Raw genomic sequence first — 72,089 nt, 5'->3', positions numbered from 1 at the left:
CACAGAAGAAGAAACTGAGGGTCAGAGAAGTTGAGTCCAAGTTGGTACTTTTTCTGCTATACCCAAGCTTTAGGGGTAAGCAGGGCATTTCAAGTATACCTTTTGTCTATTGGACCAAAAGTTGTGACAATAAATTAAAGCTGCCTAGTTTTCTAGTGTACTAGAAATTAATGTTTAAAACACCTTTCCACTTTGGGAGGGACTTCCTACCATGTGATTCCACAGAGAAAGCCAAAGAAGACTCTCTCTGCCCTCTGGTACCTGGAACCAAGCAAATGACCTTAGACTGGCCAACAGGAATTTCCCACCCAGGCGCAAGACCTAGGATCAGTTGATGGGATGTTCCAACTCAGGCCTGTGAATATTGAGCAAGCAGTCCAATGACAGAGAGACAATCAAAGGGTTTTATCCGGTGGAAGCAAGGTTCAGTACTAGAAGCCTCAGGGTCCAATGGTGGCAGTAGTGGTGACATAGTGGCAGCATGCTAACCAGGGACTTCAGCTGTGTCCTAACTTTCCTGGAATGCTCACAGTTCCTAAACTTGGTTCTCTGGTCTTCCTTCAATTTTGGAAGCTACTAAAAATATTTTCAATACATGCATTTTCTGTTATCATCTGTTGCTGGCATCCAATAACTCGAGTGACGCCCTTCATGTGAGGAAACATCCACATGACATACTGAGACGTTCTTCCTACCACACTTGGCCTCAGAGCATCATTTATAGGGAGACTGGTCCAGCTTGGCCTCCATCCAAGCTCCAAAGTCTGGAAGGACAAAGGAGCTTTGAGTCACCTACAGGGTAGGCTCATAACAAAGGCCACAAGGACATGGGCCAGCCAGTCTCCCATGTCCTGTGGACTTCTGTCCACACTATAAATTCCATGACCACGTATAGGCAACCTCAACACACAAAGAATTCATTACAAACCAGGGCCAGTCTAGTAAGGGAATGGCTGAAAGGATCCTGTGACCTTAATGAGAAGCTGCCACTGAAAATAAAATGGACACACATTTGGAGCAAAAGAAAAGCTAATTCATTAGAAAGTCTAATGAAGACCATTTAAGAAGAACTTCCTTCTGCAGAGCAAATGCTATACAATTTCTGTGATTTCAGAGTCTTCACATAAGTCCTGCTATTTATCAAGAGGAAGAGACCCATAAAACTCTGCAATTAGCTTCCAGTGAAGTCTTCCCCAAATATTAAAACCCACCATGTGTCTTGCAGGCACATTTCATGCATTGAGTCGCTTACTTTTCCAAACAGTTCTGTAAGATCGCTATGATCATCTTGGCGTTGTTTATTTTGCAGATGAGGGAACTGAAAATCAAGGAGGTTAAGTGATTTGCCCAGGGTTACACAGGTATTAAGTGGCAGAGCTGGAAGCGGAGCCCGGGTCTGCCTGGCTCCAAAAGCCGCATTCTTTCCACAAACCCATTTTGCTGTTTTCCTTCCCCAGGCGATTGTCAAGATCCTTTGCCAAAAAGTGCTAACAACTAACGTCTTTGACAGTGGAACGAACAGGAAGTCTCTTGGTGGCCTGGGTGACGTGTGGGAGTGGCTGCCCATGAGATATGGGCTTGTAGGGATGGGTTGGGCTGTCAGAGAGGCAGGGTGACTTCTGACTTGGCTGTCTTTCTCAGGAAGTTTTGGTGGGGTTGTTAATTTAGGAAGGGTGAGGAAAAGAGAGAGAGAGTTGGAGGGGAGGTGGGCAGGGGAGGAGAAGGAGAGAGAGACAGGCTTTGCCCTCATTCATATCCTCATTCCTGCCTTGAATGGAGTCCATAGGCCCCAAATCCAAAACAGCATCTCCTTTCTGGAAGCAGCTGGTGCCCCTTCAACAAGCCCCTCACAGCACCGACTCTCTCCCCCGACCTCAGAGGCTCTGCGGCAGGGCTGTGTCCTGACAGACACCCTTCATCACTCTTGTTTCTCCATTGGAAAAGATCTTCGTTGGAGCTATATTAGGCAACATAGCTAGACATAATTTGGAAAAGGAAGTAGGAAATGGAATAACTTTTCAGCCTTGAACAGAATGCCTACGGAGGTGATTTAATTAACGCATGATTGGCTTCATTTCCCAACCTCCTGAGGGCAAAGTTTACCCTGCCCACCAGAAGCCCCAGGAGAACACCAGAAGGAGCAGAGATTGTTCAGAAAGGGCAGCCTCTTGAAGGGGGAGCAGAGCTGTCCTGACAGCTGTCATCTCCCTGAGGGGACAGCCACACCCCGCACTGACTATGGGTTAACTGTGACAAAGGCATGGGAATGTTTAGGGGAGGCAAGTTTTCCCCACTCTAGATGTCCACTGCTATGAGCGGGATTTCCCCTGACCACACTTGGCCTCGTGTCCCACCTCTCAGTACTCCCTGGGGACACGGAGGGAGTTACCTGATTGCGCTACAAGAGCCAATTGTCTATGTTTCTCGAATGGGTGCTGCTAATCTCTCGAAGATCCCCAGGAGGGGGTTGGGCCTCTCTTCCCCATCCATCTCTACCTGGAGCAGTAGAACGTGCTCCTCTGAAGGCTCCAAATTGCTCTCAGGCTGGTTGCTCTGAAGTCCAGTCTGGGGGTTGGAGAGTCAGCAAGCCGACGTGGGCTCTCACTCAAAGTGCCTGCTCCTGTCAGAAATGGGACAATTCGGCCCCATCTGCCTCACGCTTTTGTCTTGGTTCAGAATCAGAAGGGGAAGAGGAGATATTCATTGGGTCCCCTGAAAACCCCAGCTATCAAAAAAGACAGCTATTCTTATTAATATCCCCATTTTCCTGTTTCTGAGGCAAATTTGTTAATAATGAAAACTTAGGATTTCCATCTCCATTGGTTTACTAAGAGATGTCCCAGTACCACTGCACGTGGCCTCAAGATCAGCACCTGTCCCCTCACTCCAGCTCCTCTGCATCTCTCACCCCCAACACCCCATCCATCACTCCACACCCGCATACCTTCCTGTCTTCTTAGCACATAAACTCTTTCCTCAGAAACAGGGTACCAAGGTCACTTACGGTACAAAAGAGGCTGTCATAAATAACGTTGAGCTCCTCATTGTCTCACTATCTTGAACCAGGGCCTTGTGAGGTCAGCTTTGCAAAAGCCTGCCAAGTATCCAGGAGGAGGAAGGGTCTTACCCACGAGCCTGCTCAGTCCCTGGAGTATTTGCAGACATTCCTAACTGACGATGTAAGGGAACTGGACAACAATATGGCATCACCTGGTATATGGGAATACGTGTGTGCATACACACAAAAGTGTACGAATGTGTGTCTGCAGGAGCCCAGGCTTCTGTATCTATCTGTCCCAGGTCTCTGATAAGCCCAGTATGCCTCAGTTTTCAACTAAGAACCAATTGTCACCAACTTGTGAATTAGCAAGGAACTGGAGGGAGGAAGTGATTGCTACAGAATGTCTAACATCGGCTTGGGAGACAATCTGGTGATGAAAAGTAGGGGGACTTGAGGAGGTGTTTACATAACACTTTACATAACATTAAGGAAGAATTGGTTGCACAAGGAATGCGGGGTGCTGATGGCGATTATGGGAGGAACCTAGAACTTCCCAATGCTACACTGGCCCTTGGCATTGCCACCACCTGAGGGACACTTTCCAAGGCAATTACATGTTGTCACTCAGTTTACATATGTGAATGGGACCCCACCATTCTTGCCTGTTCCTCTTTATTCGGTGTGTCTCTGTGTGTGCTCTCTCCTTTCTCTCAACTCCTCCCATATAGTTTGTACCATTCCTATAGAACTTGGGAACCGCTGAGATTTTCAAGGGCAGTAATGGGTCTGAGTCACTTTGCACTCCTGCACTCAGCAGAGCATGGCACATGTTAGATGCAAAGAAATGTTGGCTGTCGAAGAGAAGCCTCTTGCTCTCTAGAGCGTGCAGATCGTCTCCTAATCAACAGCGCTTCCTTTCAGACTCTCCCCAGTGGCTCCACAGTGAACGATCTGATATATAGCTCCCGTTGGAAGCCTGGCTGAACTATTGATGCTCCAGAGAGAAAAACAAATTACCAAGGCTTCTCCAGAGTTTCCACCAGAACAAAGAGGAGAAGAGGTGGAATTGTGTTCCATTCGGGAGTTTTCAGACGTAACCTACAAAGCAGTCCCAACCCCACTACCCCATAGAATCACTGCTTGAACTGTTGACATCTCATTTCACCCTTGGCTTTGTCGAGAGTCAACAAAACAACCGATAATGGATGGAATGTCTCCATATTAAGAGAAATTATTGCTATTGTGGATATCATCCATTAGGGTCCAGTGTCCTTTTTCTTTTGCTTTAGGCAAACTCATAAAGAGATGAAGTGAATCCACATGGTGTGGAATGGAAGGGAGTCTCCATGAGCTTGGCCTAGCAGAAGTCAAGGAGACCCCTGTTGATGGCAGAGGCTGCTCTAGTAGCCAGGGAGACTGGCCCGTACACAGGCCACGACAATACATAATCAGAAAGGGATAGGTGGCTGCAGAAATGTGAGAGGACCACCAATCCAGACAGAGGAAGGAAGGCTTCCTGGAGAAAGTGACAGCTAAGCAAAGGACATGGAGATTGCATAGGGGTTACTTGAAAAGGGGACGAGGGTGGAGGTAAAAATTCCTGACAAAGGGGACAGCATGGGAAAAGGCAAGAAAGAGCATGGTCCATTTGGAAAACAGGAAAGCAGTTATTGTATCTGGAATAGAAGAGGTGAAAGATGAGATCGAAAGTGTAAACAGGGATTCTCAGAATGGCCAGAAATATTTAAAACGTTTTTTTTTCCAAAGGGCAAAAGGATGACATTGAAGAGTTTCAATGTGGGAATTACTTAACCAGATATACATTTTCAAGATATTTCCCTGGCAGTAACATGGATCGTGGATGATGGGTGGGGTGGAAGGGATGTGGAGAGACCTAGAGAGATGTGGTGGCTGTAGTGGAAGTGAATTTGTAGTGGATTAGACTAGGAAGGTGGCAGAAGGGATGGAGAGAAGCAGATGGATCCGAAAGACATTTTAGAGATAGAATTGATAGGACTTGGTGACTAGTTGGGTATGGCACTGAAAGAGAGGAAGTAGTCAAGGTTGCCTCCCAGTTTGGGATACTGCGGACAAGACACTTGCTGGGCCATGATTCCTTGTGGGCAGGGTCACCATGCAAGCTCAAGGACAGGACTTATGCCAGGCATGTTCTCCTGCCCTTCCTACCACCAGCTTGAGCCAAATCCATCTCATCAGCTCCTTTCCAGCTTCGCCATATCTGCCACTGGATGGATAAGCAAGCGGGCTTCTTTTACAGATCTGTCTTGGCTTTGGGGGGAGGCAATAGGAAGCTTGCTTAGACTTCCAGATCTCGGTCTTACACCCCAACCCAGCTTCCCAGAAAGCCCTGCAATGGCGGCACGGATTGGGGGCAATATAAAGAAGGGGGTGTGAGGTCCTTGCCCAACCATAACTAGAACAGTATTTTGTTTCCATGCAGTGCTTGCCCCTGGGGAGTTCCCATCTCTCCGTGGGGAAGCCAAGAGCCACAGAGAGAGAATGGCGAGGTCCAAGCACCTGAGCCTTACTCTAGACTCCCATCGTTATTCATCTTTGTGACCCTAAGACTGGCACATGGTAAATCCTAACATTAGCGTGTTTCTGGAAGGAGCTGTGAAGGGGGCAATGAGGAAGGGAGGGTAAGGAGAAAGGTAAATAAAGACATCCTCAAGCCACAGCAGCAAGGTCTCTCCCAGTTCCTCCACCCAATCCTAAGAAGGGCTCCCACCCAGGGCCCTTTTGAGCAGAGTCCCTCTGCCAACCTGGCTCTATGGCTCCCCTGCATCCATCTCCACGGCAGAATTTCCAGTGAAGCCCCCCCAGAGTACATTCCTTGGATCCAATCCTAGTTCATAAGGAAATTGGCACTTAGGCCAACCACTTAAAAGCCAGGAAGGCTGGGAGAGAAAGAGGGTGTAAAGAAGGGAGTTGACCACTGTGCCGCACAAGCCTGGAGGGCACACTGTGTACATGAGCAGAGCCCTTTGGAGTTGTGCGGTGCTGGCAGCCCAGCTTGGGAGTCAAGAAACCCAGTCCCACTCCTGAATGGCTGACCTTTCTGCGTCACTCTCCCACCGCATCCCCACCCACACACCACAAAACCTCAAGGCTTGTCTCCATGAGTCCAGGGTGTTGAACTCCTTTCACAGGTCCCATATACAGCTAACACGCCATGCCTAAAATGCAACAGTATTTCCCAAGCCTTGAATTCACAACATTTATTTGTCATGAGAGGAAAAGTCCAAAAGGAAAGACACATGTCAAAACAGAAGAGCCAAGTCTTGACAAAAGAGCAGGGAGAAACAGCCCAGTGGCTGAGGAGATTTCCTGAGATGTGTAAGCATTCTGCTCCCCCCAGCTTGTTGTAAACTCTGCCGGACCCAGGATGTGGACGACTCACCTCACCTCTCCCATAGTTTAATGACTGTGTCCTCCACTGAGCCTGCCAGCCCCCCACTCTGCTCCCCGACTCTCCCCACCACCAGGGTTCCTTGAGGACTGCATTGTGGACATTTTTCTCTGGGCCTCTCGATGACATGATTATAGGAGAAACCAAGGAAGCATATTTGTAATAAATCCTGAACCAAAAAAAAGAAGTCATTACAAAGTTGGGTTTCTCCCCAGTGCCCTTGGCAGAAAGAAGCAAAGAGGAAGAGATATTTGCTTGTTGGTTTCAGCATCTTTAATTTGCTCCCCACTCTTCCTCCCTGCTATAGACACACTGTTTATGTCCCCCCCAAAACTCATGTGTTGAAGCCTAACTCCCAATGTGTTGGTATTAGGAGGTGGAGCCTTTGGAGGAGATTCGGTCATGAGAGGGGAGCTTCATGAATGGGATTAGTGCCCTTATGAGAAGAGAAAGATGATCGATCTCTCTCAGCCACGTGAGGACCTAACAGCAGGTCCTCGCCGGATATCAAATCTCCCAGCACCTTGGTCTTGGACTTCCCAGCCTCTAAACCAAAAGAAACAAAGGTGCGTTGTTTAAGCCACCCAGTCAATGGTGTTTTGTTTTAGAAGCCCGAACTGTGTAAGACATTCCTCATCTCAGCCTGCTGGCCCATGGATGTGACGTGGCTGCCTTCTCCCAGACTCCCAGGAGTTCCCTTATGCAGCCTCTAAGGCAACAGAATTTTAAGGCAAGCTGCAGGGGAACAGAATAACGAAGACAATCCAAAAGGAAAGACTGAAGTGAGGATGCCGCATAGCTTCTAGGTGCAAGTTAACGGGTCTGGGCGCCAGCAGACATTATCTCCCCAGCAGGATATTCACTCCCAGAGGACAAGGACCCACTGACTGTCTCATCCTCTGTAAAAACCCCAGTGGCCATATCAGTGTCCTGCAATAACTATTTGTTGAACGAACAAGTGAATCAATCTCTTTCAGTCTCTATGGCAACCTTAGGGGTGGGTTATCATACAAGTTTGACAGAGGAGAAAACTGAGACTCTAAGAGGTCAAATAACCTATCCCAGGTACAAAGTTGCAGACCTCAAACCCAGACGTGACTCTAGAGATACATAGAGAAGATGCAGATAGTTGTCGATATAATTCCAGGGACTGGATCAGTCTAACAGAAAGCTCTTCTCCAAAATGCTCAGAAGAGCACTTGGGGCCTGCTTTGTCTAAATTATTCTTTGACTATCTACTCCATTATATTTATAGCAACGTGAATCTATCACCTCCTTCTTTACCCAGCCATTACACATGAGATATAGCACAATTACGGCATTTATTACACTTTATTGCAATTATTTTCTAACATCTCATTAGACTGTGAAATCCTTGAAGACATCTTGTTTATCTCAGCATCTCCAGCCCATAGGAAAGTCTTCACAAAGGTTTGCTGCACAAACGGATGGATGGATGAGTGAATTTGCGTGATACCTAGCATTTCGAAAATACTTTCATTTACATTATCTCATGTAATCTTCATGTGATTTGGTGAATTATTATTATCATTAGCAACAAGTACACAAACTCCACTTGGAAGTCTAACAGTCTTTCGTGGGAAAATGCTTTGAGGTGCTTGAGGTAGAATCATGAGGGCAGAGATGTTGACCCCGACAGTAGAGGAGGGGGAAGCATCTCGATGTTGGGTAAGAGGCAAGAGGCAAGAGGAGGAGCTTTCTGAGATGGGAGAAGAGAAGAGATACTAGAGGATAGGGTGAGAGTGCCCCCAGAGAGAGAAAGACCTGGCCTCGGTGAAGTGAGGCGCCCATGAGACCCCATGGTGGGTGAGAGGATGAAGGACATTTTATAGACAGCGTAATGCCTAACATCCTTTCAAAGTTGGTCAAATTTCTTCATGTAAACCCCTCATCTCTTTTTCCCCTGCCAAGACTTAAAAAAAAAAAACAGAAACAAAACACCAAGACACGTTCGTCAATCCTGCTAATCTTACTCTTGCTACTTTGTAAGCGGGCTTTTTCAGAACTTCCAGAAGGGACCCAGCTTCTTGTTGGGTTGATGTGGCACAGAACAGAGACTGCATATAAAGAAGCTGGAGCCGAGAATTTAGATATTCAGGAGATTTTTATGGGCTGCGGAAGGACAGGGGAGAGCTTTAAGCCTCTTTTTCCACTAGCTCACTGACAGAGTGGCCCTAGTTTCCATCCGTGCTCCACTCTGTGAAGGAACCGAGGCCCAGAAAGGTTAAGTGCCTTGCCCAAGGTCAGACAAGCAGCAGTTAGAAGAAATAGAATATAATTAAATTCAAGGTACGTGACCTTAAATCTCTTGCTTCCCTTGTATCTTGATGCTATTGAACAAAGTTTACTGTCACCATCGACGGGTGGAAGATGGGGCTGGAGCTCCTTTCAGAGAGCTTGTCTTTTGGATGGCCTGAGCCAGGGCCCAGGATCGGCTCCTTATCTCCCTCACCACGGTAGATACTATTGCAGTTTGCCTGACTGTTGTCACCAAACCCTGGAGGAAGACAGGAAAATTGTAAGTCATTCCCTTGTCCCCTCAGTACAAGAGGTGTGCCTCCCCAGATACCTCTCATGCTAGCTCTAACCTCAAAGAGATGGGAAGAAGGGTTGCAGGGGCACTTGCCCTGTGGCTTTGCAGACAACTCCCCTAGTAGGCCCGAGCTCAGCCAGCGGAGCAGACTTGGCAGCAGAGATGGAATGGACCCCATTCCATCTGTCAGAGGCCCTCTCACACACACGGGCTTTGTTAGGAACAGGCCCCGGGTGGGAGCAGGCCGCACAATGTGGGGGACTGTTTACCTGCCTGTCTGCCTATCCTCTCAACACCCTGGCCTCACACCAAGCAAGGCTCAGGCCACGTCTCCAGGAGTGGCCAAGCCACTGCAAGGGTCCCACCTGGCTTCTGCCGGGCCCAGTCATTGCCACGGTAACAACCAGGCCAGCTACGGAAACTCAGCCCAGATTCCCACAGGGTCTTCCCAGTGCTCCTCTGGCTCCAAGAGCGCACGTAATAGGTGCAGCAATTTCTTTGAAAGACAACTGAATGAACGAATCCATCCAGCTCCAACAGCGAGTAACTTGGGGAATTCTCACTCCTCCCATCCAATCCTCTTTCTCCAACAGATGCCAGCAACGCTATGACTCCTTGTTAAAACTTAAATATCGCCTAACTGGGGAAACGCACACAACATTTTTTTTAAATCAGTTACTTATAACTTGTAATAGGTGACATTTAATCTTTACTAGGCACCTACTGGGTTACAAGCACTTTTGTATACGGCATCTTTAATCCTCGCTGTAGCCTTACAAAGTGAGGATTATAAAAGTCATACGGCTAATAAGTTGAAGGGAGGTAGTCGAACCCATGGACTTTCTGGCTCCAAAACCCGTGTCTGGTCCACCATACCATGCAGCCTCTAAGGGCAGGGTTTTACGTGGGCTGAGAGGAGAAGGTGGGTTTGCTGTGGGCTTGCAGGGTGATAGGGCCCCACCAGGAAGGGGAAAGATGAAGAGCTTGACTCCAAAGTTCTTAACTTAAGGTCACCGACTTTCAAAGGATCTGTGGACAGAGTTCCAGAGGGACCATGAACTTGGACCACAAACCACAGGACTAGAAGCAGTTCCTGTGACTGTGCGTGAATAGAAATCCTAGATTTTTTTCTTATTACTTTATAGTTGTCACAGCTTTTCAAAATATGATTTGGACTCATTGCCACATTGAAATTACAGTAGGTATGAGACCCACTGCTAATTCCGGTTATGTCATATGTTAATAAAGAATAGTACTTTATTAAAAAGTTGAGATTTTTTTAATCTTATTGCTGTATTTCAATATAACTGGCTTCTTCTGTAATCCTATGTATTTTGTTTGGGGCATTTAGGAGCCACATTCTATTCTGAGAAGGGTCTGTAAGCCTCAACGAATTGCCAAAGGAGCAATGGCACAGAAAAATTAAGAAGTCCTGGTTTAAAACTTCACAGGTATGGTTTGCCTCCTTTAAAATTTTATGTACCCCACCCTGTCCAACCCATGTTTCATTAAGTGCAGCATTTGGCTATCGGTTAATTGCCTGAGAGTTGTGTTAAAATGTAGATTTCTCGCCAGCCCAGTGGCATAGTGGTTAAGTTCACACGTTTACTCCACTTAGGCAGCCCAGGGTTCGACGGTTTGGATCTCAGGCATGGATGTGGCACCACTCATCGAGCCAAGCTGTGGCAGCACCCCACGTACAAAATAGAAGAAGATTGGCACAGATGTTAGCTCAGGGACATCTTCCTCACCAAAAATAAAAAATAAAAATGTAGATTTCCAGGACACATACCCAAACTACTAAGGCAGACTCTTGGGATTGGAACCTAGGAATCTTTCTTCCACTTGCTCCCCAGTAGAGCTGTGCTCTATGGTGCCCTGAATGGATGTGGCCCCTTGGGCAGCCTGGTTTGGAGTGGGCTGGATCCCCTTGGCCAGGTGGGAGGGGCACACCTCACCTGGGGGCTCTCATCCTCCAGGTGATCGCCAATCCTCACTAGTTTCTCAGTGAAAGAAAAAGGGCTAAAATCACTGTTCTGGGAGGTTTTTGGGTGGATTGTGTGTGTGCGTACGTGTGCGCACGTTTTGGGGGTATATTCGTTTCTTAGGGCTGCTCTAAACAAATTATCACAAACTGAGATGGCTTAAAACAACACAAATTTGTCCTCTCACACTTATTCTGGTGGCTGTAAGTATGAAATCAAGGTATCAGAAGGATTGGTTCCTTCTTGGGGTTCCAAGGGAGAAGCTGTCCCATGCTTCTCTCCTAGCTTCTGGTGGTTGCTGGCAATCCTTGTTGTTCCTTAGCTGGTAGATGCATCACTCCAACCTCTGTCTCCATCTTCGTATGACATTCTCCTCCGTGTGTCTCTGTCTCTTGGTCTGTGTGTCTAAGTTTCTCTCTTCTCATAAGGACACCAATCAAAATGGATTTAGGACCCACCCTCATCCAGTGTGACCTCATCTTAACTTGATTACATCTGCACTGACCCCATTTCCAAATAATGTCACATTCACAGGTTCCAAGTGGACATGAATCGGGGGCAGGGCACTATTCAACTCTATACAGGGGAGATTTCTGGGAGGTTTTTAAAAATACTTATGGTTAACCTTCCTCCCATCCCCAGGAGAGAATCATTCATCTAAAACAGTGGTTCTCAAAGCCTGATGGCCAGGATCAGCCTCACCTGAGACCTTGTTAGAAAGCCAATTATCAGCCTCCAGAATCAGAAACTCTGGGATGGGGCCCGGTGATCTGTGTTTTAACAAGTCCTCCAGAAAATTCTGATGCCTGTTCAAGTGTGAGAACCTTTACTCTACGAGCCAGGCAGAGAGTGTGCCATAAGAGAGAGCTTCCCTTCGGGTTGAATCATCTGTTCATCCCACAAAGAAGACAGTGAGCTAGCTGCTGGGACACAAGCATGTTCAAATCACAGTCTCTGTGCACTAGAAGTTTACACGGTCACGGTGAGATCTGCACACAAGACTGAATGACTGACACGAACCAGGATGAATCATATGTACTGGTCAGTAACCATCTGTGACCCACCAAAATGGCAATTTCCCATGGTTCATCCTAAACAAAGCACGAGGATTCTAGGTGTGCCATGGGAGTTTCCCAGGGGACGTGCTCACACACCCGAAGACTAAGAGAAATGATTTCGCAAAGTCCCGACAAATAATGAGGGGAGGGAGGTGCAGACGAGGAAACCACATGTGGATGCTCAGAGGTGTGAGAGCTGGGGCTGAGGACTGTGGGATTGAGGCTTCCACAGTCTCTGCAAGTCTGGGCTGACCCTACCCAGCTCCTGCCTTTGTCACAGGCCATGCCTCAGTCAACTCCATCTCAACTAAATTTAGACACCAGTCACCAAGAAATTGAAACCCCAAGCAGGTTCTGGCTAGCCTTTTGATGTCTCCTCTTAATCTGTGAGGACCAGGCCGACTTCTCCATTAGACAGGTGGGCACAGCATCTGGTGAAGCTCTGGTGGGACCTTCAGGGATCCACAAAAAAACTTCATTTCTTTAAAATTCAAAGAAAAAAATTTAACTTTTAAGGTTAAATAAAATGTTTTAATTTGTTTCCCACATCAGAAAACAGTGAGATCCTTAGGGGCCCTGAAAATCCATTAAATTGTTTCACATGTTTTGATGGAGGAAGGGGCCCGAAAAGACCGAGAATGCCTGAGGCTCATGGATGTCCTAATGTGACCCTAATGAGGAGGCTTCCTCACAGTGGAGGTGAGAGGCCAGTGTCCTTTGATCAGCTGCTGAGATCTCGTGAATGATGAGCAAAGAGCTGGAGGCCTCATGAGGTCCCCTCCTCCAGAGATTTGAGATTACCGAGGGTCCCCACCACCTAGTCTTCCAGTCCAGCCTCTGCCAGGGGTCTCCTGGATTCTTATTTCCCTACTGGGAATGGAGGAAGCAACCATCAAAGAAAAAAGGTGGATATAAGAGCAAGGAGAAGGGACTCAGAAACCCCAGGGGATTCTCAGGAACAAGGCCAGCCCAACCCAACCGTTTATCATGTGGATTAAATGAGATGTCAGTAATGCACAGGTGCTCAAGATTCAAAAAGAAGGCCTGAGGGAAGAAGAGGGCAGAGTTTAAGTTATAGCCATAAAACTGGAAAGAAGATGGGAGAAAAGGCAAGCCTACTCCTGCAGGATGGTCACCTGGCTTGGCAGGAGAATGACTAGACCCAAGGAGCGTCATTGCAGAAGATAGGGACTGAGTGAGGAGCACAGAATGAAAAGGACCAAAGTGGGGTCAAGAAATGGGAAGGCAGGGCCAGCCCAGTGGTGTAGTGTTTAAGTTTGCATGCTCTGTTTCAGTGGCCTGGGGTTTGCAGGTTTGGATCCTGAGTGCAGACCTACACACTGCTCATCAAGCCACGCTTTGGTGGCATCCCACATACAAAATAAAGGAAGATAGGCACAGAGTTTAGCTCAGGGACAATCTTCCTCAGGCACAAACAGGAAGATTGGCAACAGATGTTAGCTCAGGGCCAATCTTCCTCGCCAAAAAAAAACAGAAAGGGGAAGGCATTGGAGGCTCTAGCCCTTGTCCGGAAGGATCCTTGCCCAGCAGGGCCTGCAGACCAAAGACCACCATGTAAGTGAGCTCCCAAGTCCACTGGACAGAGGAGCCACCTTAGCTGTTTGTGTCTGTATAGTGCCTGCACATTGTCCATTGACCATCTAGAAGAATGTCACCTACGTGTGACCTGAGATTTATTTGAGCCCCATCAAACTTTCCTTGTATCATACCCTCATTTTTTTTCAGTGACCCAGGACACTTGTAAACCCCACTGAAGCCAAGGGTAGGTAGGAGGGAAAGCCCTAGAAGTGAGCCTTAGGGAAGGCTGGACAATGGGAAAACACACTCTGTTAAAAAAAATAGCAGCGTATGTCCAAAATGAGTACATTCTCCTTATCTATGACAGTTAGGATTTTGGTAACCAGAGTAAGAAGGCCCAATATGCAGCTCTCCTTGTGTGGTTATATCTTGCCATCCTTGTGTCACACATTGCACATGCCCAAGATGCACACACAGTGTACCATGGACATGCAACACAAAGGCCATTTGGTCGGTGTTGGTATAGGAAGCGTGGTTCTCTCAGCCCCTCCTAAATCCTTGCCTTTTTTTTTTTTAAAGATTTTATTTTTTTCCTTTTCTCCCCAAAGTCCCCCGGTACATAGTTGTATATTCTTCGTTGTGGGTCCTTCTAGTTGTGGCATGTGGGACTCTGCCTCAGCGTGGTCTGATGAGCAGTGCCATGTCCGCGCCCAGGATTCGAACCAACGAAACACTGGGCCGCCTGCAGCGGAGCGTGCGAACTTAACCACTCGGCCACGGGGCCAGCCCCCTAAATCCTTGCCTTTTACAGCCATTCAGTTAACCATTTGGGGATGCCTCCTGGGTGCCAGGTACCGGCCCAGTTGATGAGGATATGGAGATAAGCAAACCATGGTCTGCGTCTTCAAGGATGGGGACACCACAGGCATCACCACAGAGCTCACAGTCTTCCACCGACAGCCACGCTCTGGGAGCCGACTCCAGGCCAGGTTCCACACTAAGTGCCGGACATACGTCCTGTCACTTAATCCTCACAATACCCCGGCTCTAAGAGGCCGTATACCTCACCTTGAAAGGGGAAACTGAGACTCAGAGTTTAGGTAACTTGCCTAAGATGACAGAGCTGGAGAGATGATAACTCAGGGAGAAGTGGCTCCATCGTGTTCTTGCTAGAGGAGACTCAAAGATTAAAAGGTCGTTTTTCTCCTTTTCCGAACAAATAGCCAAGGAGAAAAATCTAACGTAATTTGTTTGTTTGATTGATTTGGTTTGGTTTTCTGCTTTCCTGGTTTGGCTGTTCGTTTTGTTTTAAAGAAAGGCTTAAGGAGGTGAGATGACTACACTGCCTGAGAGGAGAACTACTCTAAGGGAAGGAAGAGAGGAGAAGTGGCTCATCCTTGGGTGCTATGTGTCTTCCCCGAGATGGGGACAGTGGTTTGAAAGTCCATGACGGTGGAGACCTGCAGTGGGGGTGGCGGGATGACTGATGGGTGCAACTAGGGAAAACGTGAGGCCGCGTGCCCCGGGAGCCTCTGCCGAGATCCCCTGACCAGGTTTGGGATGGAGGGAGATAGGAGTCCCCCTTCAAAATGGTGTTTGCAGACCATAAGCAAGGACTTCTCCATAGTGGACCCAACATTAGAAATTTGCCCCTAAATCTTACCGAAAACCCAGGACTTCCTTTTGTTCCCAAGGAAGTGGGAAAGAACCCCTCACTGCTCCCCACCCCAAAAAAGAAGACACAATAAGAATGGGTTTCCTGCCAGCCCTGGCAGGTGGAAACCAAACCAGATTTATTTGCTTTCGAGAAATAAAGAAAACATGACACTGATCACATCCAAATGTCTCCGAGCAAATCCACACAGGTTCCAGCTGGTGAGCGGCAGCACGGGAATTTAACGTGCCCCATCCGCCCTCAAAAGAACAAGGGGCTGCCAGAGCCTCTGTCCCAATAGAGAACTGATATTTCCCCACTAAAACCATCGCTTCTGGCTTAGTGTTACCGAAGGCACAATGCAGCTGGTGAAATTACGCTGGAAGGTGATAACAATATTTCTATTTCTCCACCACCCTCCATCCCCGCCATGAGCCTTCCAGATTTTATGGCCATGACTCTCCTCCGCTACTGCTGTCGGGTGGCTCCGAGGGAGCGGGCGCGCTCGCAGCACACTGAATTTAGGTAGAACATGAAAAAAAAACCACCCAGGCTAATTACAAGAGGAACGCTCCCGTCACGCGCGGTCCAGCTGACTTCATGCCTGGGAGGCAGAAATGCGATAAAACTCCCATGTTGGTCCTTATATTTTTTAGAGTCAGATTGCTCAGCCATGACCTCATACTCGTGCGCCCCAGCCAGTGGCCCTGAGCCAGTCTTTGAAATATGACCTAAGAGGGGGCCGGTGACAGAGTGGCCATTTCTGGCACGGTTCATCCTCAGTCAGTTTCCCTACGAGCGTTCTTCCTTCTCAGGCTGCCCAGAAAGGCCCCACCAGCAGCTGCTTGCTTGATCCAGTGGCAAGGCCACCTGACAGCCCTGTAGTAGCACCCATGTTGCTCAGAGACAGTCCACTCTTCTCTCAAGTCCTACAGCATTTCTCTCCGTTATGAGCCTTTTGGCTCTTGGCCACACTCACTCCTGTATCGCTATTCAACCCCATTCCATCAGCGAATGTCTACTTGGAGGCACGATAGCTTAGTGGCTGAGAACACAATATATGGATTAAGAAATACTATGGGTTTGTACTTCACATCTCTCCATTACGAACTGCACGAACTTGGGCGAGTAATTTAATCTGAGCCTCATTTCCTCGTTTGTCACGAGGAGGAAATCTCACACATCCCATGTGGATGTGATATAGGGATCAATGTCTGACAGAAGTGAAGGCAACAGATTTTAGATGACACCCCACCAACCACGAGGGCTGTCTTCTGAGTAGGGTGGACACCCGTGTAAGGATCCTTCCAATTTCGGAGGAACTGGCATACGCTGGTTTGGCGGTGCAGGTGGTGGATGGTTTCGGATGGTTCCAAGGTTGGGATCCTGGAATTGCTTTGGAAGCCACTCTCACAACTCTTAGCTATCTGTATATAACCAAAACATTTCATAAAGGTAATTTCAGAAAGAGGAGAGGGTCCTGGCATCAGCTCAGACTCTCAAAATATATAATCCTCCTTCAAGAATTATATAGAAAGCTCTGCAACCCAGCTTCGCAGATTCTCCCAGTTCAGTCCAACTTGAGTTACGAGAGTGCGCAGAGGTGCCTGGTGCAGAGACGGACTGATCCCTGGACTTGAGCCAGAAGCTCTGGGTTCAAGGCCTAGTTCTGCCACTTTCTAGCTGTGTGATCTGCAGGATATCACTCACCCTCTCTGAGCTCCAGTTTCTTTATCTGTCTACAAGCTTCTCGAAGTCTAACTCTCATGGTCCACTTGAGGATCAAGTGTAAAAATGCACTATGTCATCCCAACTCAGAGAAACCAAATGACCAGTAGCACCCACTCCCTTGCAAAGAAATCACCACCCACATCTGAGTATTTCAATTTAAATGAACAATTGTTGTACCAGCATTGAACTAGAGACAACAAAAAGAAGGATTTTAGGGCTCGTCCCCCAAGTATCTCTCAGACAGGATGAGAAACTCATCCCAGATGCCATCTAAGCCCCTCCAAGTTACCTCACAAAAATCGCCTTAAACTAGCCAGAAGCCACACTCCTTGTCTCTCATGGGGACCAGACCCTGTCCTCAGTCCTCGCAGGCTGCCGACAGTGAGTTCTTCCTGCTTCTTTGGCTCACTCACTCCTAGGGCTCCATGGGTCCATGAGCTGCCACAGGAATGCCTCTCGCCTCTAGAATTTCACCTTTACTGAAGCTTCGGAGAATCCCAGGAAGAGGAAACATTGTGGGGCACACAGTTTTCCACCCGGTTCTGGTTGCCTCTCCACATTCCCCCTGGTACAACCACAGCCGTCTGTTTGTGTTATGTCGTGTCCCACCCACCTCAGCCCTCCTGGGCTCAGCGTCTGCCCCTGAAAAGAACGTACCGAGGCATGTTCTCGACAAACATGGGTTTCACCCAAGAGGAATGCTCACATCGGAATCTGAGAAAATAAAACTTCCTCAGTGGCGTCACCAAAGGGCCCAATTCCTAGAGCAGCTGAAAGACAGAAACGTCAGAGGAAAGGTATGAGATGAGGAGCATGAATACGCAGAGGTGAGAGCGAGTTCCTGACCAGTCATGGCATCAGGGGCTATATCTGAACCACGCCTAGAAGGAAGGGCAACTGTGGCCTCCTTAACACAGGAACAGCAGGAGGGAAAGCTCAGGGGCAGGGCAATACGGGACACGTCCAGGGAGCAGGGAGTAGGCGAGTTTGGCCACGGTGACGAGGATGGAAGGTGGGAAGGTAGAGTGGGTCACGTGGCAGGCAGCTTCAAACGCCAGCGTGCGGGGTATGGACTATTTACCTTTTAGGAAGCAGGATTGCCAAGTGTGACAGATGGACTGTAATGAGGAGACACAGGGGTCAGAGATACCCAGGAGGAAGTGACACCAGCCACGGAGAAATGCAAAAGGAGGATCTGGGACTGGGAGCAAGGCAAGGGCGAAGAGAATGAAATGATGGGAGGCGGAAAACATGAAACACAGAACACGAGAGACTTGGGATCCGGGAGGAGGAACAGGGTGAGAGACAAGGGAAAATCCAGGTGAATCTGGGATTTTAAGCCGAAGCAAGGAGAGAAATAGGAACATCAGGAGGGTATCAGTGTGAGGAGGGAAAAGATGGACTCTGGGTCTGGGGCAGCGGGAAGGCTGGGAGAGAGCCTTCCTCCTGCATTTCCCTCTGCCTCCTCCTAGAGGCCCGCGCTCAGGACCTCAATTAACCCCAAAACCGATGGCCAAGGCTGCCTTGGAGGCAACCAAACCGCGAGAGCCTTGGGCCCCGCATTCTTTTCAGATCCTCCTGAGGCTGGTCACAAGTTTGGTGCTAAATGAGGACTTGACCCATCACCCAACATCCTCCCTTGAGGGAGAACTTGATGCAGATGGTCTCATTCCATCCCTCCTAACCCTGTGAAATGGGCATCCTCGCCTCCCCTGTCTTACACAGAAGGGAAATGGGGCTACGAACATTGAGACTCACTGTCTATCGCACACCAGCAAGAAGCATAAGGCTCCGCTGCAGGCCATCAGAGGCCACATCCACTCCCCTGCACACAAATCGTGCAGCGGGAGAAACCCAAGGCAAAAGGATCGAAACCTAAGGCTGGTCCAGACTTGGACAGCCTGGGGGTAATTGCTGTGGAGAAACCAACAAGTTGGCGTTGACATCTTTGTGATGAGTGAGACACTGGATGGGGCTTCTTGGAGGAAGCAGTGTCGGCTGAGATCTTTGCCCTCAAATCACCTGCAGCTTCACCGGGCAGACGAGACTCACAGCAAATGCAAGCAGACAGCAGGGTGATGAGTACAGGATGCTCTTCTTTCGTTTCCCTCACAACACTTCCCTCTTGCTGAATTTATCCTACTTAGCTGTTTGCATGTTTTTGGGGTGTCTTTCCCATTGGCAACAACTGAGGCAGCTGTTTCTAGTGACTCCCCAACATCTAGAAAAGTGCCTGATGCCTGGTAGGCACTTAGTAAATATTTGTTGAATGAATGCCAAGAATTTGGCCAGACGGGAAAATGGGAGAGAAGCTGACAGGAGCAAAAAGCTGAGCTAAGACTTCACAGCAAGGAAGGGTATGAAGGATTTGAAGTCCAAGAAATAAGACAAAGTAGAGAGAGAGCTAAGTGAAGTCAGGCCAAGGGGAAAAGATTGCTTCTCTTCACCTTTTCTCTACCCATCTCCAACACAGCTACTGCTCAGTCCCTTCTCACCCGCCCCAACTGCACCCCCAAAGGGGAGGAACACTCTGGTAGATGAAACAGAGCTGAAAAGGTCAGGAACAAACAGTAGGGTCTCTTCTGCATCCACAGTTGCAGGGACCTAAAACACACTCCCCTCCATCTCTCAGTTGGTTCTTCCTAGAACCTTTCTGGAACCAACCCTCTTTGGGGAAGGTCATCTTTCTTTCTCTTTGATATTCTCCATGCCACTTTGGTACACTTTCTCTCTTGATCCCCAGTGGCTGATGATACAGGCCTGTGACTCCCTCCACCCTTACAGCTCCAAAAAGACTAGACCAGTCTGGACCAGTTCCACTCCCGCAATGGGGTAAGCATCTACACTAGGGCCTCTCCAGCTTCTCTCAATGTGTGTGATCATCCTTCGCCCTGGGACAGTAAGTTCCCAGATTCAGGTCTGGGCATGGATGGGGTAGATCCTTTTGCCAGTTTGGCATGGTAGTCTGTTTTATATCTGGTTCTCTGAAAGCAGAGCCTGAGACAAGGATTGGGGTACACAGGATCTATTGAGGAAGTGAAGAAAGCAGGATAGGGAGGGGAGGAACTAAGCCAAGATGTGGTCTGAGCTGGGGTCTGGCTGAAGCCCGACCCCACAGGGCATTCTGGAGCATGAATTGTCCCACAGAGTGGATCCCACTTTGCAACATGGATTGACCTTCTGTATCCCCTGCTGATTGGTCACTGGATACAGGCTGCTGGGGAGTTGGGGGAGCCCGCCTCCTCCCACGTGAAGAGACTCCTGTGGGCGAAGGAAAATCTCTAGAGACGGGGGCAGACATGAGGCAACACCCAGAGCTGCTGGACCGTGGGTGCACCAGCTGGAAACAGGGATCTGAGTGGAGGATGTGGACGGCACCCACTCCCAACTCCTCAGGGACCACTTAGCCTAAGAAAAGGAAACCTCCATGGGGTAGAGCCTGGATCTGCTGAGGTTTGCAACAGGGTTTGGAGTCAGGGTCTCAGCCAGCAATTGAGAGTTGCTTTGCCCTATTTTGTTTTGTGAACATTTATTTCCATAGAGACCTGTCCTGAAGGGACTCAAGTACAAATGGACCCTGACACCATTTCTTCCCATCCCCACATGTGTCACTAACAGAAGCACCTCATTTTGAAATCACTTCTCTGAGAGAGAATCCTAAGGAAGACAAAAGAACAACATATTCTCCAGCCTCCGAGAAATCAATGTTCAAAAGGCTTGAGTAAAAGTGGTGCACACTCCACAGACCTTCCTCAGGAAGCCCTTTCCAGAACAGTCTCTTGCATGAGGGCATGTGTAGACCTGACTACAATGAAAAAAAAGCACCAAAAAATTTTAATTTGGAGAGGTTGATTTTTAAGTGGAAAATTCTTAACCTTTCAGCTAAACTACATAAATTGATTGCAAATGCTCCATTCAAAAAAAAAAAAATCTGTGGAGAACTAGTGCATATTTCTATCCCCAATCTGCTGCTTCAGCCACCCTGTCAGGTCACATTGGACCATATAAGGAGAAAAAGAAATACAAGGTCTTTGAAAAGAAAGCTGAGAAGGCGAAGGGGCCTGGGAAAAAAGGCTGAGGTAGATGGAGAAAAATGAGAGAATTAGAAGTGACAGGAGTTTCCAAAGAAAGAGATTAAGATAACAGCAGTCCACGCAAGGGCAGGCGTGACAGCGAATGAGGAAAGAGCGGGAGGTGGCAAAGTCAATGAGGAGGATACAGATACCCAGAGAAGGGAAGGGGTCCTCTCCGGGAGGGAGGAAGCAGGAATAAAGATAACTGTGGCTGCCCCAAGGATTAAAAATCACTCGTGAGGTGTGAAGAACAAGCCGGGGAAAATGAGGTCTCAGGGGCTCTGTTTTTTGTTTAATGCCCAGCGGTGAGAGGGATGTCTGGAAATGTGGTGACCAGATGCACGGAGACCGGGAAATTCCCGCCAGGAGAGGGGAAGTTGAGTGGCAGCCTCAGTCTGCCACGCTTTTCCCTAATCCGTGAGTCAGTTTGCCAGCTCAGACAGAGATGGGTTTATGCCGTTCTCTTTGGGGAAGGGGCTTTGTCCAAGAGCTCCTCTGGCAGGTGGTGTTCAGGCCACCCGGCCATCTGGAAAGCCAACCAGAGCAGATCCACTGGCGATCTAGAATGAAATCAAAACCCAAGCAAAGGGGATGGTGGTAGCCAAGTGGACAAGCCGATGCCTGTGACTCTTTCCCCAGCACACCCTGACAGGGGGCCCCTGGGACAGCAGGACCAGCTCCAGAGCCCACGTCTGGGGCACTTCTTCGCCTGGCCTGGCAGGGGCAGAACGTCCAGGTGAAAAGTGCCCAGGACCAGCCCCTGAGGCAGGAGAAAGGCAACTGAATTTACAACACTGCACACAGATTGTCCCAAGCCGGCCAAACTCCTCAACCTGTTGTCCTCCAGTTTCACCTCGTTCATTTATTCATTCAACAATAGAGGGGAGCCTGCTTCATGTTTCAGGCTCTGGATCCAAGTGAAGCTGGGCTTGCGCTATAGTTCTCCTGTTTCCTAGCTGTGTGTCCTTGGACAAGTCACACAACCTCTCTCAGTCTGTCTTCTCACCTGTGGCAGAGAGACAATAATAAAATGATCTCAGTGGGTTGTTCTGATGATTAGATGCGACAGAGTATTCTTCCCAGAGCCTGAGCAGGGTGAATACTTGGTAAATGGTAACTTTTGTCGTTATTTTATTATTACGTCTATTATCATTATTATCATTTCAGAACTGTTAGCATGGGGGTAGAGGGCGCTTCTCCTCACTCATGACCATTCCTTCCATGTGGGAGAGGTCCCAGTTCACTCCTGGTTTCTCTCTGTCCCCTCACTCACTGACCCCCAGGGCAGAAAGAGTGATATTTTTATTCCGGGAAGTTTGGAAAAAGAAATGAGGAAGGTGTGGCCCAGACTCTGTCTTCGTCTTTCTCTTGGGAGTGAGCCTGTCTGCAGGGAGCATGTTCAGCTCTGCCCCTCTACCCAGTAAGCTTCACAAGAACCTTCCAGAGACACTGTACCTGGGGGAGGTAAGTCTTTTTAGGCTGGGAGCTCAGGATCAAGAAATCCACCAGTCCACAGATATAAGCCACATTCTCCACTCTATCAGTAACAAAGATGGTACCATATTTGCGTCTCCAGCTGCCAAGTCTTTCATTTCACTTCTCAATCAGTTCACAACTCTACTGAACAAAAGAGATGCTATTTATGGGGTGCCCCTCAAATCCCACCAATTAGAAATAATTATTTGCATACACGTAGCTGAAATTGGACTGCATCAGCTCAATGAAACAGTTCAAAGGGAGCATCAAATTCAAACCCATAGACTTTTTTCTTCCCTGGAATTCTACTGGCATCCCCATCAACATTCCAGATGCTTGATGACCCTGTAATTTCTAACAGAAACTTACAGTTACAGTATATAAAACGCAAAAGTAGGGCTCCTTCGCCCATTTACTGTCCTTAGCCCATTTTCCCCCTGGAGCCAAGGGTAGCAGTTTTCATTGCCACTGCTTATTTTTTGTTTAGGTCTTCCTCCCCTGCTGCATTCCAGATCCTTATCCAGGCCCTGGTGCGGGAAGGACTTCTTTTAGGTGGTTTTTCTTTATGGGCTTCTAGAGCTCAGCTACCTTCGGTCAACTAACAGCGCCTTTGGCTCCCTGGTCATCGGGAGGGTTTCATTTGTGGAGACTGACTCTTGTTTGGGAACGGTGATTGCACGAAGGAGAGAGATGCTGAGATTAAGGAGGCCAGAGCATTCCAGCTCAATAAATCAATCCCCTTTTAATTGAGTCCCTGTCAGTCAACATTCTTCCAGAGACGGGAGGGCAAGGAGCTTGTTGGCGGAGTGATTCCTCACTGCCCTTTGTGCTGATCCGATTGTCAATCAGATTAAGCCACAGCAAGGAGAGGCTGCTGCAGGGGCTACTCCATCTGTTCTTGTCACAAGAAAGTAGCCAAATGGAACATCAATACGCTTGGCTCCGATTCGGAGCTTCTGAGAAATTTCACCTGGGTTTTAATCTCTGTGTAAACAACCAAGTTCTAACCCGGGCCAGTGAAACCGATCAGCTCACATCACATATTTCTAATGCTTTTACGGTAAAGACCATTCAATCATTGGCTCCATTTTCCTAGGAGCCTCCAGTGGTTGTTTGATAATAAAGCTTCTACTTGGCATCTAAACTTATGTTTTTTCATAGGTGTTCTTGACTCTCTTGTTCTTCCAGCAATATACTAACAGGAGGTTTACACCCACAAGATGAATGAAAAGCTCAGCCATGTTATTACTATTAACCAGATTATTCATGAAAACTAAATATTTCAGGATATTGAACAGTGTTTGGTTTTTTGGTTCTGTTTTGCTTTCTTTCTCAAATTTTAACGTACATGAGAATCACTTGGAAGTCTTATGAAAATGTAGATTCTGATTCAGAAGGTCTAGGGAGGGCAAAAATCTGCATTTCTAATCCGCTCCCAGGTGATGCTAATGCTGCTGGTCTATCTACAGACTTTGGGTAGGAAGAGTCTAGAACTAACTTAGACTTTCATCTGGGTAATGTTAAAGTGGTTAACACCGTCTCCTTAGTCCGGGTTCTATAGTCTTGCAGACCTGGACAAGTTGTTAAACCCAACAAGCCTACTTTCCTCATCAGGGTCATGAAAGTACTTAGAACGGTACCTAGCGCAGAGTACGCATTTAACAAACGGCACTGTTTATCAGCATCAGCATCTATGTCAGGGCTGGGCAAACTACGGCCCCCAGCCAAGTCTCTCCTGCCACGTGTTTTTAGAAACTGTTTTATCAGAACACACCCACGCTCGTGTATTTCCACACCATCTATGGCTGCTTTTGCACTACAACGCAAGTGTCGAAAACCGTGTGGAAGACAAAGCCCAGCATATTTACTCACAGAAAAAGTTTGCCCACCTCTGATCTATCTCATTTATTCAACAATAAAAATTTACTGAGCACCTATTGTGTACGAGGTACCAGGCTGGGCCCTGGAGATAATGAAGAGTTTCTTCCTCTGAAAGATCTCAGCAACTAATAAATATTTAATTAATCCTTGTGATATCCCAGACATGCACTTGCCTCCCGTCCCTCATCTTTAAAATGGAGATCATAACAACACCTACTTCAGAGTGTTTGCTGTGTAGACTCAGTGGGTTAAATTCTTAGAACAATGCCTAGAACATATTGTGGACAATAAATACCAGCCATTATCATCATTAACCTTATAGGTGTTTTCATTTAACTTTTACACCAACAAAGGAGTATTACCGTTGCTATTTTATAGATGTAGAAACTGTGAGCACTCGAGATCTTTAGTCTTATTAATCTAAAGCCTCCCTATGCAGTCAGATCACAAACACCACCCCATCATCCTGTCCCACATCCTCTCCCACAATCTGGCCCAGGACAGTCCTCAAATTCGATACAATGATGTTAATAAAAATATCACCAATAGCTAATGCTTACCGATGGCTAGTTACAGGCTCCATGTGGAGTGCATGATCACAATCAATGAAAAGCTATGAGGCAGGCAACTTCTGTTTTTCGCACACACAGATACAAAGTCGTCAAAAGGCATCGCCTCACATCTCATAAGTGATAGAGCCAGGATTCGAACCTAGTCCTGTCTGACTCCAGGATCCACAAAACAACCCCTACACTCTATTGCGAACATCAGACCATGAGTAGCTCGCAATAAACCTTTGAGGAGCCTCACAAATGGCACACGTGATTCCAGTGCCGAGCAACAAACATCGCCCCCCATGAATCAACAAAAACCTTCCCAGGCCTTTGGTTTGCTGGCAACGGGTGAGTCAATCACACAGCTGTCTTGACCTCTGCCCTCAGGAGAACAAACCAGAAACTAAAGGTAGAGGGTGGCCAAAGCCATTCAACAGGCCATGTGACCCAAGGTGGGTTCTGATCCTGGTTGATGAACATACCTCTACCTAGAGCCTTAGTAGTGGGCCTCACGCTGTGAACATGCAATTAATGGGCGCTATACAGGTTATACGTAAGCTTGTATGATGACGAGCTTCGAAATCAAAGAGAAGAGGATTGAAACCACAGCTCAGTCATTACCAGATGTGGTTCCTCAGGCAAGTTCTCATCTTAGGACCTCGGTTCCTCTCCTATACAATGAGGTCCATGACAGTGCCAACTTTGTAGGGTCATGGTGAGGATTAATTGACATAAGGGATGTCTCATGTATACAACCATGGTATGTCCATGTAAGCCCACAGTAAGCGCCATTTATTATTTTCATGACCCCAACACAGCCCTGGCCCCTGGTAGGTCTCTACCAAATGTTACTTCAATTCCCCTCTAATTTCCCTGATGAAAACCTAACTGGAAACATAAGCAACCAGTCCCTCCCATCCTGAATCAAGCCTTGAAATCTTTTTAGTCAATTTTTCCTGTAAGTTCAATTTTATGGCAAGAGAAAGTAGGTCTCCTCTCAAAAAGCATGGATATGTTGTTGCATGTAACACAAGTGCTTGGCTCACCTCTTCTCCATTCTTTTTCATTTAGACATACTCTACTTTCATTGCTGATTGATCTTTATTCAATCAGCAAATCTTTATTGAGCACCTACAATGTGCGTAGCGCAGTTCTCAGGGTTGAGGATACAGAATCACAGCAGACAGCAGGCTCCCCCCATGGAGCTGACGTTCTTGTGAACAAGACACTCAGGTGAACAAGTAAATCACACAACTTCTCATTGTGGTTAGCACTCCGAGGAGAATAAAGCACGACTGTGTGAAAGCAACTGGGGGTGAGCTTTAGGTTGTCTGGTCCTAGAGACTCTGAAGGATGGGGAGAAGCAAGACATGCAAAGATGGGAAGAGCATTCCAGGCCAACTGAATGGCCAGCGCAAAGATAATAGAGTGGGGAAGAACTTGGTCTGTCTCAGAAACACACAGATGTGATGGCGGAGTAGGAGGTGTGTCAATCAGAGAGGGACAGGAGTGAGAGGCAGCAGCCTGGTCTCAGAGTGATGTGGATTAAGGCTGTCCCAGGTAGAGAAGCCCAAGGTGACCTGGCCTACATGCCGATCTATATCACCCGGTGGATTTTTATTGTATGAATTAGGACTGCCCCAGAGAGAGAAGCCCAGGGCATCCTCACCTACATGCCGATCGATATGACCAGATTCGTATCTAAAGTTATACGACTGCACAATAACCAGAACCCATCTGCACTGAAATCATTTAATGACTTTTTACATCACCTTTTCTTTTTCCAGTAAAAATAAGTCACATCCCCGTGCCTTATAAATTTAGCTCTAACCCTCAGCTCAGGGCAGCAGCTCTTCAATGCCCATGGGTCCTGTCCCCATGCAGAAGCTCTTGACTGCCCATGGGTCCTGTCCCCATGCTATTCCATACTATTCTCTAAATAAAAGAGCACTACTGCCAGACCTTGAAAGTCCAAGAAATCTTTCTTTCGACTCTTCGGCTCACCTACCCCATGTCAAGAGGGTCACTGGAGCTATGGGGAGGAGTGAGGATCTTTTTCCAAGTGGAATTAGAAGTCATTTGAGGGTTTAAAGTAGCAGATGGATGCCATCTGATTTTACTTTTAGAGCAATTGCTTTGATTGTATGTAGAGAATGGGCTGGAAGGGGCCAAAGGTAAGCAGGAAGGCCAGTCAGAGGCTCCTGCAGCTGCAGAGGAGAGAAGATGGAGAACAAGAGTGGGAGCAGGGGGAACAGAAGGAAGCAGAGAGATTTGGGATCTATTTTACAAGTCAAGCTGATGTAGGGGAGAAAGACATTTCCTCTACCCTCTCTGGGTTCTTCTGACCAGAGAATGAATTAAATTCACATGAGACCGAATAACAAGAGAAAATTAAACAAACCTTTATAACATGCATATATGGGAGAGGCTCAGGCAAACTGAGCAACTCGCCAAAATGGCTGAAGCCACTACCTTAAATATCATCTTCAGCTAAAGACAAAGGAGGATGTTGGGGGTGGGGGGAGTCGGTTACCGGAGGTTACCAGACAAGTACAGTAAACAAGAGTAAGATTATTACGCAGATTTAAGTCCTTGCCTTCCACATTGATTAAGAGTTTCTAGAGATAACGTCATCCCCACCTTCTTCTCAGTACAGAGAGGGAGACACCTTTACAGATGGAGATTTCCTCTACAAATCTAAATGTCTCTTAACAAAGGGTAAGTAAATTCTACTTTTCAGAGTTTCTTTCCTGTCTGCAGTTTTTAAAAGTAATCAGCCCAAAATAATCCTCATGCCAAAGAGGCATATCTTGGGGTGGCCAATTCCAGTCCCCAACATCGACCTGCCTAGTTAGATGTGATTAAAGAGAGAAAGATAGTCTTTCACTGGCAGCAGTGAAAGATTGGGGATGTTTGCACCAATCTACCTTTTGATCATGACTTTGATCTGGTCCATTACAAGGTTTGTGGACTCTGATCCTGATCTGAGTTAAGAGCATTAGAAAAACTGGCTTTAAAGGTTCAGTGGTCACTGCAAGCAGGAGTGGCCTAAAACGAGACACACTTCTGAAGATATTTGCAGACACCAGTATGCCCAAAATGCCTGGGTGTCACTAAAGACAAGAGCTGGCCAAATAACCTGGTTGTGGCTCCATCCTGGGAAGTTCCTCCTCCCTATAGGCAGCATGAAGCAGTAGAAAGAGCATGGGGATGGCACCCAGAAGGGTCTGTATTTCCACCTGAGAGCTCCTCACTTGCCAGCTGCCCAATGGTGATCCAGTTGCTTAATCTCATTGGGCATCAGGTTCTGATCTGCAAAGTAGGGGCTTACAGAGAAAACACACACATTCTGTCCAGCACATAGTCACTGCTGAGTAAACTCTAACTGTCTAACATCATTGCTCTTACTAACCAGTGATAGGGTTAGCTTTCCTGAAGTTTTTCAGAGCTGACACTCCCTGAGGCAGGTTTCAGAGTAAGAAAAAGTGTCCTGGGCCACCACACCCCTCCTACTTTATCTGCTGTGTTAGTCTGGGTCTTCCAAGAAGTGGTCATCAAGATTAGATTAAACATGCGAAAATTTTATTAGGGGAAGCACTTTCAGGAGAAAATGGGAAGGGAGCCGGGTAAGGCTGGGAGAGCTGTTGGACCGCAGTGCAGGTCTGACCCTGAGTGAAGGAGAGAAGGAAGGACAGGTGATTGGAGGGTCCTCAAGTGCTGAGCCATCTAAGAAAAGTCGGGCAAAGCTGCCAGGGAGTCTTCAAGCCAAAGTTGACCGTCGAGGGAGTCCCATGTCTCCAGGAATCGTCCCTGCCACTCTCAGTTGCTGGCTGGGAGCAATCTTTGGGAGGCATGACTTTGGAACAAACACTGAAAGATTGAAGGGCCCAGCAGCAGAGCCCTCGCTCAACACGCTCCCCGTAGTCAGGGATCTGCGAGAGGCATTCTCATGGATGCTGTGTATGCTGGATCCAAAACCAAGGACTTGAAACCTTTTCTTTTGAAAGCCTTTACTGGTAAAAATTAGAAGTCAAGAAGTAGGTAACAAAGTTAGAGAGTTACAAAATCCTAGAAATCTTACCAAATTCCCATACTCCAGGATCCTGCTCTTGAGGGTCTGATTTCCCCTCTACAGTGCCCTGTAGCATCTCCCCTGCCTTTTGAGCGTCATGGGGTAACTTCTGTTCTTCTCTCCCCACACAATTTGGTCCATAAAATGGGAATTTCCTCAAACACTCGTGGTCACTCAGGAAGCCATCCTCTTCACCCCGTCTCTCATGCCTCCTTGGGACAAGGAGGGGTGGCTCATGTCCTCAGTGATCTGGGCAGAGCTTTTCATCCACTGGGCTGCATTAACTAGAGGTGGGTCTCTGCATGAAAAGGCAGTTTTGGAGCCGACCACTCTCCCCGTGGTGGGGGATGTATGGGGCACGTCATATGCAGCGGATGGGACGAGATTGGTTCCGCAGACCCAATTCACCCCATATGTAGGCACTAGATTCGAGAAAGCAGAAGCAGAAAGTCCAATTTCAGCCTCAGTTCTAAGCCACATTCTCCAATCCAGTTTTGGATAATAAAACAAAGGTGGTATCTGAATCCTTATTGATCACTCATGCCTATTTCCCAGGTTGGTTAGAATCCATGGGGAGGAAGAGGCGTGATTAATCAGCACCTCAAATCTCCAACGAGCCAGGCTGGAGACACTTGGATTATTGAAGGAGGATGATTTCTGCTGACACCACTGTTTGTGTGGTGGAATCCATAGACCCCTCTGGAGCCTCATCTCCAATCTCAACCCCAAGTGCCTTCTGAAGGTCTTTATTATCTGTGCCTGTGATGAGGCTCTTGCAGCCTTTTGTAGCACTTTGCCGTCACTTGCCTCACCTCTCCCCCGGCAGACCTGCAGCCTTGGGAATGCTGGTGAGAAGAAGGTTCCAACATAGCGCCATCTCTTCTCCTCCACCACAAACAGCCTCCTCACCACAGCGCAGTCAGGCATTCACACCCAAGAACTGTAGTTATTCGTTTGTAAAGTTTCCATCCCAACATGGAGATCATCTACCACCCCTCTGATAACTCGTCTTTATTCATGGAAGACTTTGGCACATGGTGCTGAGTCCCTCCTTCTCCCAGGCCCTTCCCCCATCCCAGGTGACTGGCACATGGGTGATCCATCCCTTGACCTTCATCATCACCTACCTCCATGCATTCCTGCGGCCACACCTGGACCTCGGCTTCAGGAGGGACGGCTCCACCTCTGAAATCTTAAAATCAGACAACTCACTTTCTGCCCAAAGCCTCTCATTTCAGAATTTATCCAAGGGTGGTGCACAGACCCCTCGAATGAGAACTTCCTGGGGTGTTTGTTAAACACGCAGATCCCAGGCGCCACCTCAGACCTACTGGTTTAGAATCACTAAGAGGGGTACTCAGAAGTCCGCATTTTCAACAAGCTCCCTCGATGATGCTTATGCACAGTTGAGTTTATGAAGCACTACCTATCAGTCCAGCCCTGGCATTGCTGTCACCACACTGGTCCTTCAAATCCACAGAGCCCTCTGGTCCTTGATTCCTCTGTGTTCACTCTACCTTCCCTTCCTGCCTTCACTTCCTTCCTGTCCAGCATAGACACCAGCCTCCACCACTTCAACCCTCTTGCCCAAATGGGCCAGCTTTGTCCAGCAAAACCCTAGCCCTAGAACAATCCAACTACCTGTCTTTTCCATGGGGGCTCATTGATTCATTTATCCTTTCACTAAAATTTTGCTCAATGCCCAAAGTGCTCTAGTCATTATATCAAGTAATAGCGTTTGCTCTGTTTTTATTAAATCAAAGGTCATCTGCTCCTGAGAAGCTCATGGCCGAGTAGGGGAGGGCCATAAAATGCTAAGTTCAGTAAAAGAAGTAAGCACAGGATGCTATGAATGCATGGAGAAGAGGATCCCAACCCAGTCTGGGGTAGAGAAAGATTACGCAAACCTGCTGGGGGAGATGTCTCTGATGAGTCGTAAAGAATGATGAAAAAGAAGGAGACAGATAAAGAGGAGGAGGCAGGCATTCCAGGCCGAGGGGTCAGCATAAGCAAAGGCAGGGAAGTGAGAACAGCATAGCAGGTGTGGACGTGAAAAGCAAGTCAACGTTGCTGAAGCGTGAAGTTCATGGCATGGAGGGGTGATAAAATTTCCCAAACAAAAACTCAGGATATATGGCCCCAGTGAGGTGGAATGTTCCAAATCAGGAATGTCTCAGAAAATACCAGAGATGATGTCACCAATATACTGAGTAGTTAGGGCTCAATCTACCACCTTTTCTACAAACTCCTGCCCCTTCATGCCCCTCAACTCCTTGCTCAAAACCACAGAGAATAAAATCCACCATGCAAGATTCTTGGGGACCTTTCTCACATCAATCCTAGTAGTATTTAAAACAGTGAAAAATAAAAAATAACCTAACTACCCATCATTACGAGATTGGTTAAATCAATTGTGGTACATTCAAACACACTATGCCATCATATTAGACTTTAATAATAATAACATAAGAAAATCCTCATAACATAAAATTATTTTAAATAAAACAAGCATATTCAGTATATTGAGGGACTTCTATTTTTTTAAAAAAAATAAGTCTACATATGTATGGTAATGTAATATAATATCATCTTAGAACAAATAAATAGAAATAAATGGTTAGATTACAATTTTTTTTCTAGTCTTCGTCCAATCTATTCTTCATGCTATAGTCAGATTGATATTTCTAAAATGCAAATCTTATCCTGCCTAAAACCTTTCAAAGTTCAAACTCCTTTCTCATGGAACCCAAAGGGCAATATCATCTGGCTCCTTTTCAACCCCTGCCCCTTTGCACATACTGCTCCTTCTCCTGAAATGCCCTTCCCCATTCCCCTCACCTGCTTGACTAGCTCTGCTCATCCTTCAAAATGCAACCTAGATGTTACTGACTGTAGGAAGCCCCCCTGGCGACCATCACCCTCACACCCTCAAGCCATATCCGGTACCCGTCCCGTACAGTCCCATCACATTCTGCTTTCCCCATAGCACTTTTCATCTTGTGTTGTACTTGTTGGCTTCTTCGTTTCTACACTTCACCAGAATTTAACCTCCGTGATGGCAGAAACCATGTTTGTCTTGTACACAGAAAAATGTCTCTATTAGTTATCTATTGCTGCATATCAAATTCCCCCAAAATTGGTGGCTTAAAACAGCAAACATTATGGTCTCACACAGTTTCTGAGAATCAGGAAACCAGGAGTATCTTAATGCGTGATTCTAGCTCGGGGTCTCTTGTGAGGTTATAGTCCAGATATTGGCATGGGCTGCAGCCATTCAAGGCTTGGCTGGGGCTGGAGGATCTACTCCAGGACGGGTCACTCACATGGCTGCTGGCAGGAGGCCTCAAGGTTTGTCACCACATGCGTGTCTTCACAAGGTTCCTTGACATGGCAGCTAGCTTCTCCCAGGGAGAGCAAACCAAAATAATAGAAACTCAACACCCATTTTAATCCCCATTTTATATATAAGGAAACACAGAGAAGTCAGGTTATGGGTCCAGGGTCACAAAGCTAGTTGGTGTCAGAGGCATGATTTGAACCAGGCAGCCTGGCTTCAGACCTCTTGCTCTGAATCATTATGCTATACTGTCTCTCTGGGCAATTCAGTATATATTTGCCAGATAAAAGAATCTACTATTTTTTAGGAGCAATATGTAATATATGCTTCCATAAGTTACCTCACTTTTGGTTCATTTGTAATTTATTCCAAGCACTGGACACGTTGACCCCAAGGAAAATCCCAAGATTCTGGAGCATTCATGGCTTGGAAGGAGAAGGGCAGCCACAGTCCTTTGACTTCAGACAGCTGGTCTCATGATCCATTTGCATGAGAAGAGTGGGTTTCTCCGAGAAGGCCACTTGAGTTCAGCTACCTCAGGCCTCTTGAGCCAGCAGGCCCAGCATCTCCGCTGCAGACTAAGGCAGTCTACTCGTCCTTCAGCACCTCCACTCCAGGAGATGAGGCTGGGACCTGAGTGTGCAGGGTGAGGCTGACAGCTGCAGTTTGGGCCCAATGACTTCACTGGAGAACCATTCTCTAGCTGCCCTCCCCAGGCTACAGGAAGCTTGGAGGGAGACGGCCCCACAGTGAAATCACCAGTGAGGCACCAGGCACAATGGCACCCTTGTAGGAGATAGCTTATGATCTCCTGGGTCTAGCAACACTGAGCCAGAATCCCCGCCCCAGCCCAGCCTCACCCAGGTGCAGCCCAGTGCAGCCTGCAGCGTCCGTGAGCTGGTATTAATCTCATCCTCCAAACCAAAGCTTGGAATAAACAAGAAGAAACCAGCAATATTCCCTGTAGGAGAATTTTTCAACCCTCTCCTCAGGTTTAATATCGTAAGAGGAGAACTTGAACATCCTTCTAGTAAATTACTATTCACTCTAATTTGAATATAGGGGTTATTCATATTCCAATGCCCTATATAGACTAAAGGACAATCCTTTATTCTTTTATAAAACCTTTTCCCCACCTTATCCAGAGAGGATTTAGGATTTAGACACACACGACACAGCAAAATGCCATAAATTATGTCAGCGTGAGAGAAATCAAGACTGAAACATTAAATGGAGCCAGGAACGAAGCAAATACAGAAAATGTATACTGTGGAGTCCTCTATACTTGGTGTTGATGGTTGTACTTTGGCTCTGAGATTCCTAGCAACCAAAGTGAAGAAGGAAACCTAAGCAAACACAAAAATCACAGTGTTCAGCACATTTCTTGCTAAAATACTTTGCTTCACTAAAACTTTTTTAAAAATCACAGTGTTCATGAGATTAAAAGCAGCCAATTTCTCAGGAAAAACACAGCTACCAGAAAGAAATTTATTCCAAGATTTATCTTAAAGAGACTATTAAATGAGGTAGGGAATAATATCCTCATAAAAACTCTTGGTGCAGGCCAACAGTATTACTCTAAAAATCAGGGGTTGGCAAACAACAGTCCATGAGCCAAACTTGGCCCTCAGCCTGCTTTTGTAAATAAAGTTTTATTGGAACATAGCTTTGTTCATTTGTTTACATATTGTCTATGACTTCTGCACTACAAACTCAGAGTTTTATAGTTGCAGCCAACACACCCCAAGGGGACTCCACGATGAGTCATGTCCCTCTATAATCTCCTCCCCTTGAGTGTGAGTGGAACCTACGATTTGCTTCTGACCGCTAGACTACAGCAAAAGCGATGGGATGACACTCCCTTTATTGCATTACATTATATGGCAGAAGTGACGGGATGTCACTCTCTTGGTTGTGTTACTTCACGAAGACTGTCTTAGCTGACTGGAGAGAGAGCCCCCTACCAGCCTTGAAGGAGGAAACTGCAATGATGGAGAGAGCCTATGGAGAGGGCCACACGGCGGGGAACCACAGGTGGTCTCAGGAGTTAAGAGCCTCCGTCCTATAGCCACAAGGAACTGAATTCTGCCACAACTGTGTGAACTGGGGTATCATTTCTTCCCCTGCAGATGAGAATGCAGCCCAGCCACCTGGTTAACGGCAGCCTTGTGAGACTCCGACCAGAGGACCCAGTGAAGCCATGCCCGGACCCTGGTCAATTGAAACTGTGGGATAATACATGTGTGTTGCTTAAAGCTGCTAAGGTTGTCATAAATTGTTCCTCAGCATAGAAAACTAATAAACCACAGAGCTCACACAGTCTGAAATATGTACTATCTGGCCCTTTACAGAAAAATTTCGCTAATCCTTGCACTAAAGCACAATTCAGAAAAAATGATTCTATGAGGAGTGTATGAGGTTTTCAAAACACACATCGAGAGAAGTAATAGGAATGTTCAGAGCATTGTTAGCATTGTCGGAGCCATTAACATTGACATAAGGGAGTACATGACACAGCTGAGCAAGGCCTGTGAAGGCAACTAAACCAGTTAGAGGTCTCTGGCGGCAAACCACACAAGTTGACTGTGGCTACTTTATACAGGAAAAGAATATATTTGAAATTCATCAGACAATTCACAGAATCAAAGAAAAGCCTGGTGACTTATCCTCAGAAAAAGGCAGAGACCAGGACAGCTCTAGGGGTCTAAAAAGCAGAAATGACTCAGCAGCAGGACTCTGCCACCAGCATGAATGCACCCTAACTGATGGCTTATATTTTTTTGCACCTCTGAGTTCAAAATTCATAGTCCCCAAGAGAGAGAGGATCTGAGTGACTGAAGAGGGGCAGACACTTTGATTGAACCCACCATGGCTGCTCAAGGGACGGGAGAGATTATTCCCCAAAAGAGATCAGGATGCTGGAGCTGGACGATGGAGGAATGGATGCTGAGCAGCCACACTTGGCTGCAACTGCTGCCAGCTCCATACCTGCGTTCCCTCCGTTCCCTCATTCCCTGGCACTCACCCATCCACCCGTACATAGCCCGGGAGCGTTCTCACCACACTTGTCCTCGCAGAGTGATGTCCACCTGTCTGGAGTGTAAGCTGCATGGGGTAGAGACAACACTCACCTTGTTCACCATGGTAACAGCCGTGCTCAGCAGGTGCCCGGCACATCATGGGTGCTCAAAAAGGATGTGTCAAGTGGATAGACAAAGCAACAAATGAATGAATGCTCAGACACACCAGCGTCTGAACCACTCCACGAAATCTCCATCTGGACAGACCTATATCCTTCCCCGACTCCCTTCCCTGCCCTCTGCAGGAAGCAAGAAGTTCCTTGCTTCTCTCTCTTCCTAGTCCTCTCAGCAGGCCGGCCCATTCCCCTGGCTACAGTTGTCCAGCAGACTAGCTCTTTCCACGACTAGCCCCTGGTAAGCGGTGCTAGGAAAATAAATATCCATGGTACGGATGTTGCTGTATTATTTTTCTCCCTGTAATACCGTCTGTGAAATGCTATAAACATCAGTGCAATAGTTCTTGCTGCCTCAAACCGACGATGGTTTGAAGCTGAGGGACGGAAGGATGGAGGAAGAGGGGAGCGGCTGTTACAGGGGCCCCTTTCAGGAACTTGATGCTTCTGGAGCCTCCAGAAAGTCTGATCCTTGGACCCTTGCACCAGCCAACACTGCACGCAGAGAGCCTTGCTCAGTGAGAAACCAAGCTCCAACAGAGGCATGGACAGCTGTGCCAAACTCAGCTCCATATTCATTCATTCATTCATGTGTTCATTCATCATATATTTACGGAACACTTTGTATTTGCCACACACAATCCTAAGGCGCTGAGAATACAGCAATGAAGCAGCTAGTTATGGTCCTTGCTCACAGAGCTGCAGATTAATGCTAAATACAGACAACCAGCCAGACAGTTAAAGTCCAAGGTGGCAAACGCTAGAGGAGAGGACACCTGCTCTGCTACAGGAGCACAGAAACGGGGGATTTCACTGGACTCAGGTAGCCAAGGAAGGCTTCCTGGAAGATGTGACACTAAAGCTTAGACTCAGAGGAAGAGTACGAGTAAGCACAGACATCCCATATCTCACAATAAACTAATGTGGGATCGGGTACCAATGGCAGATACACACGCTATGCACGTGGCCACTCTCCTTTTCTGCACCATGGCAGACATAGCAAATCAATCTCAGTGCTCTTCACCACCGAGGCAAGACATGGCCTCAGAATCCTTTTTAACACAGAACTCCAGGCAGCCACTACCAATCATTTAGAAGTGGCACTGGCGAGCCAACCAGTGAGCCGTCACTTGGTGCAGGGGAGAGAGGGCTGGACCTACCGTCAGAGGACCAAGGCTGTAGGTGACCCTGGGGGAGCTGCAGCCCATGAGAGCTGCACCAGGGGCTCCCTGTGGAGCCGGGGGTAGGGGAGAAGGCAAGGGGGAGAGGAATTGCTGCTGCCAGACGAGCAGGCTTCAACATCAGTGTCCAAGCACGAGGAGACACGGAGAGGAGGGAAAAGTAACAAGACCAGATGATTGTCAGCGTGCTGGCCTGTGGACAAGGGCTCAGACGAGGGCTGTGATCCTGGAAGAGGGCCTGGGATCCTGCTATTACGCGAGGCTGGATAACAGCAGCTTTAGGGGAAGGTGTGGGTTCAGCATCACAGCACAAAGAAACCACGCCAGACAAGGCCACATGCCAGCTCTACTGCCAGTCCGCTGTGTGGCCTTGAGCTAGTTACTTCCCCTCTCTGAGCCTGAGGTTCCTCACCTGCATAATGATGATACCTACTTACATCATCAGGCTGCCGTGAATACCAATGAAGACAAGAGTTTAACCGTGACATGCTGTGCAAATAGTGTCACCATTATGTACTAGCTGTGGAGCCCTGGGAAAATTCCTTAACCTCTCAGCACCTGAGTTAATTCATCTTAAAAACAGGAGTGATAATACTCACTAACACTTATATTGCATTTTGTACGTGTCAGGCATTGTTCTGAAGAATTTCGTGTGTTAATTCATTTAATCCTCACAAAAACCCTCCAGGGTAGATGCTCTTATTATCCACGGCACAGAGGCACAGAGAGGATAAGCAATTTGTCCAAGGTCACACAGCCAGTACATAGGCAGAGTCAGGATTCATAGGCAGGACGTGTGACTCCAGAGCCTGCATTTATAACCACCCTATGATATAAGTACTTATAGGCCTGTCACGTGGGTCAAGTGGATTAATACACAGAAAGCATTTGAAATGATGAGCACTCAATAATGTTAGCTATTATCAGTATTACTAATGGAAATTAAATAGATATCCTTTATTTTGGGCACAAATCATCATGGGGCTTTTGGCAATTTCTGGAGGTGGGGTATTTTAGGAAGCTTGAAGCATTGGAAGGAAGTGAAGGAAGGTGGGACCGTTCTTCCAAGAAGAGCGCCATCTTGCTGGGCAGGGGGAAGAAAACTGGCAGCTGCCACTCATTCCAAAATGAGCTTGAGGGTCAAGGCTTGACGGGTTGGTTCCCGACCCCAACAGCACATTCAAATCCCCTGGGGAAGGGGAAAGGTGGGGTGGGGGGATGAGCACAAAGGGTGAAGTGGTGCACCTACAACATGACTGACAAACATTAATGTACAATTGAAATTTCACAAGATTGTAACCTATCAATAACTCAATAAAAAAAAAATCCCCTGGGGATGGGATTTTTTAAATGCTGAGGGCCAGACTCCATGCTTGACTTACTGATTATGACTTAGTGATTATGAATTGCAGTAAGGATCGAGAATGACAATTGTTTCAAAGCGCTTGGGGTCTGGGGCCTGGGCCTCATCTCATCTCTGTCTACAGTACAAAGGCGATCCACAATAAGGCCAAGACCAAAGTCCTTTGCCAAAATCCAACCAGGAAGGTAAGGTCCTTAACCAAAGAAAGAAAATTAAGTCTGACAGCCAAAACCCAGCAGCATCGTGTCCATGGGCACGAGGGGTAAAGACACACTAACCACCTTTCTATCTCCTCCATCCAGAAAACGTGCCAAAATGAAGGACGGGAGACAAAGGTGAAGATGCCGCCTGGCTCTGGAAGTGCACGTGTATGCGTGTGTGTGAAGATAGGCTTATGAAAAACAGCATACTCAGGGCAAGACCGTAACCACCAGCTTTGTTGTCCTTTGCTACGTTCTCTAATGAGACTCAGCCCATCACAAATACTAGATCGGCTTTAGGTCTTCAAAACACGCGGCTCAGCAGCCTGCTCCTGCCCCCTCCTCTACATCTCCCCCTCCCTGCCCCAAACTGAAGCTGGTCTCGAAGCCAATAGCACACATGTGCGATGGTGCTGTCTGCCTCCTGATTTCTAGTCACTGCCTCAACTTGGGTGGCAAAGCCTGAACAAGCCAACAAGGACATAGGCAACCATTAAGGTGGACTTTTGTTCCCATGCATGCCCCTCCAACTCTGGAGCAGTCAGAGCAGGTGGGAGGAGTGAGACCGAACCACTCTCCAGGTAAGAAGTAGGCTGCAAGTGCTTGAGCCCTGGACTAGCGCCCTGCCCAGCTCCCCCCGGGCCCAGCATTTCCCATCACAAGACAGGCTTCCCACCCCGCAGTAAAACGATCAGACCCCAGAGGCCCAAGGACGCAGGACCAGTTCCCTCCGGGTTCGGCCCTGCCCCACCTATCTCAGCCCCTTCCAGGGCCTTTTTCACGTCACTTCCAGAAACCACATTAAGCATCAAAAATAGGGAGCAAATTAAGGCAGGGAACTGGTTATAAAGGTGTTGGAAGTTCTGCAAGAGCAAAGGGGAGAAGAGAAGTATTACTTAGGGATCAGGAAGCTTCTGCTAACCTGGGGCTGGAGTCACAATTCACCAAGGCTGTGAAACTGCCAGCAACGCTGCTGAGTCATGGCTGCCTGCAGTCCGGGGCCTCAGGAGCCCACTGCTGCTGCTCTGGGGGCACTGCCAGGAGCAAACAAAAGTGCTTCGCTCATCTCACAGTTTCCCACCGACACAACTCGCCAGCAGAGCCTAACAGGAAGCCAGCTGTTGCAAGGGATTCCAGGAAAAGGAAGTTGCTAGGTTCCAGTGCCTAATATACCGAAGAGAGTATAGAAGTAGGGAACTGAGAGCCAACAGTTATTGCCTAGGTAAGTGCTATCATTACACCCATTTTACAGATGAGGAAACTGAGACAGAGTTCAGACAACTGGTAAGTGGCAAAACCAAGATTCAAACTCAGTTCTATTAAGCTCCAAAGATCCCAAAGACCACGGCTTTAACCCCTCTGCTGCCCTGCCTCTAGCCAAGCCACTTCACATCAATCACCTAGATGATGCCTACATAAGGAACAAAGAGGTTTCTGGGCAGTCGATGGTGAGTTCCGAAAAGGCAGGACCTATGCCCTACGCATTGTATCAGTTAGCATTTGCTGAGTAACAAGTAACTCCAAAACTCAGAAGCTTAAAAAATAAAGATTTATCATTGCTCACGGGCCTACAGGTGAGCTGGGGGGTCCTGCTCTTGTTTGGGTGTAGTCATTGTCTGTGGTCAGCTGCAGTTAGAGGAGAAAGTTCTGCTGATTTAGGCTGGCCTCTCATGTGTTTTGAGAATCAGCTGGCTACTGATCAGTCTAGAACGACTTCAGCTTGGACAAATGAGCTCTTCTCCACACACACTCTCATCCTCTAGCAGATTCGGCCAAGCTTGTCCACGTGGCAGAAAGAGGAGGTGTGCGCACAGTCTCTTGAGGCCTAGGCTCACAACAGGTGCAGCTTCCCTCACTTCCTCATCTTCTATCATCCAAAGCACGTCCCAAGCTCAGCCCAGATTCAAGGATGGGCAAATAGGCTCCACCTCTTGATGGAAGGAGCTGCAAAGGCATTACTGTGGTCTTCACATCTGAGTCCCCTCAAAATTCCTATGTTCAAACCTAACCCCCAAGGTGACGGTATTAGGAGATAGGACCTTTAGGAGCTGCTTAGATCCTGAGGGTGGAGCCTTCGTGAATGGGATTCGTGCTTTTCTAGAAGAGACCCCACAGAGCTCCCTAGCCTCTTCCACCTGTGAACCAGGAGGAGTGACTTGCTAGAGACTGAGTCTGCCAGCACCATGATCTTGGACTTCCCGGCCTCCAGAACAGTGAGAAATAAAGGTTTCTTGTTTACAAGCCACTCAGTTTATTGTATTTTTGTTACAGCAGCCTGAGTGGACTAAGACAGCTATTTTGTACAGGACACAGAAACAGACAGGTCATTGACTGGGATCATAGAAGCAATTGACCAGTCCAGCCCACTGGTGCCCCTCCCACTGCCTCCCACAGGGCCTTGCGCCGGCCGGGAGCCCACTCCCGTGAGGCTGTCAGCTCACGTGGGCAGAGACTTTGTCAGTCTTGCTCTCTGCTCTCTCTCTAACACCTGGCACCCAGCAGGGGCTCGAAGCTTGAACATGTTCATCCATTAAAGCAAACAGCCATGGCAAAGGGTGTTCTCATCTCCTCCCAGGCACAATCCCATGAAAACGCAACCTGTCGCGTCCCTCTCCTCAAATGCAGTCTCCACGAGTACCACATCCAGCAGGGTGGTTCGCAGATGCTTCTAAAGTGATGTGAAAAATTCCTCCAACTTAATGTCACCTCGGACTCCAGGATCCGAAAGACTCTCCCCGCCCTCCAAGACAAGAAAGAAAGTCTCTCCCCACCAGACTCCCCCCTCCTTTTGTTGCTGTGGTGGTAACGTTTGGGGAGAGGAGAGCAAAGCAGACAGCTCTCTCTTCACCTTTCTTTCCATGACATAGAGCGTCTAAGAATGTGCGGTTGCCCCAGCCGGGGGTGACTGACGGCGCACGAGCTGAGCGTGCGGCCGGGATGTCAGCCCCAGCACATGCGGCTCCTCCACCGGGCTGCAGCATCGGCCAGGCAGCAGGGGGGCTGTCGTGTGCATGAAGAGAAAAGGCTCCAGGCTTCCTACCCAGCCGAGAATGTGGCTCAGCTGAGATGTCTCGAGATGGACAAATGTCTGGCCGCAGTCTCTGAATGCACAGACATACGCACAAGCACACACACAACCTGTAATCAGCAATCTGCGGTGTCCCCAGACTTCCCCCTTTCATGCCCTCTTTCTTGATACCAGCCTGTATTCCTTCAGTGGGGTGTCATGCTGACACTTTAGGACCGGTAGGGGCCCCACCTGAAGAACCCACTGGACTCCATTTTGGATACTGAGTTCTTGCATCTTGATTTCTGGTTTTGCCCATCCCTCTACATCCACAGCCAGCTCTGGTTCACCCCCTAAGCTTGATGCTTCTTCCAGTTTCCCCTCCGGACCCGGGTCTCAGCCTCCAGACAGCCTAAGCAGAACCTCATCCCTGGGGCTAAGTTACGTGTTCCACACCAGCCACTCCATCCTCAGCTCGCACTCCACCAGTGCCTCCCATCTAGAAGCAAGACAGACCTCTCCCCACAGTCAAACATTCAGGACCCACCAGTGTGGGCTTCTTAGGGGGCATTCGCACTGTAAAAGACAGACCCCCACCCCCACGGGCCAGGGACCCCAAGGCACTTTTCAGAGGGATGCAAATGTCCTGTATTGCAATTACGCTGGTGGTGACCCAACTGTAAACATTTGTCATAACTCATTGCTGCGTTGGTCCAAAAAGCGTAAATTTACTCTACCTCAATAAATCTGGCTTTAAAACCTTCTTAAAAAGAAGTCTCCAGGGAAGCCGGTCCCATGACCGAGTGGTTAAGTGTGCGCGCTCCACTGCAGGCAGCCCAGTGTTTCGTCGGTTCAAATCCTGGGCGCGGACATGGCACCACTCATTGAGCCACGCTGAGGCGGCGTCCCACATGCAACAACTAGAAGGACCCACAACTAAAAATGCACAACTATGTACCAGGGGGCTTTGGGGAGAAAAAGGAAAAAAATAAAATCTTAAAAAAAAAAAAGTCTCCAGGGTTGGTTCTCTGACTCTTCGACCCGCTGAGGCCAAGGCTCCAGTTTGGTGGGGAGGAGTATTTTAGGATAATGAGTCAGGGTGGTGCTTTAGGAGTGACAACCTGCTTTCAGAAGAGCTCCTCGAGTCTTCCTCTTGCAGCTGCTCTTCTTGGATGCAGTGAGAACCTGGGGAAAAGGTGCTTACCGTCTGCGAGGGTTCATTTCACGTGTCAACTTGACTGGGCTCAGGGACACCCAGAGAGCCGATGAAACACCATTGCTGGCGTATCTGTGAGGGTGTTTCCGGAAGAGATTAGCATTTGATTCGGTAGACTGAGGAAAGAGACCCACCCTCAGCAACGTGGGCGGGCATCATCCAATCCTTTTGGGGGTGCAAATGGAACAAAAAGGTGAAGGCAGAGCAAATTCCGTCTCTCTCTTCTTGAGCTGAACCGTCCATCTTTTCTTGCCCTTGGACACCGGAACTTCTGGTTCTTGGGCCTTCGAATTCCGGAACTTTCGCCAGTGGACGCTCGGTTCTCAGATCTTGGGCCTTGGACCAGTTGTTACTCCATCAGCTCCCCTGTTTCTTGGGCCTTCAGACTCAGGTTGAACTATATCACCAGCTTTCCTGGGTCTCCAGCTTGCAGACAGCAGACTGTGGGACTTCCTGGCCTCTATGACTCATGAACCAATTCCTATAATGAATCTCTTAGCTATAGCTAAATCTATATCAATCTATATCTATCTATTGTCCCATCGGCTCTGTTTCTCTGGAGAGCCCTGACTAACCCACCAATGTGATGGGGTGGAGAGGGAGGCAGGAGGGCACCAAAAATGTTCCTTCCAGCCTGAGATGCTCTGGAGGATCCAGGAGAAGAGAAGTAGAACAGAGAGGAAAGAGAAAAACTAAAGGAGGGGGGCTCCAGACATCCAGGAAAGGGAGATTCAGCATCCCCTAAAACACCATCCGAGAAAAGGAAGAAATGTTTTCGGCTTCCTCTGGACTCTGAGCGTGTCCCGGAGTAACTGTGATGCAAGCTAGCGAGCTAGGGAGGGCTTGGCAGCCGGTGCTGGATGTATGGCAGGGGTGCTGCTTAACCAGAGAGGAGAAAAGTCACACCAAAGGGGGAGACAGGCTTGAGCAGAGGGATCTTTCTGCCACTACTCAAATGCTAATTCTCAGTCGCCCAGGCCTGGCTGCTAGCCCTCAACCAGACGTAACAAACAGCCCCTTGCGAATGGGTCTATCAGCTTCCAGCTCTGCTGGTTCGCTGCAGCAGGGTCTGGGGAGAACTTTCAGTCCCAGGAGGCAGACGACTGGGATGTTTGCAAACTCCTCCCTGGAACCCTTTCCCTCCAGAGAGTGAGAACGGATGGAAAGGTACAAGGCCAAGAAGGAGAGAGGACAGGGAGTGGGCAGGCGGAGCAGGCTGGACGGGACCCAGCCCAGAAGACTACAGGGCGGAGGTCAGCGCTTCCCAGCGGGGCACCGGAAAAGAGTCCTGTGTCTCTGCACGCATACGCCTCTCCCTGTAAATCCTTTCCATGCTTTGTAACAGCCAGTGCGCATCCATCTGTCTTCGTGAATCTTCACAGCCTATAAATACTTAGTGAAAAGGAGAATAAGGAGAAGTCCAGAACTCTGGCAAAATCCTCCTCAGAAATAGAGGCAAGGGCTCCCCTGTACTACATTAATTCTTGCATTTTTCTTTAATTTGGCAACTATGTATTTGACAAAACATACGACAAACATATGAGAAAACATATGTTTTGTCAAATACATAATTGCCAAATTGCTCCAGTGGCCACAATTGCACTTCTGGTTACATACCCATGAGAAATGGGTGCGTATGTCTGCCAGAGGACATGTGGAGGATGTTCACAGCAGCATTATTTGTTATACGCTCCAAACTGGAAACAACCCAGCTGTGTATTCATGGTACAGTGGATAAATAAATTGTGGTATATTCGGACAACAGACTGCAATACAGCAGTGAAAAAGAACTCCTAGGAAGCCAGACATAAGAGCAAAGCCTACAAGGTCATTTATAGGAACCTCAAACAGGCAATACCAGTCTCTGATGGCAACAGTCCAAATAGTAGTTGCCTTTGGGGAGTGCCCAGAGGGGCAGAAGAGAAACTTCTGGGTGTTCATAGTGTTCTGTTTCTTGATTTGGGTGGCCAGTAACATGAAAGCAACTATTTGTAAAAATTTATCAAGCTGTACATTTTAAGTTTGTGAACTTTATGTATATTGTATTTTAGTAAGAAGTACACATGAAATGTGCATCTGTCTCTATCCACCTACATATACATTCATATGTGTGTGTGTGTAGAGAGAGAGAGAGGCATTCACTAGGAACTTAACACTTTAAAAATTGCACGGTCGTGCTCTTATGGAACTTACAAGTGAGTGGAGGGAAATACATTAAGCAAATGATCACCCAAAAGAAAAAACAATAACAAACTGTGGTGAGTGCCGTAAAAGGAAAGTGGGGGAGAGTGTAACACGAGGTCTGGTTTAAACCCAGCATCAGAGAAAGCTTCCCTGAAGAAGTGACACTTCAGCCAACGTCTGCAGAGTGGGTAGAAGTTAGCCGATGTGCCTTCAGGCAGAGGGAGGAGAACTGAAAAGGCTCTGAGCAAGATGGGCTTGGCCCTGTCTGACAGACAGGGGAGAGGACAGCCAGCGAGGAGCGGGGGTACGCAATAAGCCGGGAAATGTGGTACATCAGGGAAGATTCAGCGGACAATGTGAAGGATTCTGGATTTTATTCTTGGAGCAGTTGGGGGCCACTGGATGCTTTTCCACAAAGAGCAACATAATCCTATTTGCCTTTGCTAAAGGTATCTGTCATTGGTGCATAACAAAAATTGCAAAAAACGCAAAAGAATACGCTGGCGATCAGGAAAGAGGCAATCGCAATAGCCCAGGTACGGACTGAGGGGCTGGTGACAGAAACTGGTTTATAGATTTCAGGTATTGGAAATGTAATTTACACCGGCTCTGGTGAAAAAAATTAAAGAGACACTACATTAAATATAAGCAAAACACAACAACAAATAAAAGCTTTAGTGGCTGACAGTAGCGCCCACGTATCCATATACCTCCACACCTCTTGCTTCATCAATATCACATTTAAAGTTAGCTCTAAGGCCTCTTTAAACTCAGAATCTACATATTTTTCTGAATCACTTTTGGCCGTGTGCAGTGAGGTACAACATCGGGCATAGGATCGGTAGGGATCCTAATAGCTGACATTTAAGGAGCACTTGCCATTTGCCAAACATCCTTCTTAGTGTTTGTGTTGAGTGACTCATTTAATCCTCCTGACAACTCTGTAGGGTGTGCTGTTATTATCCTCATGGTAAGCTGAGGACATCGAGGCAGAGAGAAGTGCCCCAAATTCCCTAGCCATTGAAAGGCAAAGCAAAGATTTAAGCCAGGCAGCACAGGGCTAGATCTCATCTTAACAGATAGACTGTAGTTCTTCTCGCGATCAAATCTTTGATCTTGACCTTTTTGGAAACTTTGACTAGTACTGGAGTTTGTTAGCATTTCCAATTTGGCTAAATTAACTGTTCTGTTCTTTCCTTAACTAAAGCATACCCTTATGAAAGTTAACTAGCATCTCTTGAAAGTCAGCCGGAAGCATTTGATGGCTAGATGTTGGGTGCTTGATGTCCTTCATGACACACAAATCCATCACACCAACCACTGTTGGCTCTGAAGAGCCTATGCTGTATTCCAAAATATTTGGCAATTTCAACTGATGTGTGACGCAAGTTCTCGTTTCAATGTTTAATCCTAGGATAACTTTTTTGAAGAAGCTTGATGAAGGGGTCAACATTAAGTAATAGTTAACTCTATAAGGATGTTGAGCTGATGAATAGAGGAAAGTTGCAGGTGTGCTGGAGATGACAGCTCTGTGACAGCCAACTCTAGTGCTGGGCAGCTGACAAGTTTCTTTTGACATCCATTGTAAGATGCACACCCTTTTCAGAAGAAGATAAAACATATGAAATAGCAAATTTCAGTTTGAGGGGAATAAGGTATTTTGGAACTGAATCTCCCTTTTTTCTAGGCAAGAAGTCAGTCTCCCACATGGCAGGAGCCTGCCCCTTTCCCTCTCTAGTCTGACTTTCCTACATCTCATTCTAGACTTCCAAATAGTTCCCCTGTCTCTCTAATCCAAATACACCAACTGTAAGGTAAATGCATTCTAAGTATCTTTGGAAGCCTGTGTAAGGGTGTGGCCTTTGGTATCAGGTAGCATTGTCTCATATTTTATTATTACCATTCATCAGCCTTGTAAGTATGAGCAGGTTACTCTCCATTCAGTTTCTCCTCCAAAAAAAATAGGATAACAGTATCTACCTCTAGGTTTCTTAGGAGGATAAAACAAGAGAGTACATAGAAATAATTTAACATAGAGTCTGGCCCCCAGTCACTTATCAATGAATGTTAAGCTGCTATTATATCATCAATATCATCACCGTAGCAGCAGATCTCTGATCTCTTATTAACCAAGACTCTTAGTCAACTGGTTAAATAGAAAAGTCAGCTCAAGTGAGAAATTAATAATAATAGAAAAGATATATTCCAATGTCTAAATCTACCTTTATTGAGTAGCTTGCAGCAGACCAATGTTTTATGTGAAGAAAAACCAGAAATGCCAATTAAAATACAAAAGTAAATCTGTTTGAAGGCATCAGAGAGTTGCTGATGCAGCCAGTACATGAGAAGATTCTGGAGAGAAGTGAACCCAGAGGAGGTAAGCCAAAATTCTCCTCTTTTTTTCCCCTGGTGACATTTGCAAGGTATCTAGGCAAAAGACAACTGTTAAGGACAGAGATGATGCCGGGAAAGCTTTCAAAAATCTCACAGAGCTGCGGAGATAAAAATTATAGTTCAGGGCTTCCAAGGCAGCCAGGAATTGAGGGACCAAGATCCCTGAGAGAAGAGAGGCATAGAGAAGTGAGCCCAACAGGCTTTACCCTCAAAACACTTGCCCAGAGCAGAAAGTTGAGGCCAAGCAGAAATGTGCTAAAAATTTAACCCTACAATGCCTTGTCTGTTGACTCTTTAGGATTCTAATACTGATGCTGAATAAACAAGGATTTTTGTTTTGCTGGCATTTAAAATTCATTTGTAAAGAGGACGAGAGAAGAAGAGTGCCAGAGTTCATGTTCTTAACTGCTGGGCGACGTGGGCTTGGTGATTTTCGCTTTAACCTTAATGTCTTTAGCATATTTTGGTTGAATCATATATTTTCAGAAATATCTAAGAATCCTGGAGTTTGCCTGAAATAGTACTATACCTAATTTAAAAATTGAATCTATAATTGAAAACCTTCATGAAGAAACCTCCAGGCCCAGATGGATTTACTGATGAATTCTCTAAATATTTGAAGAAGAAATAACACTAATTTTAGAAAATCTCTTACAAATAAAAGCAAAAAAGAAAACATTTCCCAACTTATCTTATGATGCCAGCATAAACTTGAAAACAAAACCTGACAAGGACATTATAAGAGTTGAAAATTACAGGTCAATCTCTTTCATAAATATTGATGGAAGAATTACAACCAAATAGTACCTAACCATATATGAAAAGAATACTATATGACAGCCAAGTTGGGTTTATTCCAGCAACACAAGATTGGTTTTACATTCAAAATAATCAATCAATATAATTCACCATGTTAGTATAATATAGAAGAAAAATCATAGGACCAGTTCAATAAATGAATAAAAAGCATTTATAAAGCTAACATCCATTTGTGATTTTAATAAGTCTTAGCAAACCAGACCTGGAATAAACTTTTTAAATCCTATATATATATATGTGTATATATATATATATATATACACATATATATATATTCTTAAAGCTACAGAAAACGTACTTAACAGTGGAATATTAAAACTTTCCACTTGAAATCAGGAATGAGATGAGTGTCTGCTGTCAGCATTTTAGTCAACATTGTACTGGAAGTTATAGCCTGTGTGATAAGGAAAGAAAAAATAAATAAAAAGTATAGGAATTGAAAAGGAAGAAAAAAGATTACCCTTATTGACAGATAACATAACTGTGTACACAGAAAAGCCAAAAGATTCTCCAGACAAATAATTAAATTACTAATGGAAACTAGAAAGGGTTAGCAGATATAACAATATATTTTAAAAATAATATTTTGATACACTATCAATAAACAATTACAATTTTTTTTTTTTTTTTGCCTGAGGAAGATGGTTGCTGAGCTAACATCTGTGCCAAACTTCCTCCATTTTGTATGTGGGATGCTGCCACAGCACAGCTTGATGAGCAATGTGCACGTCCATGCCTGGGCTCCGAACCCACAAACCCCAGGCCGCCAAAGCGGAGCATGCAAACTCAACCACTACGCTACCAGGCTGGCCCCACAAATGAAAATTTTAAGGCTACCTATACAATATCAAAAAAATCAACTACTTAAAATTAAAACAAAATATGTATAAGACTTTTACACTAAAAACTGCAAAGTATTACTGGGAGAAATTTTAAAAGGACTAAATAAATAGAAGCATCCACTATATTTTGATGGAGAAGAAGACTTGATCATTTAAAGGTGTCTAACTGATCTGTAGATTCAATGAAATTCTCAACAGAGGTGTCTGTGTGTGTGTGTGTGTGTGTGTGTGTGTGTGTGTGTGAAAATTGATCTGTTGTTCTAATATTTATATGAAAAAGCGAAGGACCAAGAATACTCAAGGTAATCTTGAGGAACAAGAAGAAAACAGAGGATTTTACACCACTAGCTATCAAGACCTAAATCTACAGTAATTAAGATAGTCTGGTATTGGTGAAAGGATAGACAAATAGACCTACAGAATTGAACAGAGATTTCAAAAACAAAGATGAAAATGCATGGAGTGAGGAAAGGATGGTCTTTCAATAAATGGGGCTTGATCAATTGGCTATCCACATGGAAAAAGTTAAAGCATCTTGACTCTACCTCACACTGCACACAAGAATCAATTCCAGGTGTATTATAGATCTAAATAGGAAAGATAAAACAATAAAACTTTCGGAAGTTAACATAGGAGAATATTCTTATGATCATAAGCAGAACCATATGGGAAAAAATGACTAATTGTACCACAATAATATCAAGAATGTCTGTTTATCAAAGACACCATTAACAGAATGAAAAGACAAGCCACAGGGTGGAAGAAGATATTTGTGATATGTATATCTTACAAAGGACTTAAATCCAGAATATACAAAAACAGAAAAAATGTCTACAAATCTCTAAGAAAAAATGTAGACATTCCAACAGAAAAATGATTCGAATAGGCACTGCCTTAAAAAGAATTTTCAAATGGCCAATAAACATTTGAAAAGGTAATCATCTTCATGGGAAATGCAAGTTAATGCTACAATGAGACACAGAGCACTGAGATCTTGGTTTCTAAAAATTATTATCTAATAAAAGGAATCAGGGCTCCATAGAGAAATGGATGATTCTTAGACTGAGGCAGAGAAAGTAAGAATATAAACCAGGAGTATCTTATAGTACCAGAAAGTAAGAAAGTGCTTAAGAAAACAAAAAGATGGGGGTGGGGGCACATTAAAGGAACATGGGAGCCACAGTGGCCAAAGTTGGAAAAATTTGAGAAACAAATAAATAATGTACTATTGGATTATAACCCAAAGTATAAAATTAATATATGTGAGTATAGTATGGATAGTATACAATCATCCATACTGATATGAATGAATGAATGAATGAGGGAAATGAGACAAATCTTCCTTGCAGAAGAATTCCAAACAATATGTGTAGAATACTCCATCCTCCGTAAGGTGATACTTAATTCTCCCTTCCCCCGCCTGAGGATGGGCTACACTTAGTGGTTCCCTTCCAAACTCTCGAATAGGGAAAGGGGAAATAGTGACTTTACAGTGGCGAAACTGGCAAACCCCACCTTACCCAAGTGATGAAGGTTAACATCATCAGTGATGTCACGTGGACGGTATGTAGTCCTTAACTGCGGTGTAATGAGAAGAGCACTTCACCTCTGTGGTATTCTTTCCAAAAACCTTCAGCCCCATCCTAACAATGACATCAGACAGACCCAGACTGGGGGATATGTCACAGGATACCCAGCCAGTATTTCTCAAGACCATCAAGGTCATAAAAACAAAGAAAGACAGGGAAACTGTCACAAACCAGAGGAGGCTTGGGAGACATGACAATTAAATGCAATGTGGTTCCCTGGAATGGCTCCTGGACCACAAAGAGGACAATAATGGAAAAACCGATGAAAGTCACATAAAGTCTGAAGTTTACTTAATAGTAATGTACCAATTAGTCATGTACCAGCTAGCCAGCCCTGGTGGTCTAGTAGTTAAGATTCAGCGCTCTCACCACCCGGCCCGGGTTCATTTCCTGGTCAGAGAACCATACCACCCGTCTTTTGGTTGTCATACTGTGGCGGCTGTGTGATGCTGAAAGCTACGCCACCGGGATTTCAAATACCAACAGGGTCACCCATGGTGGATAGGTTTCAGCAGTGCTTCCAGACTAAGATAGACTAGGAAGAAGGGCCTGGCCGGCCACTTCCCCGACAAAACTCTTTGGCAGTATCTACAAAACCTGAGTATATGTACAACTTAGGGCCCAGCAATTTTCCTCCTAGATAGATACTCAAAAGAAATGCATGCATATGTTCATGACAAGCCCTGTACAAAAATGTTTATGGCAGCACCATTCATAATAGCCAGACACTGGAAACAGTGTAAATACCCTCCAGTAGTAAAATGGATAGATCAATTGGGGCATTCACTTCCAAAGCACCATTTGAGCAATCTGAGGATGGTGCACAGCTGTCCAGGTGTGGTCTTATTTTGCTAGGACTTGGGCTTACATCTGTTTTTGGCTGCCATTTATTGAGTGCTTACTGTGTACCAATACACAGCTCACAGAATATCATACAACAATGAGACTGACCAAGTCATTGCTACACCGAAGATCATGGATGGATTTTACAACCAAGGCCAAACAAAAGGAGTCAAGTCCAAAACAAACAACGAAAAAACATTCTGCTTGATTTATAAAACCGGCGAAAGTAATCAATGCTGACAGAAGTCGGCGCAGCGGTCACGTTTGAGGCGAGAGTGTGTAATGATTGGGCTAGGCATGAGGAAAGATTTGGGGGTGCTGGGTTTCTGGTCCAGTTGCTGGCTACCCTGAGTGTTCACTCTGTAAAAATATATCCCACTCCACTCTTAGATCTGTGCTCCTTTCTCTGTGTACATTACACTTCAATAAAAACTTTTCTTAAAGCTAAAAAAATGATACATAATACTTCAAACCTGTTTAATTTTAACCTAAAGCATATAAATGCACGTTCATTCACCACTCTTTTGATGTGGAGCCAAGGCTTTTCTTTGAGAACGGGTCTGCTGACTGGAGCTTCTTGTCATCTTTCTTACACAAACCACACCCATAATGCATCATCTACAATTTCCAGCGTCAGTTTCTTTGAAGTAGAGAGGGACCTTAAAGACCCTTGTAAAGATTCTGAGTACAGAATCTTGCTAGAATTTTATGATTTTCTCAATCCTTTCATTGTCTCAACCACACCCAATTCCATAGCCATTTTTTCTGTCAACATTTCTCTTGAGGAAGTCTTTTCAAAGCTTTCAACTCAACATTCATAGAAACATTTCTCTTTATTTGCACACATTTTATTTTATTGGTTAATATTTCATTAAGTAATTAACAACTAAGACTGGCATAAATAGATGTGGAACTAAACACAAATGATCCTTGATGGACATACAATTCCTCTGATGGGAGCAGACCCACATGGGTGTCCTGGAGAGCAGCCCAGACTTGCAGGCACTTCCCATGATGTGGGCGCACGTTCAGCACTGCGTTTTGCAGAGGAAATGAAGAGCTTGACTTAATCCCCTGTGTTTGTCAAGTGGAGAGCTCTCCCATTGTTACGTATGCCCCCAAACTCCCAGCTGCTACCATTGGTCATTTTTTGATCATCTCTCACCTGGTCCCCTATGGAGGTCCCTTAATAATTTTCCATACAGGTATCTTTCTATTTTCCTAAAATATAAAGTACGCACGTATTTCCTGCTTAAAACTCTTTAAATGTAGAGTCCCTCAGGTTTGGTGAGTGCTCAGTGAATATGTGTTGAATGAGCAAATGACTAAATATTTGGGTGCATGAGTTTTCAGTTCCTCCAGGGCAAAGTTCCAGCTCTTTGGTCTGTCCTACAAGGCCCTACCTGGTCAGATCCTTGTTGCCTGCCCAGCCATCTCATCTTACATCTCCTTCGTGCATCCTGCACTGCAGCCCCACTGAGCGTCTCCGGGTCTCCGGCCTCATGCCATCACACACACTGGTCCTCGGCTGGAAGTGCTCTTTTCCCATTGCCTTCCACGGAGGCACCTGGGTACGACTCCACCATCCCCTCCTCCTCAAAGCTGTCCCTGACGCACCCCAGCAGAGTTCATCAGTAGCTCTGATCTCCTGCCTTACAAATCCTGTTATTATCATTCCTTGTCTTATGCCTGTCTCCCCCACAGACAATGCAGCAGGGAGGCTTGAGGGCTGGGATTCAGCCCCCTTATTTGGCTTCACAGTCCCAATGTCTACTCAGCCTTGGCATAGAGCTGATGCTCAACACAAATGTGAAGGCGGGAGTCAGCTGGCCTAAGTTCAGATCCTGGCTCTGCCTCTTGATAGCTGTGGAGCCTTGAGCAGATTCCTTCTCTAAGACTGTTTCCTGTCAAATAGCAGCAGTGATACCTACCTTTCAATGTTTCTGCGAAGATTGAATGAGATCTCCTATGTAAAGAGCATGGCACACAAAAAGCACGCAATAAGCAGAATCTAAAGCCACATGGCAGTGTTCATTCTCAAGGTCTGGACAACTGTCCATAGATGTCCACCCAGATCAAATGCAAGTCTGGATGTGGTGAGAAATCCAGTATCTACACAAGGTAGACCCTCGATAAATATTTCTTGAATGAATGAATGATGCTCTTCTGTCCCCCACCCCCTTCCTTTGTCCTGCTCTCCTCTTTGCCCTTACCGCCATTCTCCACATTCAGGCCCCAGCTCTGTGGGTAATTTGAAATTAAAATCCCCAAGTTATTTTTCATAAGCAAGAACAATCACTCTTGGGTCTGCTGGCACAGCATCCTGACAGGGGGCTGGCAAAAGCCAGTTCACAGTGAGCCCTGCCAGGGGGCTGTGCACATGCTTCTAAGAATAACTCAGTGTCCAAGAATGCCGCCTGTTCTATCGCAAGCTGGGGCCGGCCGGCAGCTGGTTTGCATTAACATCGAGAGTGATGGTATTCCACTTTACTACACTGAGGCCAGCGCACCTCCTTCCCTTCTTCTGTTCCTGCTCTGGGCTGCTATTGAGCAAGCAGAGTCTTCACTTACCAGTCTTGAAAGCACCAGGAAGGGGTCTGGTTAGAGGTAAATTGCAGAGTAGATGAAGTCTGTCTTTTGGATCCTTTCATCTCACATCTGGGTCCTACATCACACTTCCATTTGGGTATCGCTCTGTGTCCCCCTGTGATCTCAGTAGTCCAAGGCCACAGGAACATCCCATCTAAAGCTGCCCTCATGAGAGCAGGTTATGCCTGGGTTCATGCATGACTTTCTCTCCTTCATTCATTCATTCATTCATTTCCACACCAGATTACTGAATACTAAAACTACAAAGGAGCTAGAGATCACATAGGCAGGCAGCTTGGTCTGTAGTGGTTCTTAGGGTGGAGGGAGCAGCACACTCTCCTAGGGACATTTGGAAATGTCTGGGAGCACTTATTTTTGGGTGGTGTCACATAGAGAAGGGGCACTACTGGAACTTAGTGGGCAGGAACTAAGGGTAAAAAATACGCTGCAACGTATGGAACATTCTCACATGATGAAGAATCGCCCAGCCAAAAAACATCCACAGTCCCCCTCTTGAGAAACACTGCTGGAGTGGAGTATGTCATCCTATACCCATCCTTTCCCCTCCTGCTCCATAGCTTATTGATTATGAGCACAGGCTTCCTCATTCTTGGCCTCTATACATCTTGTCTTCAGACATGTGAAATAGATTGGTTTTATGGTGGAGAGAAAAAGACCATGGGCCACAGAGTCAAAAAGACTAGGACAAATGTTATGTTTCTGCCACTCCAGCTGTGGAAACTTGAGCAGAGTTAATAATTCTCAGAACCCAAGACTCCTTATCTGTGTAATTGTGCTCACAATATCTATCTGATAAAATGATCATGAGCATGGCCGCCATATTGCATAATTCCTGGAATTGAGTAACATGCCCCAGTGGTGAGAATTAAAGAAGAGAACTTACATAGAGTACTGAATGTATAGGAGACATTGAATACTCTGTAGATATTATGTGTGAAGTGCCTTGTACTATGTCTGACCCATAACAGCAGCTCTACAAATATCAAACCCATTCCTTCCCTCCATCCTCCCATAGATGTCATGTGACTTACTGAAGGTCACCTATGATTCATTGAATAAGGGCTCACAGGAAAAGACATGGTCAAAAAAAGAGACTTGGTCAGTAGTCTCATAGAATTTACAAATTAGAGTGTCTGATAAGATCTTTATGTATATATGTGTTTGTATATGTGAGAGTGAGATAGGTATAAAAATTTATTAAACTATAAAGATTTGCTGTCTACCTCTTCTGCACTCTACCTTTCACTATCCCAGAAGAAATGATCTTCTGATCATTTGGTCCATTACCAGGTCCTTGTCATGCCAACAGAGAAAGTAGACAGAAGGATGGTAGAAGCCAAATTGCTATAAGTAAAACAGGATGAGGCAGAAGCATGGAGGAAGGAAAAAGGAGACATCATAGAAACTGAGAAAGAATGAGGGAGAGAAAATGAGAAGCAGCTTCCTGGAGGAGTGGGACCTTGGGGCAAGAGATTCTTGTACAGGTGGCTTTGGGATTATCAAGTTGCTGGGGTGCTTCACTGTACAGAGACTGTAATCAGGGTAGCCCCATTATGAGCTGCTGAGATGTAGTTATGATTGGCTAGAACTCCCAAAAGATTCTTCCTAAAGATTTACACAGAGTGGTGTAGTCACTAGGTCCAGGTTCTTGCTTCCCTTCACTAATGCTTTCAGCTTCACACCACATCAACCCAGATATAAAACCCAGCTCTTTCTTCAATTCCCTCCAAAATCTGCTCACTCAAAGCTCTTGAGAGAGCGGCAGACTTCCCTCAAGGTGTGAAGGAAGCAAAGAAAAGGGATTACATCAATGCAGCACAACCAACACCATGAGGAGCATCAGACACTCCTCCTTTTAAAATGCCTTGGCCACTCACCACAGGAGGCTGCTCTTCACTGCTCAGTGGGCCCACCTTGACTGACCTCACTCATTCCTCCTTCTCTTCCCTCTTCCTTCCTATCACCTCTCTTCTCTTCTCCTCCCCTACCTCTCAGAAGCAGAAAACAAATTCCTCTCTTTTTCTCAGGGAAAGCACCTGAGCCATCTCTCTATGTGCCTGTGAGCCCACCAAAGCCCAGGACTTTCGGGCTTGCCTACCCCCTTAAAGGACAAATCAAGATGCTTTTAGTCAAATCTGCCCCATCCCTGAGAGGATGAAGTTAGATCGTAAATGTTTTACCTCATTTTTCCCATCTACAACTTATATAATAAATCCAAATTGGTGAGAGAAACAAAGCGTTATGGAAATCCAGTGGGCTGGTCTGGGAGGGTTTCCTGGACAAGGTTGACATTAAGTAGACCCTTGAAGGATAAATGGAATTTGAAGAGGACTGGAGAGGAAATCCAGTGGTATCACCACATAAATAAACATGTGGAGGCTGAATTGGCACAGAACATACAAGGGAGAGTGAAGAACTTGTTCAAGCTGCAGCCAACAATGCATTGGCTAGCAGTGAAGAACAAAAATATGAGAGTGGAGGTGGAATCTGAGTGGAAGACTCTGAAGGTATCAGGTCAAGAATCTGAGCAAGATCTGATCTCTTCTTTGGGATAAGCTAATTCATTTTTAGGACTTTTTTTCTTAACCAAAACCATATCAACGATCGTTTTAGATATACAAAAGTAAAGCAAGAACATCTTGGAAAAAGACAGAAATCCAGTAGATTAAATACATCTCATTTAGACAAACGAGCTGAATAGCCCATTTGGTTAGGCTCAGAGCCCCCCAGAGCTAGGTTTCTTTGTTATTGCTTTTTGAGGTCAAAAAGTTTCTTTACTATATGGATTTGTCTACCATAGAGCTGAACCTTTTTTTATTCTTTCAGAGTTGGGTGTGTTTTCCTTCAAACAATTGTTTACAGAAGGATCAGGATTCAATGGACAAATGCTTGGAAGGAACTGGAAAATGTGCCTCCTGTCCCTCTCAGAGAGGATAAGTGACAGGGAAAAGGAGTTGGATTGCATTTGGTACAGGTCAACAAACACAGATCTGACACGAGGATCATCAAAACAGCTCCATTGTTCTCACAGCCTGACTTCACAATGCTTACCTTAATAAATGCGAACTTACAGAATAAATCCATCCTGAGAAAACACTGCTCTAGTCATTCACTTCAATATGTGAAGTCTCCTCATAAAAATTACATTTGATAAAAGGATTCCTATAGTCTACAACTATAATTTTTCCCTACCCAGCATCCCTTCCCTCTGATTCTGGAAATGGCACTCCAGTTTTCCCTCGTAGGCTAGCCCCCTCCCTCTCTCTCTCAGGCACTTGGTTTGGCTGGAATCCTGCCCTGTCACCATGATACAAGGGGTAACAGTAGTATTACCAGTCAGGGCAGGCCATTCGCTGGCCGTGGTGATTGGTGGCCTGCCCTCACTACCCAGTCTGAAGTAGAAACCCAATCCCTTTTAATTCACTCTCCCTATTTTGATTTTCTGCACAGCTCTTACATTATCTGATGTCTTTTCTTATTGTTTACTCATTTTTCTGAGGAGGGTGTGTGTGTGCCTGTGTGTGTGTGTGTGCACACATGCACAAATATCTCCCACTTCTGGAATGAATTCAGGGATCTTGTATGTCTTTTTTTTTTTTTTAGTGAGGAAGTTTGTCCCTGAGCTAACATCTGTGCCAAGCTTCCTCTATTTTGTATGTGTGATGCCTCCACAGCATGGCTTGATGAGCAGTGTGTAGGTCTGTGCCCAGGATCTGAACCCACAAAACCCCGGCCGCCAAAACAGAGCACGCGAACTTAACCATTATGCCACTGGGCCTGCCCCTGTGGGTCTTGTATGTCTTTTTAATGCTATATCCCCAGTAACCTAAAATGCTGCTGGAACCTGGAAAGCAATCAATGCATCTTGGTTGAATGGATTAACAAACAATAAATCAACAACATGGTTCAGTAGTGGAAATATAACATAAGTGGGTCCCATAAGAGCTAATCCTGGAAATGTTACAGTCATGATCAAGGAATAGTCGTTAAATTGTGAGGCTGTAAACCTAGAGCTGCCAGAGGCCACCTCGAGAGTAAAGCCCCTCACCCTAAGAATGAAATCAAAACCAAGGAAGATAGAGACAGAGATAAAGAGAAATCGCTTCTTGATAAAATCATGTGAGCACCTGGATCTAGCTATGCCTGAACTCAGTAACTCTGGACTTTTTAGTATTGGATGTGCATCATTAGGACTCAGCTATCAGGCTACAGGTGTGCTTGCTTACCTCTGCAACACAGCCAGGATCAGCTGTACAGAGCAATACAGGGGATGTATTCTCCCTCTAGGAAGGAAGGTGTCTGCATCACACTTTTCCTAGACACTTATCCCAAAATGAGGAAAAACATTAGCAGGAAACATTAGCACACACATTGATTCCTGGGGGGCTGAGGGAACAGCTCAAACCTCATGGAACAAATACAGATAAAACAGACGCCATGGCCCTGCGCCCACAGTTCCTTCCACTTCCCTTCACAGGAAAACTGCTTGAAGGGGGAAACCAGACATCACCGTTCCGAAAGGGTGTATGGTACTTCTTCAGCATTTCTCTCTCGGGGCCCAGCATGGGATAGGAAGAAAGAGCACTGATCACATCGCCGAAGGATCTGGGTCCTAGTTCCTGCTCTGTCTCACTCTCTGGTTTGAGGCCACACAATTTTCCCCTTGTTCAAGCAACACTTACTGTGCACAGTCCTTGCTCCAGCTTCTGTGAGGGCTGCATTCCTATGATTCTTCTTGTTGAAGACAAGTAACCAAAATTCAGATGAACTAGTTCAAGCCAAAGGCGGAACAAGAACATTTATGGACTCTGGGGATCTTAGGAAAACCTTCAGGAAAATCCAAGTTGTATGAAGTGTAACACTGGATTAGCGAGGGAATGCCCCAGGCATTCCCTAAAAATCTGGAGAGCTTCAGGGACTGAGGGTTCTCTAGTTATGGCTTTAAAAATCGAGAGATGGACAGCTCTTCATATGACAACATCTCATTTCCACACACCTCATTCTCATTCGCCTCCTTCTTCTGTGACTTGGGATGCATGGTCTCTACAGGCTAGACCAGGAAAGAAGAGTAAAGAGGGCTGTTTGAACATAATGTGGCCCAGGAGATATGGGAAATCATATCTACCCACTATCGGAAATCAGTTTGGAATATGATGTTGGAGTCAGATTGTTAAGAAAGTTTGCATTCACTCTATTGAAAAATGGGTTATTATTTAAGACAGACCATATTCATTTATTGTACCATATTTATTAAGCTCATAGTATACACAAGGCCCTATACTAAATAATAATATAAGGCATAGCTCTTGATCTCAAGAGAATTGCCATCTAATATGGCAGTTGAAAGATCAATCTAGAAACGTCTAGAACAGCATTGTCCGAGAGAAATATAATGTGAGCCACAATGTAACTTTAAATGTTCTAGTAACCACATTACGAAAATAAAAAGAAATAAGGATTTTGTTCTGACAATATATTTTATTTAACCCAATATATTCAAATTATTTCAACATGTAATCAATAAAAGAAAATTATTAATGATATTTTACATTCTTTTTTTTCTTACCAAGTCTTCAAAACCCAATATGTATTTTATACCTCAGTTTGAAGCAGCGCCCTCTCAAGTGTTCAACAGACACATGTGGTTAATGGCTATCATATTGGACAACACAAACCTCAAAGATGTTAACAGGAACGTCATTACAGTTCTTACACTTCCACGGAGGGGAAGTAAAGAGAGCATTTGTCCTTTTTGTCCATTGCAACTCTTTTCCTTGACTGGTACCCTGATATTCCCCTCCAGAGCCAACTGTCCCCAACTTAGCTCATATGTATTTTGATAGAGCTGATGCCATGCCAGATCCAGAAGTGACTACTCAGGTCATTGTATGGCTCTGGACATAGTGATTTCTTCAGAGAAGGACATATGACCCAATCAGAGTCATTGAAATATAACAATTCTTTTGTTTGGATTTCTGAAAAAGAAACATAACCTCTTATCTGTAGCACTTAAATCTGGGAGGATGTGAGCCTGTGGTGCTAAGGGCCACCATGAAGAGCCTGAGAAGGAAGCCACCATGTTAAAGGCAGGGAGAGACAAAGATAAATTCAGTTCTCATGGCATCAATCAAGCTGCTAAAGAATCCTGAACTTTACAGTTACATGGATCAATAAACTCTTTACTAAAGCCAGTTTGAGTTTGGAGAGTTTCTAAAAAGAGTCCTGATATAATAGGGAACTTCTGCTCCACTCCCCGGGAGAAGATAGTATAGACTCGTTTCATCTAGTTTCTCTCTCCACCCTTGTATCCTGTACCTGAGAAGAGAAGTAACTTAACTGGTGATGTCAGCAAATCCTGACATCCATTGGGCTACCTGTATCAGGAGACAGCATCACTACACTGAAATAGCAATGGGCTTATCTCTCAATCTCACTGGTCTCTTGCTCTCTTGGATCACACACCCAGCCAAGAATCTGCTCTCTCTGTCGCAGCTTCTCTTCCTACAACTGAGTGGCTGAGTCAGGTCTGCCCTGGGGGACAGCCTCTGATTCCTGCGTCCACATTGGTGCCTGATTAACACCAGAAACATATTTGTAATTGTGGTGTATTGACTGAGTTTCTAAAAGATGATCAGACATTAGTGGGAAACAACGCATTTCTATAAAAAGAAGATGAAATGAATGTCTTATCAGAAAAACTCTCTCTGTTTCTCTGCGTCATGCCCCTATGGGAAATTCTCAACCAGTTTAATTAAATTTCTCAATCCCTAAACTTCACCACTTATTCATCAAACATTAAGAGATATACACAGGGCGTGGTAACAGTCATTGGAAGCACTAAGACAAACATGTCACTAAACTCAAGGAGACAATGTCTAGTTTTTATGAAAACGTTTTAAAAATGAAATAATGTAATAAGAGAGAGAGAACAAGGAGGAAACATTGAGAAATGACACTTTAAAAAAGTCAGGGATAGCAGCTACACTAAATTTAAGTGGACAATAGAGTCCGATAAAAAGACAGAGACTGGCAGACTGAATGGGGGAAAAATTATCTAATTAAATGCTGTCTAAAAAAGACATACTTTACATTCAAAGATATGAGTATATTGAAGTAAAATGATGGAAAAGGAATACCATGCAAAGAGTATCCAAAAGAGAGCTGGGGTATTTATACTAATACCAGACAAAATAGACTCAAAGACAAAAATTCTTACTAGAGACAAAGAGGAACATTTGATAATGATTAAAGGGACAATCCATCAGGAAGATATAAATTATAAACATATATTTACCTAATAAGAGAGCCCCAAAATAGATGAAACAAAAACAGAGTTGAAGGGAGAAGTAGACCACTCAACAGTAACAATTGGAGATTTCAATTTCCCCTTCTTTCTATAATGAATAAGATATTCATTTTTGATGGATCCATTTCAATAATGAGCAGATTAGCAACAAATAAATAGAAGATTGAAAAACACTAAAAAACAAGTATTTGATTCTCTAGACCTAGCAGACATCTATTGAACACTCTAGCCAACAGCAAAATACATATTCTTCTCAAGTGCACATGAAACATTCTCCAGGATAAACAATATGTTAGGCCATAAAACAAGCCTCAATAAATTTAAAAGGAGTGAAATTATATCAAGTATAGGAGTATATGAAGAGGAAAGATCTTAAATCCATAACCAAACTTTCTACCTAAGAAACTGAAAAAGGAAGAGCAAATTAAAGACAAAACAAGTAGAAGGAAGGAAACAATAAAGATTAGGGTGGAAATTAACGAAATAGAGAATAGAAAACTATAATAGAGAAAAACAGTGAAACCAAAAGTTGTTTCTCTGAAAAGATCAACAAAAATGACAGACTTCTAGACTCATCAAGACACAGAGAGGAAATCAAATTACTAAAATCAGGAATGAAAGATGGGACGTCATTACCCATTTTACAGAAATAAAAGGATTCTAAGATAATAGTATGAACACTTGTTTGCAACAGATTAAATAACGTAAACTAAATTTAAAAATTCCTAAAAAGACATAGTTACAGAAACTGACTCAAGAAGAAAGAGAGAATCTGAATATACCTATAACGACAAATTAAATTAATAATCAAAAAGTTCCACAGTAAAAAGTCCAGGCCCAGAAAGCATCACAAGTGAATTCTAACAAACATGTGAAGAATTAATATCAATCCTTCAAAAACTCTTTCCAAAAATAGAAGAGGAGGAAATACATCTCAACTCATTTTAGGAGGCCAGTATTACCCTGATAACCAAACTAGCCGAAGGTGTCACAAGAAAAGATAACTACAGACCAATTCACCTTGTGAATAAAGACATAAATATTCTCAAAAAATGCTAGTAAATTGAATCCAGCAACATATAAAAAGGATTATGTATCATGATCACGAGGAATTTATCTCAGGAATTCAAGATTAGTTAAATATATGAAATCAGCACATGAAAATCAATTAATGTAAAACACAATATTAATAGAATAAAAGAAAAAAATACATGATCATCTTAATAGACGCAGAAAAAAGCATTTGACAAAATCCAAGACCCTTTCATGATAAAAACACTCAACAAACTAGAAATAGAAAGGAACTTCCTCAACCTGATAAAGGGCAAAGAATTTAAAGAGGGATTTCTTTAAAGAAGATATACAAATGGCCAGTAAGCATGTGAAAAGATGCTCAAAATCATTAGTCATCAGGGAAATCCAAATCAAAACCACAGTGAGATACCACTTCACACCCACGAGGATGGATATAATAAAAAAGACAGACAATTACAAATATTGGCAAAGATGCGGAGAAATTGGAACTCTCATATATTGCTGGTGGGAATATAAGATAGCAGCCACTTTGGAAAACAGTTTGGCAGTTCCTCAAAAAGTTAAACACTGAGTTATCATCTGACCTAGCAATTCCATTCCTAAGTATACGTACAAAAGAATTGAAAACATGTCCACACGAAAACTTGTACATGAATGTTCATTGAAAAATTATCCATAATAGCCAAAAAGTGGAAACAACCCATGTGTTCATCAACTGATGAACAAATAATCAAAATGTAGTGCAGTGTATCCATACAATGGAATATTATTCAGCCATAAAAAGGAATGAAGTACTGGTACATGCTACTGCATGGGTAAAGCTTGAAAACATTATGGTAAGTGAAACAGGCCAGTCACAAAAGACCACATATTGTGTGATTCCATTTTTATGAAATGTCCACGATAGGCAAATGGAAAGAGACAGAAAATAAACTAGTGGTTGCTTGGACAGGCAAGAGGAGTAGGAGGGTATGGAGAGTGAGCGCTAATGGGTACAGTGTTTCTATTCAGGCTGATGAAATGTTCTGGAATTAGAGAGCAACGATGGGTATAAAACTTTGTGAATATACTAAAAATCACTGAAATGTATACTTTAAAAGGGTGAACTTTACGGTATGTGAATTATATCTCAATCAAAGCGCCATTAAAAAAAGACTTTAAGGGCCCCAGGAAGACTTCCCAAAAAACGTACCCCAAAATTGACCTTAGAAGGGAAAAAAAGTTTATGATAATCAACCAAGGCACATTTAGTAAGGAATTTTCAATGGAAGTTTACAAAACACTAAAGCTAAATACAATAGAAATCACTAAAATTAGAATATACACGCTCTAGAAGCTTACAGTCTAACTGAGGACACACTGACAGGAAATAAGAAAATATAGATTCCTTAGCATTTGCTAATTTCCTACTATATTAGGCTTTTTGATAACCTATATATTATATTTTCATTTATATCTCAAAACATCCTAGTTTTGAAAACTAAGACTATGAAACTCAGAAAGGTTGGTTGAATTTCCAAAGACAATTCAGCTACTGGATAAAACACCTGGGCTTGAATCAAAGTCGCCTTCAATACCTAACCACACGATCCGCGTCAGGTCTGATAAGTCTTGGGTGACGAACGAACTTCATGATTCTCTTATCTGACCTGCTCTAGCCATCCTTTTTCCAGGACATCTGGTAGATCACAGCAGAGCCCCAACTGCACCAGTGGACCAGTGGGCTATAAAAACAGCCCAACACATTCCAGAACATAGCATACAAAACTCTTTCTTCCTGCCACATGGATATACTTGCCCCACCCTGTACGAATGACTTATTTCTTCTTACGTACAATTGTTTGCTCTCGGAGAGCTACAACCTTTGTGTTTCCAGCAGAGACGTCATGCTCTTGGATTCTGATCCCATTTCAGTTGCAAGTTAAGGGAGCCTGGTTGGTGTTCGGTACACTAAACAGTAACCAAAATAAATATCCTGGAAGCCAGAAGCCCCATGTTGTCTCCCACTAGGGAGGTTGCGAGGTTTCCGTTGTCAGTGTATGGTTCCCTTTCAAGACAAGGCTAGCTATGTATGTGCTAAGTAGGAATGTTACATGATCCACCCCACCCCCCATTGGTGCTAAAAGGAAAATATGGGTCGAATATAAGAGAGAAAAATGGCGCCAGAAAGAAAGAAGAGCCAAACTAAATTTGGCATTTCACCTTTCATTTCCCCCCAAATGCTGTCTACCCACAGCCCCAACTCAGTGTCAGATGTTTCAAATGTTTTCATTGTTCCTTCCCCCAGCCCAGCTCCAAATCCCAGAAAGAAAGGGGGGAAAATCAATGCCATACAGATGTGTTTATCCCCTCTTGCCTGGATAAAAGACTTCTTTCAAGTACTGTGCATATCTTCCAGGCTGAATCTCTGCACGCTTAGGAATGCCACATGGCGGTCCGGTCAGGGCTGCTCTTGTGCTGTCCTTTTCATGTCAAATCCAAGCTTTTGTTCTCTGATGTTAAGGTTGACAGATGTGTTCGCAGGCAGCCAGCACGCTGAAAACACATGGCAGACCGAAGCCCCTGGTCTCCTTGGCCAAAATATGGCCAATGACATTGGCAAAAACCTCCACAATTTCCCAACAGGCTCCAGGATCTCACTGGCACGGAGACGGGGTGAGATGAGGATGATGCAGGGCTGGGACCATGCTTGGGAAAGAGAAAGGGAGGAGAAACAGCAGTGGGTCCTCACTTCATCCCAGGACCTGAGGGTACTACCGTTAGATCTGGTATGCTCGGTGGGCTGGGTTTTGATATTAAGTTGTATCAGAGGCTTGCAAAACCTTGTATTACTCGACTCTCTGTTTCCTGATGTGCACACACAGGTAAACAGCTCTCTCCCTTTCCCTCTTTCCTTCCTTCCATCCTTTCTGCTTTCTCTCCTTCCCTTCCTTTTTCCCTCCCTCCCTTCTTCTCTCCATTTTTCCTTCCTTCCTTCTTTCTTTTTTTCTATCTATCTGTTTTTCTGTATTTCTTTTCTATCCTCTCTCAAACTCTCTTTTTCCTTTCCTCCCTCTTACTTTCCTTTCTCATGCTCACTTTCCCATCTTTATCTCTGCTTTTCTTCCCCATGTCTATCTCTCTATGCTCCACCCACATACATCTCTCTCTCTCTCTCTCTCTCTCTCTCTCTCTCTCTCTCGCTCTCAATCTCTCACATGCACACGCGCAGGTGCACACACACACACACACACACACACCCCTCTCTCTCACACATGTCCTTCTCAAGTCTCAGAGACTGAACCATACTGAAGCCTCCTCATTTCTACCCTTTATTAATTGTGGATCCAGGTCGTCTTGCTATGGCTTTTCCCAGAGTTCTAGGCTGCTGTTTCAGGTTATAGGAAATACTCTTGCTGCCTGCTGAAGTTTGGGCCACTGTCTTAGCAGCAAGTCATTTTATATTTATAGAACGGAATTTTTACATGTGTCTGATTTTTCCCAGAAGTTCTTGTCCTTTGCTCTCGGCATTGTGCAATCTCATTTCTCCTTCTTGCCCCAGCGATGGGCAACCTGATTCCTCTGCTCTGCTCCAAGGGCAGACAAGGGTTTCCTCGACATAAGGGACCCAGTCAGACAGAGGCACTGTGTCACAGCTGGCCCTGATTCTCTCCCCACTTCATCCTCACCCCCTCTGTCTGCACTCTTGCCAATTTGTCTGAGTCTGGAATTTGCCAGCTGCTACCCCTTGTGACCAGAATTTTTCAAGAAATTTTGTTAAGAACCTCAGAGAAATGTAATCTACATCTGTGATGCTATGGAGAGAGCACGGGTTGAGGGGGCAATGCACCTGTATTTGAACTTTACAGGAAAGTAGGTGTGTTACCTTAGTCTCCCCCAAGGGGTATTCTCCCTTTATTCCTCCGCAATAGAACCCCCCAAATATTGGCTGGGTACACAGCCACCAGAATAAATACTACACCCCCCAACCTCCCTTGCAGTGGATATGGACATATGACAAAGTTTAATCCATGGGATGTAAGTGAATATGACTTGTGTGGTCCTTATGTATGTAAATCCCTATGTATGTAAACCCTTCTGTGTCTATAATATGGCTTGTATAACTTGTATGTATACAAGTTATATGTATGTATACAAGTTATACAAGCATACATACACAATTTGTATGTATGCTTAAGTGGAATGTTTGTGCCCTTTTTTCTTTTCCTCTTTCCCGGACACTGGATTAAAGTTGTGACAGCTGGAGCTGGAGCAGCCATCTTACACCTTATCATCTTATCATGACTAGAAGGTAATTTAGAGACTATCTAGACCAACAGCATCCCCTTAAAATCAAGAAATTTGGGTCTTAGAGAAGCAGCATCCTTACCAAGGATCTCCCAGCTGTCTATGCCAGGTGTCCCATCAAACTCAAGGCCCTGACCCTTGTGCTGCACCAACCTGCTGCTTCCATGTTGGGAGGAGGCTACAAAAACTATCAGTTCATCCTGTGAGCCTAGGTTCAAGTCTGGGCCACGCTACATCTAAGCCATGTGACAAGACACAGTTTCTTTAACCTCCTTGTATCTTACTTTCCTTATGTGCACCTGGAGATGGTAATAGTACCTGTTATGACGAGCCAAGAAGACGCAGGTGAAGCAGTCAGCTTCCACTGTCGTCTTATCATCCAAGCACAAGCCTTCTACCTCTCAAGGACATGTCCTAGACCGGGGAGACCGAGGCATCAAGGAAGAGGAATAAAATCAAATCAGCACAGAGAACACAAGCACTTTCCCCGTTCTCGGGCTGACAGTGATAAATAGAACCTGGAGATCATAGCGTAGCTCCAAGAAAGAATTCTAAACAAGGAGACAGGGAGCACAGAGCACTGGAGTCTCCCACCTCCAGGCTCGCTTGCTTATCTGCTAACGCATCATTTAACATGTGCCTTCACACATCACCCAGAAGGGTAATAATCGGGTTGCAGCCTTCTCTCCTAAGTGAGAAATTCCTCATTCCACAAGTGTTAGGATTTCCAGGGATTAGTGTGAAAGGCAGTTAAGCATCTAAATCCCTCGGAATGGAGAGATGGGAAAGTCCCACTCATGCCCCCACCCAGACCCCCTTTCCCTTCTCATATGGCCGCACACTCCCCTTGCCCTGAGTCTTCTGCAGCATCTGGTTGCCCGGAAGGGAGCATTGTATGAAGCAAGAGATGGTAGAAGGCAACCAAGAATCCCACAGCAGTTTGAATGGGTGGCTGTGTATGTCTTACACAAGCTTGAGAACAAATCCTAAACACTCAGCCTTTTATAGATTTCCGACCGCTTGCAAGGCACACATAAGCTGGCCAGGGGCTCCTGTTCTAGAAAGAGAGTTAGAATCAGCCCCCTTGCCTTCTGTCTGTAACGTCCACTGCCACCTTCACAGAGTGGAGGAAGGGGAACTCAAGGCAGTGAGGCAGCGGGGTTGCTGCAGGCTGCAAGGCCCTGGGTCCCCACCCGGCTCCCCCACCACTGGGAAGCTGGCCTGGAGGTCACCTACAGGATTTCTGGTCTACCAAACTACCAGCAGGCTTTTCCCTGACACAAGTTGAGTTGTTTAACCAAGTTTTCCCTTTCAAAATGGCTGCTAGAAAATTATGGGCCCAATTTGCCCCAGAAGTAGGAGGGGGTCATCATGCTGGTCTTTTCAGCATTTTTGCTGGCTCCACTTTAGTCTTATTTCTTGTTTGTTTTGTACCTAATATTTTTTTCAAAGATTGGCACCAAAGCTAACATCTGTTGCCAATCTTTTTTTTTTTCCTTCTCCTTTTTCTTCTTCTTCCCAAAGCCCCTGGGTACATAGTTGTATATTTTAGTTGAAGGTCCTTCTGGTTGTGCCGTGTGGGATGCCACCTCAACATGGCCCGATGAGTGGTGCTAGGTCCACGCCTAGCATCCAAACAGGCGAAACCCTGGGCCGCTGAAGCGGAGCATGCAAACTTAACCAATCGGCCACAAGGCCGGCCCCTAATTTTTAAATTGATGCTGTTTTATCTGATTTAAATTGACTCGTAAACCTGTAAATTCATTCTGAATCAAAGCGAAATAAGTAAATACAGCAATCTCTCCTTATCTGTGAGGGATACATTCTAAGACCCCCAGTGGCTGCCTGAAACTGGGGATAGTACTGACCCCTATATACACTATGTTTTTTCCTAGACATACATACCTACAATAAAGTTTAATTTATAAATTAGGTGTGGGGCCGGCCCTGTGGCGTAGCAGTTAAGTGCGCACTTTCTGCTTCTCAGTGGCCCAGGGTTAGCCCGTTTGGATCCCGGGTGCAGACATGGCACCGCTTGGCACACCATGCTGCGGTAGGCGTCCCACATATAAACTAGAGGAAGGTGGGCACGGATGTTAGCTCAGGGCCAGGCTTCCTCAGCAAAAAGAGGAGGACTGGCAGTAGTTAGCTCAGGGCTAATCTTCCTCAAAAAGAGATAAAAAATAAAAATAAATAAAAATTTAAAAACATATAAATTAGGTGCAATAAAGGATTAACAACAGTAACTAGTAATAAAATAGTACAATTATAACAATACACTGTAAAAAAAATTACCATTGATCTTAGCATCTTCAGCATAAGATTTTTTTTCTTTCAAGTCGAGGACTCTCATCTTTTCACTTAAAGAAAGCATTTTACAGCTTCTCGTTGATATATCTGAATTGCCAGCATCACTGCTCTTGTGCTTTGGGGCCATTATTAAGGAAAATAAGGGTTACTTGAACACAAGCACTGAGAGACCATGACAGTCAATCTGGTAACAAGACGGCTACTAAGTGACTAACGGGTGGGTAGTGTATATGGTAAGGATCGGCTGGACAGAGGGACAATTCACATCCTGGGCGGAATGGAACAGGACAGTGAGAGGTGTCATCACATCACTCAGAATGGCAGGCAATTTAAAACTTATGAATTGTTTATTTCTGGAATTTTCCATTTAATATTTTCAGATCATGGCTGACTGCAGGTAACTGAAACCACAGAAAGCAAAACTGCAGCTAAGGGGGGACTGCTGCAGGACAAAACAGTGCCCGCAGGATTGTTTTAGAATCATGAGTAATGTACGTGAACTTTCCAGTATTTTCACTGAGTAGATGCTAAATTACTGGTCGTTACTATTATTCCTGTGACTTCTCACACACGTTATTGGGTTTCTTCTGTACACTCACACTGAGGTCACTAAGACCAGACTGAATATGAAGGAACAGAGACTCAAAGATGTTCAACATGGAAGCTCATCCCCTGGCACATTGTCCCCAGCTGGCGGCTGTCCAATAATTTTTCAGGTAATTTTTGGACACGATTGACTGTAGTTAAAGGCATAGCTAGTAACAACAAATGATTGTTGTTGAGAGTACGATGGTTTTTTTTTTTAGTGATACAGTGTGAAAGCAAGACCATGAAATCCCTAGCAAAAGTAGACAAAAGTTGAAGTTTGTTATCCTACTAATCAGTGATGCGGCTGTACCACCACCCAACCCCAATCATTACGTCACCACCACCACCACCGCCACCATCACTTTCACTATTACCATCATCAACACCACCACTACCACCACCATCATCACCATCATCACCACTGTCACCACCACTACCATTATCATCATCACCACCACTGTCACCATCGCCACCATCATTACCACCACAGCCTCCACCACCGCTCTGGGCTGTCCCCCACCTACACTTACACCCATGATATTAAAGCTTAGCTATGCCTGTAAATACAGTCAAAATAAAACAAGGACATAACTAAAATAAATAAAACAGAGGGAGAGCCAGGCACTCTTTTAGCATAACACAAGCATATATATAAATGATATAACACCTGGCAAATGCTCTAACTGTAAGTCTAAAGGCGGAAGAAATAGGTTAAAGAGAAGAGTGTGCCAAAGAAAAAGATAGCTTCATCTTCTAGTCACCATGAGAAGGGAAGCCACCTGGGCAGGTGAGATAAAGAGATCTACACCCAGGGGAAGCTGGAGGCTGAGTTAAAAAGAGACGCAGAGCCACTTCTGAATCCTCCAACGCCACGTGCACCCTGTGAATGCTGGAAGATGGGACTGGAACATAAAATAAAGGACTCTTTTATGCCTTATACTAGACTCTTTGAGTGTGCTTGGCTGACTGACAGTAAGGGAATTTAATAACGAACTCTGCCAGATCTAGCTTCCATCAGTAGGGGTGTAGAATTAGGGTTATATTGGGGGTCTGCCTAGGGGAAAGAGTTCTTTTGATCTTGCAAGTGGAGCATTTTCCAGAAAAGTAGACTTTTCACACTGTCAAATGGGCATCCTCTGACTTCATTTCCTGGAATTTAATATCTACTTGCTTCAACTTTGAGTCCCATTACCAAAGAGTGCCTTTCCAGGTCCTAGTTTATGAAAGGGCAGTGAAGAGGGAGAAAACCCCATCCCATCACACTGATGATGGGCCCTCAACTGGCTACCGCTCACAGGGGCACAACACACCACACCAGAGGAGGTTGGGAGAGCACAGGACATTTTCCTTTTAGAGCAAGCTCTGCCACAGATAAGCTGCAGGATCTTGAGTGAGCAACTTAATCTCTCAGATTACGGATCCTCTGTAAAATGGGGGAATCAGCCTAAATCATTGGGAAAACCCTTTTCAGCTTTATTTGTCTTACTGAATGCTTCCTAGCATACACTTTCGGTCTCCCTGGCCTGCTGTCCACTTAGTTGGTCAGGTCACTTTATCACTCTTGGCTTAGCTTTCTCATTTCAAGTCAGCAGCCTCTACCGGGTTCCTTATCACACATCAAGCAGTAGAGACACAAAGGTTGATGTGGCAGATTGCATTTTTGGTCCTGGTTCATGTTCTCTCCATGTAGTCATGCCCTTTGCCATGCCATGTGACTTTGCATTTCTTTACACTCAAGAGGCAGAGGAGAATTTTTTGCTCCTTAAATCTGGGTTTGACCAAGTGACTTATTTTGATGAGTAGAGTATGGCAGAAGAGATGGAGTGCTAGTTCTAAGCCTGGGCCTTACAGGGCCTTGCATTTTTCTGTTTACCTTCTAGCATCTCTGCCATTGCTGTGAGAAGTGCATCTCAAGGCTAGTCTACTGGTCCAAGGAGAATGAAAGATGCATGGAGCAGAGCAGAGTCATTCCACCAAGCCCAGGCTCCATCAGCAGCCCCTAGCCAGCACCCAGCTGTGTGAGCTAAATAAGAGCTTCTTCTTGTCTGCCACTGAGACTGTACTGTTGTTTGTTATGCAGTGTGAGTGTGGCAATAACTAACTGATACAGTGAGCAAGGTCTAGTCCCTTGAGTTCAATGAGGTCACACTTGAGAAAGTGAGACAGTCTAGTAAACACATGGATGCAATCCAGTATGATACACATGAGGCAAGGGCTGATAGACATTTTCCATGCATTCTGGAATAGAGTAGAAAGGTCCATAATTCTTCTCAGAGGGTATCAGAGGAGGCTTTCCCATAGGCAAAAGAGGGAAGAAACTGTGTCTTAATTCATTCTCTATCCATAGGGCCCATATAGGCTGGTGCTTGAGTTGGTTATTCTACATTCACTCCCATGGCCCAGATCCATTCTCTGTCTTGTTCTTTGTCCCAGAAGACCAACTCCTGGGGACTGCCTGCTGGGGCTCCCTAGCTGGCTGGGTTAGAGCCACGTTGATCAGAGAGCGGGAAGAGAAAGACCCCAAGTGTTTCTTCTCCACTCCCACCTTATTTCAGCACTACAGATCTCCCAAAAGGTGCTTCCTTTGAGCCATCTGAGTGTAATGTAAGTCTGCTTCCTGCCACCACCCTAACTGGAACAGTGCTTAAATACATTATGGAATGATTCATCAACCAGCATTTAATGAGCCTCTACTACATTCCAGGCATTTTTCTAGGCACTATTGATATGACCGTGAGCCATGCAGAGGACCTTCTATCTCTGAGAACTTAAAGTCT

General features: G+C 45.4%; 1 long non-coding RNA gene across 1 annotated transcript; it reads right to left on the bottom strand.

The window, feature by feature from the left end:
- Positions 1–21,859: 21,859 nt before the first annotated feature.
- Positions 21,860–69,795, bottom strand: LOC139080388 (uncharacterized). Its single transcript, XR_011534874.1, has 4 exons — positions 66,733–69,795; positions 64,484–64,815; positions 22,481–22,642; positions 21,860–22,031 (listed from the first exon to the last, which is right to left on the bottom strand). It is a non-coding gene; the product is annotated as an uncharacterized lncRNA (long non-coding RNA).
- Positions 69,796–72,089: the final 2,294 nt, after the last annotated feature.

The sequence above is a fragment of the Equus przewalskii genome, chromosome 29 (genome assembly GCF_037783145.1).
Source record: "Equus przewalskii isolate Varuska chromosome 29, EquPr2, whole genome shotgun sequence".
NCBI lineage: Eukaryota > Metazoa > Chordata > Mammalia > Perissodactyla > Equidae > Equus > Equus przewalskii.
The sequence above is the reverse complement of the archived record's forward strand: the minus strand, read 5'-3'. Positions and strand labels throughout refer to the sequence as shown.